We start from the raw sequence: 53,847 nt of genomic DNA, 5'->3' as shown, positions 1-53,847 counted from the left end.
TTCTTACAATCATTAAATGTGTTCAAAAGGATACTGGCTAAAATGCGGGCAAAGTCTTTCAGCCGGAATAAAGGAATTTAATGCATCTGCTAGATAGTAGATTAGTATTTCTCAGTGTTTTTCATCTTAGGTTTCCTAACTGCTCAGTCAATGTGGACTCTCTTATTATACAAGATACAATTCAGTATTTTTTTCATTATTATGTTAAAAATGGCCAATATTATAGTGATTTACTTAACCAGAATGTGATCAGTCTGTAAGAAGCTCAGTAGATTTCTCTTTAGATTACACAATTTTAGAGAGACACTTCACCCAAAAATGAAAATGCTGTAATCGTTTACTCTTCCTGACAAAGGAAGATATTTGTAATGAAGCAGAAAACAGGAGCACCATTGACTTCCATAGTAGAAAAAACAAATATCTGAAGCATAAGGGTCTTATCTAGCAAAACCATTGTCATTTTCGCCCCAAAAAAAACAAACAAACTTCTAAACCACAACTTCTTGTCTTGCACTAGCCGTGTGACGCATCAGTGCATCATACGTATGATGTAATCACGTCAAAAGGTTGTGCGTTACGTGGGTCAGTGACGTAACGTTAATTATTTTGTGTCTGTGTGGATAAATAAAATGTAAAAGGGTTCAATTTTCATAATAAATTTGCAGAATACTTGCATATATTCTCTTTATTTTTTTGAGGGTCAAGTCTAAAATTTCTGGTTTTATTTCATTTTGAAGGAATATTTGGAGGATGATTAGCCTGGGAAAACCCAGACAACTTCTGGCAAATTTAGATTTGCTCTGCAAGTGAGTCTGGCATAAAGGCCATTCAAGCCCATTTCTAATCCGTCGAAATCGCGGCACCTATCAGAAACGTTTGGGCGGGCTTTACACGATGACCACAGCACAGCGATGGTGAAGCAGATTTTGTACATTACACAGATGCATGCCGCGGTGGAACATCACTTGTTCGAATCCGCTATCGCATCTGTTTTTACGATTTAAACTTTTCCTTTTCGTTAAAACATGAACACTGAAGCGTTTCGCATACGTCATGCGTGACCTTAAGCTGCTTGTGTTTTATAAGATTTGGCTGTATAGGTGGAAAATATATGTATAAATGAAGCCTATATGGGATGTTTATAATTTTTAAATATACCTTTACATGTGATAATTGTATTCAAATGTATTTATATAGTGCAGTTTCAAAGCAACTTAAAAAAAATCACAAAAATGGAAGACCTATTAAAGGGATAGTCCACCCTAAAAAATAAATATCTGTTATTATTCCCTCACCGAGTCCTGTTGTACTAAACTTGTATGAGTTTCTTTATTCTATTGAACACAAAATAAGATATTTTGATAGTTGATGGTAAGCACACAGTTGCTGGTACCAGCTGACTTAGTATTTGTTTTTCCTACTATGGAAGTCAATGGGTACGGTCAACATGAGGGTGAGGAAATGATTATCCTCTTAAATGTCTAGTATATAGAATATAGTTTTATTGTCCTCCGATTATAATTAGATTATAAAACATGTATAGACCGTATTACAGGCATCACGTGTACATTTTAAAAATATTTTTTGTCACATGTACTATATGTTCAAATAGTCTGGCAATTGTTAAACTGAATAATACAGCATCTATTGCGTTATTACTTTAACTGATTCTTATATTCAAACTTCATTTTCTTTTCTTTCTCTCATCTGCAGGTTTTTATAAAGAGAACTCTCCACAGGATGATACAGGTGAGGACATTTCTGAATAATTCTCATTTCATACATCATATTGCAGTGCATTTATTAAGGTGTAGATCAAAATTAAAATTCAGACAGACCCAAACATACCTACATGACTTAACTTAAGAAGAATTTATGTTTTTTTGTCAGTCAGATCAAGTTTTTACATGTAATTTCAATTGAAGTGCCTATTTTTTCAAAAAGGAGAATGTAATGCAGATTTAGTTTGAATTTTATTACTGTGCTTTATAGTGTGCACATGTGCATTGAGCTGACTGCTCTATAGGTTGCCGCCTGGACGGCTCACCCACAGATATTCAAAACAAACATCACATACAGAACAGCTCTGTATGTGCAGGGGTGCATATTTGGTTTGAACAGCGATTGAAGTGTGACTGTAAATATTTTTCCTTACTCATACATTGTATGAATAAAAATATTAGTATTTTCAGTAGCAGAATTAAATCTTTGGCAAGATGGGTTTAAGACCTTACTGTTCTACTATACTTCGCATGGTATGCCACAGTGCCTCTCTCTCACTTAAATGACACACACACCCTCACACATGCATACACAAATTTGTAAAGCTGTACGAGTCAGGGTTGTACATTGTCAGAGAAAGCAGCTGATTTATGTGAGAACCAATTAAACCGTAAAGTGACAGAAGAGCTCGCGCACACACATACACAAACACTGATGACATCACCTTCACTCCCGGTCGCAGTGGAGTCAAAGTTAGGTCAGAGTTCAGGAGCAATATGTAAACAATGCAGAGTTCTTGACCTGTGATTGGCTGAAAATGTTTTTGTGATTTACACGAAACGTGAAACTAGCATAGACGGCAGCTTCCACTTACCTTGCATTCATGATGGTCCTGTGCTTGTTGAATGACCTTTTTGTTTGTAGATGTTACTGATGATCTACAGTGTTGCTACTGCAGTTTGCACTCATTGGTCGGTGAGTCCCTTGTATGTTAAACCCAACGACAACAATGAATGTATATCGCAGCTGTAGTAATGAGGGGCTTGTGATGTGCATTCACGTGTGCACATGGGAAGCGTGTGGTAATTTCAAGGCACAGCCAACGGTCGATGGTTTCCCATGCACATCCAAACTCACCGACAGCGTTGAATGTTCCCAGAATGCACCAGTAGAAATAGTTAAGGTGTCGGTCTGTTTTTGCATGGCTGAAGTCAGTGTCAAATGCTTCTTGCTTTCTCAGTAAAATGATACAGAATGTGTACTGTATCTGATATTTCGGTTACATCAGGGGTACCAGCCTGATCTCACAAGAAATTTTACATATTTTACAAATTAGTTTGAATTTATACGAAGTTAATTGTGCAAAAATGTACGATTCTCATGAAAAAAAAAATAATGAAACCTAACCCCGCACCTTACCCCAACGTCACAGGGTTCAAGGCAAATCGTACAAAAATCTACGAATGTGGTCGTATGAATTAATACGAAGCCAACTCGTAAAAAATTTACGAATTCTCGCGAGATAGCATTGGGGGTACCCAGATTTGGTCCTGGAGAACCGTTGTCCTGCAGGGTTTAGGACCATCCAACCCTAATCAAACACACCTGAAGTAGCAAATTATGCATACTAGAAACTATCAGACCGGTGCGCTGAGGTTGGAGCTAAACTTTGCAGGACACCGGCTATCCAGGACCGAGATTGGGTACCTCTGGTCTACATGATATTTATTTTTTACGTGTAGATTAAGCATGTGCTGAATATGTATGGGTGATTCTCGCGAAATAAGACTTATGAGGTGTCATGAAACATTTATTAAAAAAAGTAAATGCAAAGTAAGAGTATCAAATAAGAAGCATACAGTTACAAACATCTCTTCACGTACTATTTTGCACATGATTTCAAATGACATACAAACCAATTTTGTTGTTTTTTCCGCATTTAAGGGAAACATTTTCATTTCCACAATGTGTCCATGACTGGATTTGGGTTCTTTGACATGGAAAATTTATAATTAAAAAATAAAAAGCTTCAGTGCATGTTATACTATAAACATTTACAGTAAAGAGACATGTGGTATTTGGTGATCATTGGTAAATGTAGAGACAATAATAAGGAATATAAATGTGTCCAAGACCAATTTTCTCATCCTCCGCAACAATTTTCAATCATTGTTTAAGACCTCAAGGAACATTTAAAAAAAAATAGTTGGAAGGGACATAATTGACTGTGACGCTCAAGATGGCTACCAGGTAAACAGTTCTTTTTTCTCTCTAGATAAAAGTTGAAATTTTGTTTGTCATAGTACCTAGACAACTTTTTAGTTCTCATTACCGAAACATGAATTTGTAAATGCATATATTTAATGTAATATCATGTTGCGGTGAAATGATCATTTTTGATAATGATAATCTAAAAAATGTAAATAATTCTATAAGAAATATTTTTTATCCTCTAAAAATAATAGTTATATTAAGCTCCGACCTTAATCTTATATGTGCAAAAAACTTGGCTTCAAGGGCTTTTTATAAAAGATCTGATGCTGGACACTTTCTAAGTCTGGATTTTGTGAGAATCACCCGTATGTGTTTTTCGTGGTTTACTTTTGTCTACATAAAATTGTTAATGTAAAGAACATTCTGTAAAAATATAACCTTGATATCTTTAATATTGACTGAGTAAGGTCATGTCAAAGATTGAAATTAATGATTGAAATCAAACTTTGATACTGAAAATCTCATATTTTGATTGAGACTTCAGACTGGATTTCACAGACAGGTCATTTTTCATTTAAATAGAACTGCATCAGTGTATAAAATAAATCAAAACAATGCCCAAAACTAATGCCCAACCTAATGTGTACACAGAGCAAAATGCCACAAGAAAAATGAAAAAGACTCCAGACAAACTTACTTTTACATATAAAGACATCATTATCTTACGATGTGACAGTTATCAGATAAATAACTTTGAGAAAGACAACAGAAGTAACATCTAAAACAGAAAAGTTGCAAGAAAATTTTAAATCATTACCTTTTCTGTCTCTGCCATGTTACACATAAAAATAGCTGGATGAGTTTCCCTTCAGAGCTGCCATCCTTATTGTGAATTTATGTCACGTTTGAGATGAACTATATATGACCCAGCTGATGTGCTGCTGTACATTTGGCCATGTGGATTGAGTGCTGGATGTTGATTGGATAAGATTTCTGACGTTATGGATGAAACCTATTTGATTGGCTGAATCCGAATTCATTTGCGTAGCTTGGAGACGGAGAGAAAGACGAAAGGTGCAGACTGTGAAATATTTTAAAGAAAAAAATACTCTTGGGAAAAATTGATGAAAGAGATATGGGGCCCTATCTTGCACCCAGCGCAATTGACTTTGTCAGTGACGCATGTATCATTCGTATTTTGCGCCGGCGCACAGCGGGGTTTTTCCCTCCACAGATGCACGTCAGCAAACTAGGGAATGAACTTGCGCTCCCTGGGCGGTTCAGCGCAAAAAGGAGGCGTGTTGCGGCGCAAACCATCTCTTATGCTATTTTGCAGTTTCAAAAAACAATTGCGCTACTAACAAAAAAAAACTAGTCTAAAGTCAGTGGCGCGTTGCGCGTGGTTCATTATGCTATTTTAAGGGCGCATGCTTGACCATAATGTATAGCGTGCACAACGCGCATACACTTTGCTTATCTAATCTACACAGATGCAACAGTTATTTTTGCAAATCATAAATTGTTACACTTAAAAATATTAATACACGAGATAAGGGGAATCATAGTGGTGAGCATTGTGGTGATAGTTTTTATTTATTCTCATGCAAATAACGATTAAAATATTTTCATAACTTTGTTGTGTGGCTGTATTACGTTTATTTTATGTAAATAATAGTTAAAATGTTTTCATAAGAAACCTTAATGTATATGAACTTGATTTGTAAGAGTACTTTGGGGTTGGACCTTGCTTGCGTTTCTTGGGTCCGATTTCAAAGCCCCCAAACCCTTTCAGCGGTGAGGGTGGACGCAGCGATGTCCTCTGCTGGCGTCAAGTCCTGAGGCAGATCCACCTCCCGTTACACGGCGTGCCCGATTTATGCTGGCAAGCGTGGGATTCCCCCGTACAAGAACGTCGGTCTCCTCGGCTGTAAACCGCTCCTGGCGTGCGCCTGGTAAATCCGTCATAATAATAGCAACCCGCCATGGAACTTGCGCCCTTGCGTTTAAAGGGAATGTTGGCTAGCGTTCTGATTGGTTTATTTGACGTTACGCCCAAACCACACCTATGAATAATGAACCTACTTCAGACCAACCCCTTATTGATTTGCGCCCGGCGCAAGAGTTATTTCTCACGCCGGGAAAATAGCAACAGCGCCCAAGATCCGCCCACAAACTCACTTGCGCGTTGCGCTTCGCACTTGCGTTTCAGATCGTTAAAATAGAGCCCATGATGTTAAAAGTGGCAGAGATCTGGCAGACGGATATACTTCGCCATTGGGCAGTTGAATTATACGCTTTGCGATTAAATATCTTCACACGCACCTCGGAAACATCATTTGTTCTTTAGTGTGTGTGTGTGTGTGTGTAGTTCTTTTAAATCATGTGTGATTTTTTTTTGTCGTATATTGTGTGGGTTTCTGTAAGGGTTTAAAATGCTAAAATATTTTGACATTGTTGCCCTTAATGATTCTGGACACTTTGTTTGTGCAGTTCCCACAATTCTCTCAGCCAATGTTGAATCTCTGTCACACAACATGTGTTAAGTAGGTCAGCATGCATACATGCCAACATACACGCACATCAAACGAAAATCAAAAGAAATGAGAGCAAGCAATGAAACGGTGTTCTTCTAAAGCTTTAAATCCCACTTGCCTCTCTATAGGAGGGACAAAATAAATCCACTACAGGACATTAAAGACATTTTGGAGACACATTTTTTTTATTCGCTGACCTTCTTTCCAGTGTGTACGTCTACAAATTGGCCGACGCAATTGCAGCAAATTCGCTTTTGATGTGCGTATACATGTAATTCTGCCTGTGAAAACCCAGCTTAAATCTTTTTGTGTGAAATCAATGATTGAAATCTTTGATGTTCTCATGGACACATTAAATATTTATTTATTTACCCATTTAGTTTATGTATTTATTTTATTTAGCTGTTTAGCAGTATATTTTGCATGAACTTTATGACACCACATCTTTCAACAGTTACCTCTAAAAGCATTGGTTTCATATAAATGCCTCTTGATTTGCTGATCAATGGCTTTAAGGCATAAAACCGTGAGCTTGCTAGATACACAAAAGGCTTGTGAATTTTTATTGCATGTAAATGCATTCGGCCAATACGACCAGTATGAACATGGGATGGACAGAGACACGTCAACGTGACAGATGTTGAAAACATTTTGTTTTGTGCTGTTGATGGTGACTGAGATAAATGATGTTGGCCAGCATCTTCAGATTTTCACATTACAACATCATGACAGATTTAAAGATTGTTACTAGCTTACTGCATACTTTATCGTGTATGTTACTAGCTTACGGAATACTTTACTGTGTATACTTCTAGCTTACTGCATTATTTACCGTGTATCCTACAACATACTGCATACTTTACCGTGTATACTACTAGCTTAGGGCATACTATACTGCATACTTTACCATGTATACTACCAGCTTGCTGCATACTTTACCTTGTATACTACCAGCATGCTGCATACTTTAACCTAAGGGTGACCCCGAATAGTCGAAGATTCGATGCATCGATAGGAGAAGCCTGATTCGACTACCAATCTCATAGTCGAATCGTCGCAGATGTGTTATGAAATGAGGATCATTCCATTTTGGCCGTATGGGTGCACACATTATCTGATTTCACATATAACAGCTTTCTCACAATATATTAATATACTGCATATTATGATAATGCTGCAAATAATATGTGAAGTAGCAGCTTTCAATAAATATTTTTAAAATGCGTTAATAAATCCAACAACCCCTGTGACCGGGCTTCACTTCCATAAGAGGTTTCTATGTTAATAAACCATTTCCTCTTTGTTTCGACATTTAAAAGACAAAGCTGCCAAATTAAACTATGACTTTCGTTCTTTTAATAATTTCTATATTTTATTTTATTTATAAATCACTTTGGGTTATCTGATTTAACTATTTGGCTTGTGTTTTGTTTCCGTGCACTTGAGGCATTTTGCATATTTGTTCTGCACTTTGTTACTTCTGACCTTATTTTATTAAAAAAATTGTATTTATTATAAACGTAAATTCCGATCTAATTTAAGTATGTAAATTTTTGATAGCTTTTCGTTGTATCGATGTTGCGCTATTGCGTGCTGGATATGCTTGCGCATGTAATTTAGCCGAACGGGTTAGGTGCTCTGCGTCTCATATTTAGGAGTTCATCAAACTAAACATTAAAAAACGGATGTTTTTCGACGAGTATAAGTTTTTAAAATGTATTTAAATCAGAGTGGTTATATTGTCTATCTTGAAGTTAAACTACAAAACAGGTAAGCCGTTTTTTTTATTTCGGTGATGAAACGGAAACTAGTATCTGCACCGAACCTATTTCTGCCTGACACGAATGTCTTTCTTGTGATTTAATATTATGGTCAGTCGGTGTTCACTTTAAAATGATAGCAAAGAGATTCCTGAAATAAATTATATCATCCGGTCTTTCTGTATCTAAAGTGAATACAGAGATGATCAAAGTCAAAGCAAGCAAGCAGGTATTTCTGTGCTAAATAATAACGCGTAGTGTCTATAAAATCATTAATTTCAGTGTTTTTCTTGTTATAAATTAACGTTTAATGAATTGTATATAAAGATTAGTTTTTATCATTTACAGTCACAATCACAAATTATTTGTCATTTGTCGGGTTTTTTTGGTCATGACTGCTTTGACGCGCTATCTCCAAATTAAATAAAAACACGTAATTGTATCCGGAGTTTCCAAGGCAGGATCACCTTTGTTATTTTTTTAGGTTTAGTTATCAAAATGTATTTTTGTGTGATGTTCTGTAGATCGTGGCTTTAAAATGTTATGAGGAATAATTAAACAAATGTTGCCTTACATTTTACCTTAAAAAAAAAAATATATATATAAATGCATCGTCAGTTTTGTCTTCGTTTATTACTTGAAAGACAGTTTTGGTCACTTTATCAGACAGTTGTTTATGTGTGCTGCTTGTGAAAGAAAATAAAAGTTACCAATTTGTACCTGGTCTGGCCCCCTCCCAACCCATGCACACAAACATAGATGATTCGACTATCGGTCGACTATGGAAAGATTCGAAAATTCTGATTCGAATATGTAAATCCTTAGTCGAGGACACCCCTACTTTAACCTGTAGACTACTATCTTGCTGTATACTTTACCGTGTAGACTACCAGCTTGCTGCATACTTTACCATGTAGACTACTAGCATGCTGCATACTTTACTGTGCATACTACTAGCTTACTGCATACTTTACCGTATATACTACTTGCATACTGTATACTTTACCGTGTTAACTACTAGCTTACTGTATACTTTACCGTGTATACTACTTGCTTACTGTATACTTTACTGTGTATACTACTAGCTTACTGTATACTTTACCGTATATGTTACAAGCTTACTGTATACTTTACCGTATATGTTACAAGCTTACTGTATACTTTATCGTATATGTTACAAGCTTACTGTATACTTTACCGTGTATACTACTAGCTTACTGTATACTTTACCGTATATGTTACAAGCTTACTGTATACTTTACCGTATATACTACTTGCTTACTGTATACTTTAGTGTATACTACTAGCTTACTTTATACTTTACCGCATATGTTACTAGCTTACTGTATAACTTACCGTATATGTTACAAGCTTACTGTATACTTTACCGTATATGTTACAAGCTTACTGTATACTTTACCGTATATACTACTTGCTTACTGTATACTTTACTGTGTATACTACTAGCTTACTGTATACTTTACCGTATATGTTACAAGCTTACTGTATACTTTACCGTATATGTTACAAGCTTACTGTATACTTTACCGTATATGTTACAAGCTTACTGTATACTTTACCGTGTATACTACTAGCTTACTGTATACTTTACCGTATATACTACTTGCATACTGTATACTTTACCGTGTATACTACTTGCATACTGTATACTTTACCGTATATACTACTTGCATACTGTATACTTTACCGTGTTTTCTACTAGCTTACTGTATACTTTACCGTGTTTACTACTAGCTTACTGTATACTTTACCGTATATACTACTTGCATACTGTGTACTTTACCGTGTTTACTACTAGCTTACTGTATACTTTAACGTGTATACTACTAGCTTACTGTATACTTTACCGTATATACTACTGTTTCTTTGTAAGCAGTAGGCAGTATGCAAAGCTTCAATTTTACATAGTTGCATACAAGGTTGTAGTCATTTGCACTCATTTAAAATATTAGTAAAACTAAAAGAAGATTTCATGGTCACACTTTACAATAAGGTTTTTTAGTATGTACTTTAACTAACATGAACAAACCAGGAGCAATACATTTGTTACAGTATTAATTAATCTTTATTAATGTTACTTAATAGAGATAAAACTTTTAATTGTTTGTTCATGTTAGTTCACAGTGCATTAACTTACGTTAACAAGATTTTAATAAAGTATTAGTAATTGTTGAAATTTACATTAACAAAGATTAATAAATGCTGTATAAGTGCAGTTCATTATTAGTTTTTGTTAACTATGTTAATTAATGAACCATATTGTGAAGTGTTAAAGATTTATTTTATTATTTTTTTATATAATTTAATTTTAGTTTTAATGTCAATTTTAGATAAATGTTTAGCAACTTTAATATGAGCTTTTGTCATTTTATTTGCTTTTTCAAACTTTTTGCTAATTTAAGTTCAAAGTAATTTTCTTCCCCCAATTTTAGTTTAGCTTTTTGTTTTGGTTAATAGTTTAAGTGCCTTATTTCAGTTTTTCAGGCAACATTTCTAATTCCTTTTTAATTAACTATTTTTTAGTTTTTCAACAAAAATTAATGCCCATATTTTATTTGAATCCAATTAACATTTTTCATTGTTTTTATTAGTTTTAGTTAACAATAAAAACTATGGTCAGTGGTCACATGACCACATTGCATGCTAATAGCACATTATGGCAAATTTAGGTGATCATCCCGGTTATTTTGTATATATAGAAAGTGTGTTCATGCATGTCAGTCAGTGGCCTTTTGTGTTTTAATAGCATGCTGTATACAGTTCGAGGAGTGTTGATATTTTAAATCAGACTAAAATAGTGTATTTTAAAGTTGTTTCAGCTAATGCATGACCACACGCTCTTTAAATTGACCAGCAAGATTTAACGCCAACACGTCAAGCTTTGATTTCATAATATCATGATGATGATTGCAATTATTTTAGCTTGTGGGTAATTTTTTTCTATTATTCCTTTTATTCAGACACAGCGATAGACATTAAGCCCAGACAGAAGGACCGAGAACAGAGAGTTTGTGTGTGTGGATGCATCTCACACGGTTCAGTTGTAAAAATGTGTGTTGCACAGTTCCGGTTCGCTATAAAGTTTGACCTGTGTGTGACCTGATCCTCAACAATACTATGCCCTTACAAACACACAGCTTTCTTGGTGGTTGTAAACGGCTGCAGAGTTCAGGGTTAGGTTGAGTGCTTTTTGTACCATTTATGACACACTCGGGCTTCGAGAAGACCTCTCTGTGACCCTGAGCTCACATACGCCCCCTACAGTTCAACAACACCCTTGTGAAATGAATATATTCATGCAGTTTAACCTTGAGAAGTCCAATTCATGTTAGCGAATCAATTGATTTCAGTGTTTTTTTTCAATGAACGAATGATTCAGCAGCTTGTTTCAGTCAAATGTGATTTAGTTAAATTTCTAACCCATATATCAAATTAAAATGGTTCAATAGAATGAATCTTTTGTTTATGAATCCATCAGTCTCTGGTAAAGATTCAAGTTTACCCAGCAAGCATGTTTGCATTTAAAACACATCTTATAGCCATCCAAATGCTGCCAAGACGTCTAGGCTAAAACAAGGGCTGTCAGTGAAAATTTAAAGGTGCCAAAGAATGCATTGAAATGATATGTTAAATTGTTCTTTAATAGCTACATAGAGGCTTTGTGGCTTTATTAAGTGCAAAAAAATATCTAGACATGATTTACATGTCCATTTACAAGTCTACGATTTGCCTTTAGGATGAAATGGTCTGTTATTACCTTATTTGAAAGGGTCATGAATAATAATGTTGAGCTCTGCTCTGATTGGCTGTTTTACAGAGCGGCTCATTTCAGTAGCTCTGTGTGTGTGTCCAGACCTTATATTTGAGCCTTTATCAGACGAAGATATGGAATTTGAGGAATAATCAATTGTTTGGAGATTGTTAATGGAGGTTTTTGAGTGGTAAGTTTGTGGACTGCAAAACGTAACTGTAACATCAAAACTTCAGCCTAAACGCTACCATATAGCCAACTAGCATATAGCGCTATCTCAGCAATCACAACTTTGCTTTTAGCATTACTTAATTTAGTGTGTAATTTAATATTGGGGCGTACATCTCGACTGTAACATCACAGTCTGTGTGTTATGTTTAGATTGGCCTGTTTTCCAGCGGTCTTTTGCATGCACGAGGTTTACATAAGAATAAGAATGTGTGTGAGGCTCACGATATGTCATTACCATGTACAGAGCTCATATTATTCATCTATGCCTAGATAAATACAGTTTTACATTCTACAGCACCTTTAATAGACCTCCTTTACTAGACCATTACCTAAAAATAAATAAAGTAAAATAAATAAATGAAAACAAACATATTGTAATCATTGTTAACTTTGCTTAAATGATGGAATATTACACTGTAAAAAAAAAACTTTGCTGCCTTAAAATTTTTTGTTGAATCAACTCAGATTTACGAGTCATGTCAATAGAAATTAGTTGTCTCAACTTATAAATTTAAGTTGACTTTTCTCAACTATATTTTAGAAGTTATAACAACTCACCTGTAGTTATAACAACTCATCTCTAGTCAAGATAAATAATACTAAGTTGAAATGACTTGTAAATCCGAGTTGATTCAACAAAAAACTTTAAGGCAGCAAAGTATTTTTTACGGTGTATAAGCTAAAACAACATGTAACCAAATTCAAGGTTATACTTGTTAGAAGTATAGCTTGACTATATCAAGTCGATAGTTAACCTAGATCAGGGATTTTCAAACTGTGGGTCGCATAGTCACTGTAAAAAAATGCAGCATTTTTGTCAAATGTAGTTGATGTTACTTTAACTTAACAAATTAAGTTAAACCATTTCAACTTGTTTTAATAACTTTTTCAACGTTTTTAAAATCAAAACTCAAACAATTTGGTTGAATTGATTTGCAAAACTAAGTTGTTTTAACTTCATGCTGCATTTTATTTAATTTTTTTTACAGTGTGGGATAAGGTGGGTTGCACAAAGTCACTTGGCTGTAGTTGTGAATGACACAAAAAACTGTTTAGTCCAACTAAAGACAAAAAATGTCAACAATTTTGCTATTATAAACCATAAGGTATTTTGATATTGCAATTAAACTTGTATTTCATTAATAAATCAAAACTACTAAATTATAAAAGAGAAAAAAAAATGTGGTTCCTTATTTTCCCCAGGATAGATTATATCTATTTAAGTGGGTCGCCAAATGAAAAGTTTAGGAACTACTGACTTAGATGGTGAAATGAAGGCTGTTGCTTGCTGGGTTACTTTTCAAAATAACAAATTTTTACTTTATTAAATAAATTAACAATAAAACCTATTACAAATTTGCATTTTACTTTTTCTATGTGATCCCTGGAAATCGAACCCATGACCTTTACGCCGCTAACACAATGCTTTACCAGAAGAGCTACAGGAACTCTGTAAACCGAATGCTTTTGAAAACAGTGCCAGGGGGGTGGCATAAAAAACGAAATCTTAAGATTTCAGATAAGACATAACACTGAAATCGACCCTTCAGGCTGTCTTACGTACTATATGCTCTTAATAGATGTGTGATGGCATGCATGCTCAGTGTTTGCTGTATAGGACTGTATAAAAGTCACTTTCACAAATGAATTGAAATCCTGACCTTTTCCAGCATTTCAACAGTGACTCCTGTTCACCCATGACCTCTGAAATAAATCCTGTTATCTTTAAAGAAAAGGTCTGTGTGTGAAAGCATTTGTTGGAGAGATCTGGATGAAGAAGAGACATTCCTCTATTTCTCTCTTTTTTTTGTCAACCCCCACTCAGTCTTAAGTTTGTATAAATCTGGGTCACACTGCAGGATGCTGCAAGTCATTTCAAAGCTCCATCATGAAGCTCGGATCGAGTTGAAGAGTCTCGCTGAGATCGATCTACGCAGCTGTATTAAGTTCATCTCTGCTGCATTGTGATTTAGATAACAACTTTTTGTAACTTTAACTTCAAGTGTAAGATCTCATTTATTCCCTGTAAACTCAGATTAACCTACTATTAGAAATCCCAGACGTGTGTGTGCGCTTGGGGACATTTTTGGTGGTCTTTTTTGTTGAATTCAAGACCACCTAAACCAAGTGTGTTGAGACCTAGACTAAGACTTGGAGAGGTTGAGACCAAGGCAGGGCAAGCCCAAGATCTTTGCAATGATGTCTTGGATTTTGTTGACAATTTTTACACAATCCCCTTTATTTCTGACCTGACACAACAGATCAAGATTCGTTGCGCCAGGTCAGAAATGGAATTGATCGAAAGGAAATTGATCAAATTTAAATTATTGGATGTAAAACTTCAGGCCATCCAGGTATACCATAAATATTTCTATGCAAAACATTAAAGGAGTAGTCCACTTTAAAGATGGGGCCCATTAACTTACCATAGTATTTTTTGACCTACTATGAAAAGTCAATGGACCCCATCTATAAAGTGGACTACTCCTTTAAGTCTGTAATTAACCAAGACTTGCCCGCAAATGTATCCATCAAAGATATTAAAAACATGTACAATATTTATTTATAAATTGAGACTTTCATTTAGATTTAATGAAATGACCTTTTCTCCCCGTAGAAGATGTGGGCGAGCAGCGCTGGTGTCTGATCTGTGGCGACAGGGCATCTGGGCTTCATTATGGCATCATTTCTTGCGAGGGGTGTAAGGGCTTCTTCAAACGCAGTATATGCAACAAACGCATCTACCGCTGCAACAGAGACAAGAACTGTCAGATGTCCCGCAAACAACGCAACCGCTGTCAATACTGCAGACTGCAGAAATGTCTGCAGATGGGAATGAACCGCAAGGGTGAGAAAGACACATGCAAACGATTTTCTTTCCTTATATTTTTCACACATATCCATTCATAATTATAATTTCATCCTAATTATAGTGTAATATTACTTTTATGTAAATACAAGTCTGTTTTTGTACGCAGTTTAATATTCATGCACTTTCTGTTGTTTGGTCTTTGATGCTGGTTTATCTCATCTTTCTGCCGTGTACATTTGGTGATAAGGATCAGGGGTTTATTGAGCGTGCATGACGAGATGAAATGCAGATCTGGGTTGCATCGCTGCATGTAAAACCGTGAAAGACCCCAACATGGTGCTGATAACAAAATTCTTGATCCAAACTAGATCTCTTCTTAAGACTGAGATACAGGCACACGCAGGAGAAATTTATAATCTCTCACCTGCTTATTTTGTGCAGCAGAGGGTGCTGTTGCACTTCATCAACTTCAGTCAAACATCTTTTCTCTCTGAATGTTGCTGCTTACTGCATACTATACAGTATATACTGTGCATACTGTTTTATTTTTTTATTTTTTTTAAATAGTACAGCTACATTCAGAATAGCAGAGTACTGTAAACTCTCACTGCTTTTAAAGTTGCATTTTTATTGTGCATGCAATGCATGACCTGCTACGTTGGTCATAATGTGCAATATCTAAATTAGGTTTGACTGCTGTTGTCGGTAATTTTGCGACAAATGCACGGCGTCTCCATTTTCTACAAAGTTGAAAAAAATCTACATGCACGTCCAAGCCTCATGTGAGATGTAAAATAAAATTCAAAGACAGGGCTTTGCTCACAGCTCCACAACATGCAAGCTAGTTGGAAAGCTTACATCTGACCTTAGTGCACATTTCCGGCAGGGATTGCAAAGTAGTAGTGTCATATAGACGGTATTGTCTTAGCTGGATGCACAAAACTATACTTTTTTATATTTTTATTGATATATTAATAATACACTTTTTTTATACATATATAATATTATTTGCACAATAATTCAGTTACTTAGTGGTGAGTGTGTTATTGCTTCTGGATAATAATACATCAGACTAGGGGTCAGGTGCATTGCATTGTGGGATATAGGGGTGGTTTCCTGGACACGGATTAGATTAATCCAGGACTAGGCCTAATTTATATTAGGTCATTTAAGCAGTTTTTACCAACAAACTTTACAAAAAACATTACAGGTGTGAATCTTAAGACAAAACAATGCCACCAATATATGTTAAAATTAAAGTGTTTAGTAAAATGTGATCTTCTGTATACCACGTTAAACATGTCAAACCTCTTCCTGTCTTTGTCAGCAATCAGAGAAGATGGGATGCCTGGAGGCAGAAACAAAACCATTGGACCTGTACAGGTAAGACAACAGTGTGTGCTTAAGATAAAGCAGGCAGTTTAAACCTTGCACGTTTATGATAACATTTATATTATGCATCCGGCAGATGCTTATATCAAAAACTTACAGTGCATTACAAGGTATACCATTTTATCACTATGTGTGTTTCGGGGTTCAAACCCAAGACCTTTTGCGCTGATGAGCTATGCTATTCAGGAGCACTAAACACTTTTGTTTGCCACTTTGTAGGTGTGAGCAAAAATGTGCTATTTTGAGGTGTGTCCTTTAAAATACAAATGAGCTGATCTCTGCACTAAATGGCAGTGCTGTGGTTGGATAGTGCAGATTAAGGGGTGGTATTATTCCCTTCTGACATCACAAGGGGAGCCAAATTTCAATTACATGTTTTTTTACATGCTTGCAAAGAATGGTTTACCAAAGTTACTGCGTTGAATTTTTTCACATTTTCTAGGTTGATAGAAGCACTGGGGACCCAATTATAGCACTTAAAGGAGCATTTCACCCATAGAAACATTATTCTTTATTGAAATTGTGTCATATTTGTAGTCGAAATGTAACGTACATTTAGAATTTGGTGCCTGTTTGACCGAGAAAAGGGGTGTTTGTAGTCTCACCCCCTCAACAAAGATATAGCACTTCCTTCTTTCAATGATGCAAAATGATGATTTTTATATCATTGAAAGAAGGAAGTGCAACACTGAAATCTGTATTTCTCCTGTCTCAGTGCCAACTGAGGAAATGATGCACCACCATTCAAAAACATGACTGGGGTTCTAACTATACAAAGCTTAATGCAAATGGGTGAAGTGTCCCTTTAAACATGAAAAAGGTCAAATTTTCATGATATTTTCCTTTTAATGCAATTCAATGACATAATTGTAAAGCATTCAAGGAATACTCCAGTTTCATAAAACATCCAGATAATTTACTCACCCCCATGTCATCCAAGTTGTTTATGTCTTTCTTTGTTTAGTCGAGAAGAAATTACTTTTTTTGAGGAAAACATTCCAGGATTTTTCTCAATTTAATAGACTTAATTGGACCTCAACAGTTTACAGTTTCAATGCAGCTTCAATGGGCTCTAAATGATCCCAACTGAGCCACAAGGGGGTTATCTAGCGAAATAATCACCATTTTTGCAAAAATAATGACTTTTAAACCACAACTTCTATTCTTGCACTAGCCGTGTGATGCCCCAGCGCGACCTTGTGTATAACGTAATCAAGTTGAAAGGTCATGTGCTACATATGTGAAATGCACGCTTGCGGACCATTTTAAACAATAAACTGACACAAAGGCATTCATTGGTCAGTCTCTCCAAAAAAACGCGATTATGCGATCGCATGATTCATTGCATAATCAGCCAAAGTCTGCATATTTATGCGGGGGCCGCATTTTAGTCACATAAATTGCAGATTTCTGCTTGCCTTGCCTTGCATTTACTTCACACATGGGCAGCCATGTTCCTTGTTGTCATGGGAATGTTAGGAAGTGACGTAATTACGCGATGTGAACATCAATGAAAAGCTGCAAACAGTTTTTGCAAGTTCACGCAATTTTGGCAAGTTCACGCAATTTCATTGCATAAAATTGCATAAATATCCACATATTCCATCACATTTTTTAAGAAAATGTGCCGCAATATCAAAGATTTTGCCCGCGAAAATCACAAAAAAACTCTCAAAAAAAGAATGATTAGTATCATTCCGAATACAACAACATCTGAATGCTCCTCTTTCTTCACACTTGTAAACACTAAAGTGGTAGATTTGCATACATCATGCGTGACCTTTAGATGTGATAACGTGATACATAAGGTCACGCTGGCGCATCACACAGCTAGTGCAGGACCAAAAGTTGTGGTTTAAAAGTACTTTTGACGATCATTTGGCTAGATGAGACCCTTATGCCTCGTTTGGGATCATTTAGAGCCCTTTGAAGCTGCGTTGAAACCGCAAACTGTTAAGGTCCAATAAATATATATGGGAAAAAAATCCTGGAATGTTTTCGTCAAAAAACTGAATTTCTGAAAGACATAAATATCTAGGGTGACATGAGGGTGAGAAAATTATTGGGATTGAAGTAATTATTTTTATAAATTTTAGCTTTATATAGGTTTTTATGTGCATGTGAGAAATTTAAAAGAAATATTTTGGGGACATTCCTAAAAATAAAACCACCAGATTCTCTAATATCCTTTTTAAGTGATGCATTAGTCTATGTATTATATATTGTAGACTATATTGATTCATTAGCCGTTCTTCTGTGAACAATCACATTCCAGCAGTATCGAACGTGAAGTCCTCCTTGATGTCTGTCCTATTGCTTGCGTCTCATCCGCATGTTTTCTCCAAGTGTGGAGTGAAGGGTGAGAGCGGTAAAGAATAGACCCTGAAGGCCGAATCGATTCTTTCATACAAACAGAAACCATCCCGATTTCTCTCTCTCTCTTGCTCGCTTGCTCACTCTTCATCAGAAGTGTCTATATATATATATATATATATATATATATATATATATATATATATATATATATATATATATATATATGTATGTGTCTTGGTGTCCTTGTTAATGTTGTATATGTGTTTGTATGTGCCGGTGTGTTCGTTCATTTGTTTCTCGCTCCCAACAATTGTCGGATCCCTCGCTTTCAATCTGTAATGGAGAGGACAATGAACCGAAGAAATGAAATTTCGCTCCGGTCGCACTTACCGTACAGATGGCTTGTTATTGATTCAGCCGGTTATTGACTGAATAAATCTGATGAAAAGAGAGAATGCCAGGCACATGGTTTCTCATTTGCAATTTCACATTTATTCGCAATAGAACAACGCACTGCTGCTAATTAATCGCATTTTGGCCTTTATCTTTCTTTATTCAGCACTGATTTACTCCATTTCTTCTTCTCTCTCTCTTTGTAGATCTCGCTGGAGGAGATTGAGCGAATCATGTCCGGCCAGGAGTTTAAAGAAGGTGCTGAACTATCAGATACATGGAGTCACGGCTACAGTAACCACAGTTCACCTGGCAACAGTATCTCCGAGGGCAGCCAGACCTTATCTTTCTCTACTCTGTCAACCAGGTGTGACCCCCAATGAGAACGAGATGTTCGAACGCAGTTACACACAGACACACTGACCTGCACCTATCCTTGAGAAACATGGTTTTCGTTCAATTCAACTAAAATTTGTTAAACCATATTTAATGTTATTTGACCATATTTTAGGGCTACGTGGAAACTAATCACAACTAATCGTTTGCAAAATAAAAGTTTTTATTTACATAATATATGTGTGTGTACTGTGTATAGTAGTTATGTATATATAAATAAATACACACACATGCATGTTTAGAAAAAATTTACATTTGAACATACATTTTTATATTTAACCCTTGTGCATTGTTCAAATTTACTACCCTTTCGTGTTGTTAGTGGATGAAAACATCCACTAAATTCAACGGCTATAAAAATGTATCCGATGAATATTTTTTCCAAATTTTTTTACATAAATCTGTTAATCAACCTCAGTACTGATCAAAACTACCAAATCTTCACAAAAATTCAATGATTTTAACTCTTTAATTGCCAAGTTTATAAGTGGTGTCACTGATTTGGGGAAAAAACACACACAAAATGACCGATTTTCAATATAAAATGTGATTGTAAACTGGATTTTTTTAAACCTTTTTCACAGTCTTGGGCATGCCAAAGATTGGTAAAAACATTGGCTTTAAAGCATTTTTAGTTTTTGTGTAGCATCAGTTTAAATTTTTTTCTCCCTCATTTATTGTTATTGGCTGTTTTTGCCCCATTGACTTCCATTATAACCACATTTTTTGATTGCAGAGCTATGACACCTTTTTATCATGCATTTTTGAATGTTGGTGTTTTTTCCCTTTGCTAAGAGGTCAAATTAGTCATTTTTACTGTTGATCACCATGTGGCACTATTAACCCTTTAGTAGCCCTGTGCAAAAACAAAGCTTAATTTCTGGCTTGTACATTGTGTTTTATGGAGTATAACTCCATAATAAAAGCATATTTGTGTGTGTGTGTGTGTGTGTGTGTGTGTGTGTGTGTGTGTGTGTGTGTGTGTGTGTGTGTGTGTGTGTGTGTGTGTGTGTGTGTGTGTGTGTGTGTGTGTGTGTGCGTATGTGTGTGTGTGTGTGTGCGTATGTGTGCGTGTGTGTGTGTGTGTGTGTGTGTGTGCGTGCGTATGTGTGCGTATACGTGTGTATGTGCATGAAAAAAAGATATTCTGTAAAAATCTTCTCTGCATTAGACATTAGATTTATGAACATCATTATTATGAACACATAAGTGTTTAGTCATTCCAACAGGACTTGCAGCATATCACTTGATGATCTCTGCAAGTTTGTCTGGAGGGACAGCAACTCATGCACGAGGGAGGTGAAAAGCTGTTTAGGAGAAGTCTTTCCTAGAAGACCTGGGAAAATCTCTGCAGCAATATTGAGGAGAGAGCATCACCCTCGCACACCAGTTGCTACTGCACTGGTGAGAGAGATTCAGTCTCCTGCAGCTGTCTGTCCAGACACAAATCCACAGACACCAGCAGCTCAGGAGTGAAGAGGGGAACATGCAATTGGTGCAAAGAACAAACATGTCAGCACTTGCATCTGTTGTGGTGGACACACTTGCAGAGAGCACCAAGTGATATGCTGCAAGTCCTGCTGGAAATACTGAACACACCCCCGGCACACATACACACTAAAATTTTGTTTGATTGTTTAGTTCTCCATCCATCCTCTACTCTTGCTTCATTGTTCAATTTATTTGAAGTTGTTTTTGTGTTCATAATAAATGATGTTCATAAATCCGATGCAGAGAAGATTTTTACAGAAAATTTCCCTAACCCCAACCATCACAAAAACCCTTCTCCTACTTCACATTTTCAGGAAACATCATTTTGTTTGATTTATAAACTTGTTTTCTCATGGGGACCTCAAAATGTCCCCACAAAGACACTGGTATTCCTATCTTTGTGGGGACAATTGGTCCCCACAACGTGATAATTACCAGGTACACACACACACACACACACACACACACACACACACACGCACACACACACGCACACACACAATAATATGCTTTTATTATGGAGTTATACTCCATATAACTCAATGTACAAGTCAGAAATTAAGCTTTGTTTTTGCACAGGGCTACTAAAGGGTTAATAGTGCCACATGGTGATAAACTGTAAAAATAACAAATTTGACCTCTTAGCAAAAGGAAAAAACACCAACATTCAAAAATGCATGATAAAAAGGTGTCATAGCTCTGCAATCAAAAAATGTGGTTATAATGGAAGTCAATGGGGCAAAAACAGCCAATAACAATAAATGAGGGAGAAAAAAATTAAAACTGATGCTACACAAAAACTAAAAATGTTTCAAAGCCAATGTTTTTACCAATCTTAGACATGTTCAAGACTCTGAAAAAGGTAAACAAAAATCCAGTTTACAATCACTTTTTATATTGAAAATCTGTCATTTTGTGTGTGTTTTTTCCCCAAATCAGTGACACACCTTATAAACTTGGCAATTAAAGGGTTAAAATCATGGAATTTTTGTGAAGATTTGGTAGTTTTGATCAGTACTGAGGTTGATTAACAGATTTATGAAAAAAAATTTGGAAAAAATATTCATCTGATAAATTTTTACAGCCGTTGAATTTAGTGGATGTTTTCATCCACTAACAACACGAAAGGGTAGTAAATTTGCCCACGGTATATCGTTGAGTTTTTAAAAAATTTCAAAGCATTTTCTTAAAATATATGTAAATATAAGATTTGTCACCAAAAATCATTCAATTTGCTAAAACAGAGAGAAAGTTACGGCCAAATTAAGAGTAAAAAAAACTCTGTAGTGGATGAAAACATCCCCAACAACACATGAGGGTTAAATATAATTTATATTATATATTAGTGCTGGGCAAAGAGTAATTGCGATTAATCGCATACAAAATAAAAGTTTCTTTTGCATAATATAGGAGTGTGTGCTGTCTGTAATTAGTATGTATATATAAATACACACACACATTCATGTGTATATATATTAAAGGGGACAGAGAATGAAAAACCATTTTTACCTTGTCTTTGTTGAATAATGGTAGTCTAGCCGCATTCACAAACATACAAAAAGTGCTAAACATGCTAAACATCTCAGTCTCATAGAAATTCCTCTTTTAGAAATGTCAGCCAGAAAACGGCCCAATCTGAAAAACTGATGCTTATGACGCAACAGGCATCTAACTGCCCCTCCACTTTAAAATAATTGGCTACATTTTTTGAGTGGCACCAAAGTCAGCCAATCAGTAATGAGATTGCAAGTTAAGCCAGTAGGGGGAGCCAAATAGGTGCAAAACCACTTGTTTAAAATCCCCCACCCTAATAGAGCTATCTGAGAGAGGTTTTTAGGAAGCTTCTAAGGCATTACAGACCCAAACAAAAACATTTTTGTCTACATGTCACATCACAGAACAAGGAAAAATACTCCGTTCAATCATTCTATGTCACCTTTAAGAAACATTTACGTATGTATATATTTATTTATTTATTTATTTATTTATTTATTTCTATTTTTATTTCTATTTTTATATATTCTATATGATATATAAATAAAAAACTATATATAAATTACAAAATTCTGAAATGAATATTTGTATGTGTGGTTAAATATACATAATATTTACACACAGTACACACACGCATATTTAAAAATCACTTTTATTTTGTATGCCATTAATCTTTGCCCAGCACTAAGAATACTTAATATATACACACTTTTTTTTTTATTATACATGCAATTTTCAAACTTAAGAAACTACCTAGCTTTATGGGTTAACATTACATTTAAATGTCATTAAGTGTCAATACTCTGTCAAATACTTTTAAACATCTTAACAAAATGCAAAAATGTATGCATGTGCACAACACATAAAAAACTGATACTAAGAGAACTTGTTCTCCCTCTCACAGAGGGTTCTTACATTTTCTGACATGGAAGAAAAAACAAAAACGTTTAATCAATTTAATTTAATGTAATTAACTTTGCAGCGATATGGACATAACGCTGCATGGCTTAACCCATTATTGTACTGTTTTCATTTAATTTTAGGTGAATTGGTCTCCAAATAAAATAAAATATAATTATTTTATAAAAAATAAATATTACCAATTTTAATTATAATAATAATAACAACAATAATAATAATAATATAAATAATAATAATTATTATTCATAGCCAATTTGTTAAACACATGGAAACTTTTCACTATTTGACAGAGTATTAAGACTTAATGACATTTTAATGACAAATTATATTTTTACCACTGTAGTTGAGGTCAAGAAAAATATTTATGACGCTGCTATAAACTTTATGACAAAGTATTAGCGCTTAATGACATTTTAACGACATTCAATTTGTTTCACTGGTAAAAAGGGGTCAGTTATGATGTATTGGTTTATGTCAAGTTGTCATAACAAAGACATCTCAAACAATGTCATCTTTGCATTAAAAATTACGTAATTGAACGAATGACACTTAATGACAGTTATCATAAATGTGCATAAAATCTCCTTGATGTTCCTAGCATGTGTTATGTCATGATTAAAATCAGTGTTACAGTACCGCTTGTTACTTTCATAATGTAAACAAAAACTTTTATTCTGCAAATGGTTAATTGTGATTAGTTGTCATGCAGCCGTACCATATTTGCTATTTACACAAACAACATGTTTAAGTTTCACTTAAAAAAAGTTACATTATTGTATTAAAATATGTTGGTGATGCAGTTTTATGTTGACTTAAATTTTTTTTTGACAATCAAATTTATATGAAATGTATTTTGGGCATATAATGTGTCATGTGATGTCCTTACCTTACTTCATATCTCTCGCTCTCTCTCTCTCTCTCTCTCGCTCTCTCTGCTCTGTGTCCTGTAGAGATCAATGCAGTAGTCCACAACTTTCTCCCTCACACACTTTCCTATTGTGTAAATATCCTTTACTGCCCTCTACTGGCAGTAACCTGACGACACAATCACAGACCTCATCGGCCCAACTTCTTGCTGCAGAAGACCTGACACCCCTCGTAACACCCATGGTCATAGAGGAGGGGTAAGACACGTTCACAAACTCATGAACTCTCATATCTTGTTATTTAGTCTTTGAATGACACATTTCAATTCTGTTTGGTGAGGATAGAAATGCAAAAATGAAAGTTCATCTTAAGTTTAGGACAGGGTTTGTCAAAGTGGGGTTTGCTAACCCTTGATGGTTCACAAGGGAATTGCAAGGAGTTTGTTAGTCGATGAAAAACAATTAAATCATAAAATGTCAATAAATAAATAATTCTCTCTCTATCCCTCTCTCTCAGGTATAGCGTGAGTCAATCTGAGCTGTTGGCTCTCTTGTGTCGTTTAGCCGATGAGCTTTTATTCCGACAGATCGTCTGGATAAAGCGTTTGCCCTTCTACAGCGATCTGACCATCAAAGACTGCACTCGTTTACTGGGGGCCTCATGGCATCAGCTCATCCTCCTCTCATCCCTGACACTGCACAGTAGACAGATACTGGGAGAACTGGCCAATATCACACACCAGTACACGCCGTCCAGTCTGATGTTACAGGGGTGAGCTTGTGTCTACAAACACGTGTGCATAATGATGTTATTGTTGCGTCAAGCTCCGTAGCCACACCCACACTTAAATCTGATTGGATCTAAAATCCAATTTAACATAGATCTAATTGGCTATGATTTAGTTGTTCACAGTATTACAAAATAATCAAATTTACTTTAATCAATTAATAAAAAACTTTATATGAGACATATTTTTGCTGTTTTTGAATAATAAGGATGGAAAACCATCAAACTTTTAATGGATTCTCCCAACAAACCGGCATTTCTGCATGACCCGAGGCTGGGATTAAGCGGATTTATAGCAAAAGTATTTAATGAATGTATAATACGCACCGAAAGCATTATCTATTTTTTCACCGAGGTGGCGTTTGGAGGCTTTTGCATCCGAGCTCCTCGTTTATATTAATAAACGTCTGTGTGCAGGTTCGGTGAGGATTCAATGGAAGTTATGGAGAGTTTAAATTTCCTCTTCCGTAAGTTTCATCAACTAAACATCAGCAACGAGGAATACAGCTGTTTGAAGACCATCATGTTCCTCAACCGGGGTAACGCACACATGAATTCGCATACTATTTGTCTATTAGATATTGTGGCACAGTGTCTCTTTATATTGCAGATTTGTTTAATGTGTGTGTGTTTGTGTCGCAGATACAGCAGGATTGTGCAACACACCCGTGCTGGAACAGTTAAGTGAACGCTATTGGTCGGTGTGTAGGCACCTGACAGAAAGACTCCACCCCCTCCGACACAAACGCTTTAATGACATCATCACGTGTCTCTCGGAGATCAGACACATCTCAGGTGCGTACACATCACTGATCAAAAGTTTAGGGCTACTTACTCCTATTAATATTTTTAAACAATAGTAAACTAACTTATTAAAACCATGACTAATTTAACATTTGAAATATCTGTAATAAAACTATGTAATTTTTTTGACCTCTTTTATGTAGTCACCCTGAGATGCTTTATAATCAGTATTGAAGGAGGATACACACAGCTCTTATTGGCTGCTTTTTATTATTTAGTTTAGGACATCAATTACATTTGTATATAATTTTTTTATATAATGAAATCATGATAAACACTGCATTTAATTAACCCTAAATTTTATTTGTGATGTAAAATGTTATACAAAAATGTTAAACATTTTTTGCTAGTTATTCTCTGGAAAAGTACTTTGAATAAATAAATAAATAAAGCATCCATGCTTTTGTAAGCTCAGCTCACACAAGTATGATATTTTTGCCTCTGTGTGAAGTTTTTTATAGAGATAATCATTTGGACTTTGTTTTAAAAGATCTTTTTAAAAATTATTTGTAATTTTGTTTTAATTTGCAACAATTGTTCACACATCTCATCAGAATGTAACTTATTTGTGAAGAATATTAACAATGTAATTATTGGTTGCAGGAAAGATGATGTCACTTCCTCTGGAGCAGCTTCCATTGCTCCTGAAGGCGGTACTATACTCCTGCACAACCAATCAAAACCTCTGGCTAGCCAACAGATCAAACTCAAGGACATAAGCCACGCCTCCAGCCAGTCCAACCTGTGAATGCCTTTTTGATTTTTTTTTTCATTTGTTATTCGTTTTTCAATGTATTTATTACATGACAAAGTTGAATGTAAAACTTCTGATAGGTACGGTTGGTGCGTGTTCACAAACTTTACCAAATGTAGCAATCTACCAAATAAGACGTCAAGCCTGAAGAGATCAAATCCAGCTACCTCAGCAAAATCACCATCAAAAGAAAATTCTTCTTAAAATATTAAAGGGGACATATCATGAAAATCAGACTTTTTCAATGTTTTAGTGCTATAATTGGGTCCCCAGTGTTTCTATCAACCTAGAAAATGTGAAAAAGATCAACCCAGGAACTTAGTTTTGGTAAACCATTCTCTCCAAGCATGTGAGAAAATAGGTCATTGAAATATGGCTCCCCTTGTGATGTCAGAAGGGGATAATACCACCCCTTAATCTGCACTATCCAACCACGACACTGCCATTTAGTGCAGAGATCAGCTCATTTGCATTTTAAAGGGAAACACCACAATTTTGTATTATATTTTACTATGTTCTTACCTCAAATTTGACGAATTAAAGATGCAATTTGTATTTATGCGCGACTAGATGGCGCCAGATCAAATCAATAACAATGGCGTTGTTTAATGACGCACTGAAGCAGCGTGGAATTATGGGATTTGTAGTCTTTAACTCAACCACTGATGGCCATCAATCAGACGCGAACGAGAAATCACGTTGATGGATAAGGTAATCAAGTCTTATAAATGTTGCGTTTGATGACATCGTTTATTTCATTATGTAAGTTTATATGTGATGTTCAAAACGAAATTTTTAGTCATAGATGTTACACTATTAGTCCAAATTCGATGGTTAACACAGCACAGAATTAAGTTTTCAACTTACAATCTACAATTTTTTTTCACATAATGTATTGACAGTACAAATCTTATTTTGAAGCATCTTAAAATGACCATTTATATTGCTGTACAATACCTTTTGATGTGCATATCGTCCGCGGGAAGACGCGCTGATTACAGTCTACACACTAATGTTGTGATCAATATAATAGCATACGTTTTTTGAAGGGTTACGAATCAAAACAACTCACCCATCGCGTAAAACACAAGCAGGATCAGAATATCTATTATATATCTATAATAACTAATCACATATTTGAAAACTACAATACTAATTTCTCGCTAGAAATGCAATTAAAATGTGTAAAAAGTGAAAATATACGTTTATTTACACTAAATTTGTGCTCCAGACGCTTCCTTGTCCGCCACTTTATTTTTTCGAACTCGACCACTGTTGTCATGTCGTTTTTACGTCAGTAAAGGCGGTGACAAAGGGTCACATGGATATTAACATCATTGACAGGAGACTGCACTGCCCCGTGTCAATGTTTTGAATGGAAATTTTCTCACGATTTACAAGTAGTTGAAAACATTACAGATATTGATAGTAATCAGCTGGACAAAATATATAACACTGGCCTAGTGGGTTTTGGACATTTTACTGCAAATATTTTACAAATTGCACCTTTAATACATACCTATCTTTATTCAATGCGTGCACTTAATCTTTGTACAGCGCATCGTGACTGTGTTAGCATTTAGCCTAGCCCCATTCATTCCTTAGGATCCAAACAGGGATGAATTTAAGTCGAAGTGCTGCAAACTAAGTGCTCTTTCGCCATACAATATAGTTCTCATTTTTTATCAACTTAAAACATCACCACGTTTTATTTTGTGCCACCATACTTACTGGTGTAAGTAAATAGGGAAAACATGGAAGTGTTTGGTGGCTTCTAAATTCATCCCTGTTTGGATCCTAAGGAATGAATGGGGCTAGGCTAAATGTTTACACATTCACGACACGCTGTACAAAGATTAAGTGCATGCATTGAAAAAGAATAGGTACGTATTAATTCACCAAAGTTGAGGTAAGAACAAAGTAAAATATAAAAAACGGTGGTGTTTTCCTTTAAAGGACACACCCAAAAATGACACATTTCTGCTCACACCTACAATGTGGCAATGCCATAATAAATTATCTATATGATATTTTGAGCTTAAATTTCACGTACTCTGGGGACACCAAAGATTTATTTGACATCTTTATGAGGTCTTGTGAAATAAGCACATCTATGGAAAGATTTAGGTGCTGTTATTGTATCTATAAAATGTGGATAATATTTGATTATCTTATATCTGATCGGTTCATACATTCTGTACCATACAGACCAAATGTTGTCCACCTTTGTGTGTTTGTGTCCTACATGGCAAGATAGTTTAACCTGATACGTTTTGCGATGGGAACTTCGGTAGTTTTGAGTCATTCGCCGGGGTAAGAAATGCAATAAGCACACTCTTTAGCCCAGGTGTGTATGAATGTTACATATGTGATTATTATTTTTTTCTCTCAAATTCTTTGGTACGTATCTTAAGATGTGAATGTTTGAACAGGGTTCTGTGTGTTTTTATGGCATAGTTTTGTTAGCATTTTAATCTTTATTTACATTTTATGCCTATTGATGTTTAAGATGTTACTTTTTCAAAAAGGTCAACTTCATTGCAATTTAACTGAGGAACGTTGCAAATATTACCTACATCAGCATTTTATGTGTAACCTTCCATTCCTTCATGAACGTTTACATTTCTGTATTTGCCACAGCAGCAGACAATGAGAGAGTTTAAGTATAGATAAACGCTCTGTGATAGTATGTGAGGATCGCTCTGATGTAGTAGAAATGGATTTATCGTTATCTTTGTGCTGTTTTTCTCTGTTTTGTTACGAGGCCTTGAAGTGATGAAGACTGTATGGCTCAGCTGTCTGTATTTTATTTGTTCATTTGTATTTTTTGTATTCGGTTTAATTGTTTACAACATTAAAAGCTAATGTTATACATTTTATAAAGAAATGATAAACGTGTCCATTTTGATTTATAGCCTTCGTCTGTGTTTGGTCTTCTGTTGGGTGCTGAACGTTCAGTATCGTGTCTTCCAGGTTCAGTGGCCTTGCAGGTCTAAACTAACTGTTTCCACGACCTTCTGGAGCTGTCGAAATCTTCCCAGGTCTGGAATTACAGATGGCTCAGGAATTAAAGTTTAATGCTTTATTCTTGCACAAAGTTGCAGGTTCATTCTGAATTGATTTTCCTCTATGCACTTTGGTCTGTGGTCTCTGAATGAATGAAAAACATCTGTGTCCTTTCAAGACTCCTATAAATGTTAGACACATTTTAGTTCATCTGTCTTTTAAAATTGCATGAGAATCTAAGGAGGTACCCCATGTACAGGATGCAGGAAGGAACTGATCTTTACTTTTGTGCTCCGTAAAACCCCATCAGCAGGGATCAACATTTGCAAGCTCAGCGTTTGCCGTTTATCAGGTGATCTTCTAAATTAGCACAATATCCACTTGACATTTATCAGAAACTACAGCAACCCATAGTTCAGTACTGGTGATACTAGTCGGGTGGAAGGGGATGTGAGTTATTATGGGAAATAATATAGTTTAACAGCCTGTCAAAATGTCTTGTCCTTAGAAAACAATGTGTATTGTGCATCCCAGAAGCACTTTGATTACATGAACATTTATCATAGTTGCCAACACCTACAGTAAATTCCATCTATCCAGTAGTTACCATCTATCCTAATATCTTCTAAGTAAACAGGGAAAAAATAAGTTTATTCCGGTAAATGAGAAGTTTGGTTTGTGGGCATTGTTTGAATTGGGGGGTCCCGGACCTCCAATAAGCATAGAGGGACCCCTTTTATTAACGGGACACTTCACTTTTTTTGAAAATATGCTAATTTTTAAATCCCCTAGAGTTAAACATTTGATATTTACCGTTTTGGAATCCAGTCAGCTGATCTCCGGGTCTGGCGCTAACACTTTTAGCATAGCTTAGCATAATCCATTGAATCTGATTAGACCATTAGCATTGAGCTAAAATATAACCAAAGAGTTTCGATATTTTTCCTATTTAAAACTTGAGTCTTCTGTAGTTACATCGTGTACCGACAGAAAATTAAAAGTTGCAATTTTCTAGGCAGATATGGCTAGGAACTACACTCTCATAATGGCGTAATAATTAAGGACTTTGCAGCTGTAACATGGCTGCAGCAGGCGTAGTGATATTACGCAGCAGCCGAAAATAGTCCCCTTAGTAACTTTCGATGGATGGGGACTATTTTCAGGCATTACGCAATATCATTGTTTTAAATAAGAAAAATATTGAAACTCTTTGGTTATTTTTAGCGCAATGCTAATGGTCTAAATTAGATTCAATGCATTATGCTAAGCTATGCTAAAAGTGGTAGCGCCAGACACGGAGATCAACTGAATGGATTCCAAAACAGTAAAAATCAAATGTTTAACTCTAGGGGATTAAAAAATTAGCATATTTTCTAAAAAAGTGAAGTGTCCCGTTAATTTAGGGTTTCTTTGATTAAAACGTTGATGCAGGACCAACAAAAAATTTTGATCCAAGATTACATCTTACTTTGTGAAATCACCGTGGCCGTGGTCCTATAATGATGGGGGGCTCGGCCGGGGGGCTCATAATCAGGGCTCCAGACTAACTTTTTAGTGCACAGTGGCCCCCAACTGAAAATTTTAGGGGCGCAACCAAAAAAATTAGGGGCACACACCGTAAATCAACATGCTAACCAAAAAATCAAATTTCTACAAATTTCCACTATGCATACTTTGAAGATAGATGCAGAAAGTACAATTTGCTGTTTCAATTTCAGTGTCACATCAGAATAAAAGGTCAAATTTACTGGTGGCACATGTGCGACTGGATGTAAAATTCAGCACACTCTCAAATTTTGGTGGCAAAATGCCACTATTTAGTGGCAGTCTGGAGACCTGATAATCTTTGACAATTCTAACCCTGTTTGTGGGTGAACTATCCCTTTAAATCCCTAGTTGATAAGAACCTAATGTAACATCAAGACTATTATTGATCCATATATCAAACTGTATATTAATAAGCTTACAAAAAATTATGCATATGTCTTTAATTCTGTCATACTTAAGTCATACAGAACAACACAAGGGTGAATACATGATGATAAAATTTTTATCTTAGCTATCCCTTTAAAAATGCTGAATATAAGAAACTTTTATTTTGCCTTTTTTTTCCCCTTGTCCACTTGAACTAATGTAGATGCCCATGACCCTGTTTACACTACTTTTCCTCTTTCTCCGTGTATTTTTGTGTCATTCTCACTCCTTCCCTATCACAATCCATTATGATGAATGAGTTTGCCTAACAATATGACATATTTAGCAAATGCAGCTTACTGTAATTTCAGATATCCTGACTCATGAGAAGGTAAACTTGAGTTGTATGTGTGTATAAAGTGAAGAGGCTGTTTCCTGTGTCAGGCTCCGCCTCTTCCTGTGTGGAGTGCCTGTTTATAGCACAACCTTACTTTCTGTGTATTTCTCTTCGTATCCATCTCTCCATCCATTCTTAAAAGAAAAAAAACACTTCCTTTATCTTAACGTGACTCCTTAAATATAGCCTAGTGACCGCCAAAATAAAAGCTTAAGTCATTGTATTAGGGTGAAATGTCAACCTAAGTGTGTTTTTATGACTATAGCACTTATCAAAACATTGCAATCAATGGCTTTAAATGTGATACTGTTTAAAAGGAAGATACAAATATTTTAAACACTTTCTAGTTGTCAAATGAAGGTATATATCTGTGTGGCATTTCATAAATCCACTCAAATTTAATGTGGGACCTTGGGTGCAAAGTGCGAAAATGGATAATAAATGTAAAACTAGTTGTGATGAAAGGATTTGTTTGCAAATTCCACTTGGTTTGATATAATGCAATGACATTTTGCGTGGCTTAAGTGTCCAAATATTTTGTATGCAACTATTGTATGTGGTTTCCATTTCATAAAAAGACAGAAAATATTTGACTCATCTTACTAACAAATACACTCTAAAAATATGCTAAACAACTAAAATAGTTGATCTCTTTTGATCTGTGTGAATTAAATGTTTTGCTATAAAAACATTTGCTTTTGTAGATAAATTCATAATGCATATCTTTATTTCTCTCTTAGCTCAACTCCGCCCCCTGTGGCTCGTAATGCGTCACTGCATAACGCGACTGGCAGGTTCCTCTCATTCAATGACCCCAAAAGACACCCCTGACATTTCTTTACTCTCAGGGTCAATAAAAATGCTTAACTTCTCTGTATAACAGTGCTCTATAAAATTCAAGCTGCTAAAATATCAAAAAATCTTTATTTTACTAGCCAATTGATCAGTAAATCCAAGGGGCCTCAAGATGACTTAAAATGATTAAAATTGGGGATACCAGCATTAAAATAAGCAAAACCATGATGTTGGCCTTTTTATTATCGAATATACATCTATCTAGTCATTCCAAGCTCTAGTTAATTTTATTTGGAAAAAATTGAGTGAGTTGGGGGCCTTCAAATATTGTTGTGGGCAACTAGGGGGCCTTAAAAGTGGAAAGGTTGGGAACCACAGCAATAGATAACTTTATATCTCAATTTTTGTATAGTGGAGTGAACAATTATTTTATTTCATTCTGCCATCTGCACAGGTTCATTGTGACATGAGTAATCGTATCTGAGCTGAACGTCCGAAATCCTCCTGATGGCTCAGATAAGAAACTAAAACACAAGAAGACCTTCACACACTAAATACTCTCGATGCACACATGCGTGAATGTTGTAATAAGGCCCTGGATACGTGATGGTGATACGTGAAACACGTTGTGTGAAATAATCTGTGTATCTCACTCAAGGTCTTGAGGGTCTTGGGGTGACAATCTCTTACGTCATTACAGCATAAAGCTCAGGGCTGGGGACAATGGCCAATGCCATACACACCCACATTACCACATACAAATACACCATGGGTCTATGGTTGCCAAGCCTTTTGACATCCTTCTGGAACACCTATCTGGATGCACTATGGTGGTCGCAACATTAAAATACCCCATTAATACATAAACACCATTTTTTGGTGAATAATTAATTGTGAAAATTAAAGGAAAGAGGATTGGGCATGAAAATAAGTTCAGGTGGACACTCAATATTCTGCTAGGAAGACTTAAAAAATTGTCATACATTTGTTTACCTGAGGAAACATTTAAACAGTAAACCCTTCACAAGTTTGTCCTATAACATAAAAAGCTTCACAAATTAACTTTTTTAATTTATAATTGAAATGCAAAATGTAGCTGACTACTGTGGCCTACATAATAAAGTAATTGTGCAGGTCAGATCATCAAAAAGTGCTTTAGGATAACAAAGCACAATTTCTGTATTATATTATATGCAGTTTTCATCAATTGTTTTTGCATGTGTTTATCTTTGTTAGAATATAAGTGGTTTTTTTTTACTTATTTTATGATGCTTGATGGAGTGACAAGATTCTGCAGTTGTAGACCCACATACTTAACACACTTGACTTGTGTAAGTGTGTGTACTGTTAAGAAACAATCTTCATAAGTGTTAGAAAATGTGCAGGTGAAGGACAGACAAGTTGAGAGAGACCACCATGTTTACACACACGCGCGCGCGCGCGCGCGCACGCACACACACACACACACACACACACACACACACACACACACACACACACACACACACATTAGGGTTGAGCAGCTATAAGAAATAATATTTTTTTAACAACAATCTTTGCCAATTAACTGATCTTATTTTTTAAGGGCACTTAAGTTGTAAAGTGTGTCTGTTTCTTCACTTTAATTCTAATCTTCTTGATTCGTGTTTAATTCTTAACCCTTGTCACCTTCTATCCAGGAATCATTTTAATTCAGCTACAGCTGAGTCATGACAGTGACAATCCCATGAAGGTCAAAGAGTACAAAGACTCTTGAATCTCTTTCTTTTTCTGTCTCTCTCTCTCGCTGTTCACTCTTTCAAATATAACATCAGGTGCAATGTTCAGGTCTCCTGTGAGTTAGGGGTAAAATGCGATGTTTTGACCTTGCCAGAGATTTGTCTTGGTGCACATAGCTTTTTTGTTGCGACGGCGTTGTTTATTAATGTCAGAACAAAACAAGCCTCTCACGTTCGTGGATTTTGATGGAAAGACAGTCACCACGTCATGGAGTGGAAACCATGCGCGCAGCACTGGAGGCCGTGAACGCGCAATTAAAGGGATAGTTAACCCAAAAATGTTTTTTCTCACCCCCATGTTGTTGTAAACCTGTATGAATTTCTTTTTTCTGATGAACACAAATGAAGATATTTTGATAAATGATGGTAAGCACACAGCTGATTGTAACCATTGACTTCCATAGTTGGAAAACAAATATTGTGATAAATGATGAAGAAGATATTTTGACAAATTATGGTATTTGACGATACCTATTGAATTCCATTGTATTTGTTTTTTCTACTATTAAAGTGGTTAAATCAGCTGTGTGCCAACCATCATTTAGGCTATCGAAATATCTTCTTTTGTATTCGTCCGAAAAAAATCATACAGGTTTAGAACAACATTAGGATAAGAAAATGATGACAGAATTTTCACTTTTGGGTGAACTATCCCTTTAAGGGCCATGCACAAATCATTTAGTTGTTGGATTGAGATCACACTTCCGTACTTTAAGTCCTGTTTTATTTTAAATTGGACCTGAACTGTTTTGAGTCATTTAATGTCTGGGGGCGTGGTTAATATGATGATATGGTAATATTGATAGGCTTCTTAGCATAATGCACTCACTTTTACTTTTCCCTTATCGTAAGGCTATTTGAGGATAAAATAATGGACGAAATAATTCTATAGCCTACAATATATCGTGATACAGTGATTCAAATATTGCATTATATCCAAATTACAGAAAACTCTATGAAATCATATAATGTACAATATTAAGTATTTAATGTTATCATATTGGGCACACTCTAAAAATGGTGCTAAATAAAAGCTTGTAACCATAGGGAACCATTTTTGGGCTTATAGCACCTCTGTAGAAACTGTAAGTGGTGCTAAAGCATGACTATAGTACCAATTATGGTTCAACATAACAAAATAATGCTACACAAGTTCTACATAGGTTCTGTTTAGCACAATAACAAGGGTTCCCCTATATGATTTAGCACATTTTTAAAAAAAGTTAATTTAAAAAAATATATATATAATATACTAATATAATATATTTTGTAAAAATTAAAAAGATGTACAAATATCCATATACAGAATAACAAAGAGCCAAGGTGTAATTTTTCTTATAGATAGTTATTCTGAGTGTTACCTTTTAAACTTTGGCTGAAGATTTGCAAGCCTAATTGAAACGATTGAAGTCTTGTTATCGCCAAATAAATGTGATTATTTAATAAAAATAGTGACATATGAAGTATATTGTTGTGCTGCTGTTTTGGCACTCACACTCTGATCTACACTTGTTTACACGAGTCTATTAATTAATATGCTAATGAGAAATTAAATGCACCTCGTCGCTTGTATTTATTGTGCACACACGTGTTCCATGTGTGGCTTTGATAAAGAATGAGAGAAATTGAAAGAGAAACGGAAAGAGAGAGAGAGATAGAGAGATCTTCAGCACCTCTGCGCGTTGTCTTAAATGCTCTTCATTGATTTGCGAGCACAATGGATGATGGGAAATGCGCCATATGGAGACACTCGTTCGTGAGCGTACCAGAATGACAGATTCTTAACAGACTGTGTGTTTTGTGTGCGTTAGGACAACAAATACTGATTGGTTTGCTAAAATATTGTTATAATGTTAAAAGGATAATACTCTGCAATGTGAAGTATGAAAACATGCCTTTCACAGCAATCTGTCTGTATAATAATTGGCAGGAGATTCAGAGGAAAACATGAAAGAAAAGCGACTTTCTTTAATAAATTTGCCGTTTAATGTTAAAATGGTTTGCACAAAGTGTGCATTATTTATTTATTTATTTATTTTTGCTCTGACGCGTCATCACGGCAAAAGCAAGATTCTGATTGAATTCCACTGCACTTCATATGTTAAGATTTTTTTTTTAAATAGATTTGATATTATTTGCATTTAATTTAATATAAAAAATCTACAAAAATAAGTGAAATAAAAATGTGCCGTATATGTGCAAGTCTGAGAGAGTATTTTATAGTCTTAGAGATGTAGGCTATCTTAATTTTCGATTTTAAGATATTTAATAATTTACACAGATTTTTACAACATTTCACAGAGATTGCAAGTAAGGCATTAAAATGTACTATGTTATTATAAAATTATTTTGAAATACCAAATTTAAAAATACAGTATGTTGGGCCAATCACAGTGAAATGGGATGTTTCTAAATGTTGGGCTGAAAATGAATGTGACTTGAATTTGATTTTGTTACCAAATTTCATATTGCAGTTGAAAAAAAAAAACTCCATAATATTTCGCAGTAGGCTATATGATCCATTGATATTCATCATCACCTTGCCTCCAACCCTTCGGTTTTTATTAATGTTTAATATGTTATATAAAACGATCAGCCAACAATAATCAATGAATTAGGAATGCTTAATTATTAAAATGCAATGACATGTACATTTAATTTAATTTAATTGCATTCCAATTATATATGATTTATAGGTAACAATAACTAATGCCTTGTTTTTATTAATTGTTTAATACACATTGCATTTCCGTTTTGAGTTGTATTGGTTTATTCAGAGGACAGAACTAGCTAATAATTGCATGAGAAACAGATGGTTAATTTGTGGAAAGCGAATGGAGAATTTTCCCATGTCCCTCCCAGTATGCTTAGTACCTGTTGATAGGCGCTTCTTCCTGTCGCTCATTGACTCTTTTGTGTAGTGAGAGTGTGCAGTGTGTGTGTGCGTGCATGTGTGTGAATATGAGGGCATGTCTGCAATGTGAACGCGCGAGGCCAAAACACTAAGTGCCGCTGCCCTCGCGGACATCACACTCGTTTTTACCGGGCTGGCGCGCGCACACACACACGCACTGAACCGGCGGTATCTTGCAGGTGTTGCGGATCCACAGAGTACCGACGAGACGCGTTTTGCGGGATTAAATTGCTACCGCAGAGAGCATCAGCACTGTACTACCGCAGAGAAACACAGGGTTACCCACAGGTAACAAATTCTCTTTACTTCAACAACTGAACTAATCCATCTTCATTCACATGCATTCATTTAATTTTTTATAACGAAATATTATTTTAAGCAAATGCACAACAGTAGTAATTTATAGTTTCACACTTTAACAGCTATTATATACTATTTTAAATTAAATAATACAAATATAGCCTGACAATTGTTGTATATCTAATGATGATGATGATTAGCCTTATTATTAGAAAATGTTTAATTGTTATTACTGTAATATTTACTGTACTTTATAAACATTTATTTTGCGACGTCTACCAGCTGGTTCGAGCTGACTGTACAATGACTGCAAATGCTTGTTGTTTAGTTTTATCAAAATCTTTAGATGTTTAAACACTTAAAATATTTTAGCGATGCAAAACTATAATATTTTATTATTTTATACTACATATTATTTATAAATTATTGGTAAATTGGTAAAAATATATATTTTTTAATTTAACCATTTTATGCATTTAACGCTTCTGTTTCCATTTTACATTGTGTCGAAATTTCAATGCAATTAATGCAATTAATTAGTAACACACAAATTGCATTAATACAAAGTGTGTTTGCAAGCAGCTGCACATTATTATAATGAAGTGAAAGTGTGACCTTGTTTTATGCGCATGTGTTTAGGAGGCGCTCGGCGGGGCGGGATGGACTACAGTTATGATACGGAACTGGAAGAGTTGTGTCCGGTGTGTGGGGATAAAGTTTCTGGCTATCATTATGGTTTATTAACCTGCGAGAGTTGCAAGGTATGAAATAAAAATATTATACAGCTCTAAACACTAAGATGGGCATTTCTAACTACTAGATAATGTGATAATGTATAATGATGAGAATTTCATTCAATAATGATGCAAGAATATTACAATAGATATGGCCTAAATATAGATGTTTCATTGAACAAATTTGTTTATTGTGTTCACATTGAAATGTCGTCCTCCTTATCTAAGTCCTCGTTTCATTATCCACATTTTAATCAAGCAATGCCCGTTTGTTATTTTTTCCTGGCCTTGATCAAGGTCTTCTATCTTGTTACAATGAAACAGATGGGGGGAAAGGGAAGTTAAATGAGAGCAGCTTATATTTGTAACGAAATTCACAATTTTCTATTCAGGGTTTCTTTAAGAGGACCGTGCAGAATAATAAACGTTACACGTGTGCGGAGAGCCAGGACTGTAAAATTGACAAAACCCAGAGGAAACGATGTCCATTCTGCCGCTTTCAGAAATGTCTCAACGTCGGGATGCGACTGGAGGGTGAGTGAAACATCTTCAGTGTCTTTTTAATCTAAAATAATTGATATTTACAGAGAACTGTATAAATGAAATTAATTATACGAGTATGCTATAAACTATAGTATCAATTTGAACTACAAAAATATTGGGAATAGTATAAAATTATAATAATTAGCCTATTATTGTTGATGAATTATTAATATTATTGTTTACTTTTGTATGAAAACCTTTAAGTTACCAATTCAATTAGGTTAAACTTAAATTATAAGATTTATTTATTAGTTGTTTCGTCCAGATTCTTCATCGTTGTGGCCGTTTTTTACTTTACATTTAGCATACAATTTTCATTATTATTTTAATTTTATTTTTATACATTTATTGAACAATATACAAATATTTGATTCGTATAAAGACTTAGCTTTTAACTTCATGACTTTCTCATCGAACAATTGGCTTGTTATGGTTTATTAGCCTACACTGTTCATTATAAAATCATATTTCAGAAATCGTTAACTAGTAATTACATTGGCTATAGAACCTTTTCCTATTTTAAAGCATGATATTGAGTTTAAAATTTAATTGAAGCTTTTTGAATAGTTACAAAGAATAGAGACATGGCAAGAAAGAAAAAAATAACAACGAAAAAATCTTCAGCGCTTTTTGCAAGGTCACTATTATTTGCAGGCACCTTTGCGCTCAATGCGCTTTGCTTTTTGGATCAAGGTTAAGTATTCATTTAAGAACAGTGCTATTTTTAATCAGTCAGACTGCGGTGGTATTTTAACTAGTTCGTGAGTTAATAGAAGGACACATTTTAGAGAGCCTAAACTGACGAGAAACTTTATCACTTTTTTCTGTTTGTTGAAGATGATTTACTTTTCATTGCAGGGAAATCATGGTGATCTTCATGCTTTGAATCTTAAATAATTGTATTTGTCATTTTATTAATTTGAATACAAATAATTTGCTTTTATTATTATTATTATAAAGATTATGAATTCTTTAAAAAAAATCGTAGCGATGCCATAGAATAACATTTTAAATCAGAAGTTTATAAAAGATCGGTTTCTTTCTTTTATACTTTTCACCACAAACAACCTTTTGTAAAACACAAAGATTCCCAATATTACACAGCCCAGTCCAAAGACAATTTTTGGAACCTGGAGTGTACTTTTTCAGTAAAATATAATGAAAATTAATATTAATTCTAATATGTGATGTGATATTCACTACTATAATGAATTTTTTCTGGATTTTAATCACAGCTGTGCGCGCGGACAGAATGCGAGGAGGGCGCAACAAATTCGGTCCGATGTACAAACGCGACCGGGCATTAAAGCAACAGAAGAAGGCGCTCATTCGAGCCAGTGGCCTAAAGCTGGAGGCCACGCCCCCTTTACTCTCATCACCCCAGACCGACTACAACTTTAACACAACTATACCTGTCCCGGCTCTAAAAAACAGCCACCCAAACATTGGCACCGCTGTGGCCCCTGCCGATTATGAACACAGTCTGTATGCATCAAGCTCGCTAAGTTTGTCCGTCCCAATTCCTGCTCATACCCCACTGCCAGCACAGTACCCGTACCAGGCCCTGCCCGGCCGTGCCATCAAGTCCGAGTACCCTGACCACTACACAAGTTCAGAGCATTACACGAGCGCCAGCTCCCCAGAATCCATGCCAGGGTACACGTACGTCGACCAGACACAGGTGTCCACCAGTCCTCCGCTGCCCACACCGGGCCTGGCGGTGCCGGCGCTGGTTCTGGAGTTTGTTCAGTGTGAACAGGATGAGCTACAGGTGCAAAGCAAGATAAGCGCCCACCTGGCACACCTGCAGCAGGAACAGAACCCTCGGGGCACTGTAGCCAATCAGGAACAGAACGCGCGGCACGCAGCCAAACCAGAAAGGCTCACCACCTTTGGTCTAATGTGCCACATGGCCGATCAGACGCTCTTCTCCATTGTGGAGTGGGCACGGAGCTGCTTCTTCTTTAAGGAGCTCAAGGTAAGCAATGTGAAATAATTTGTGAAAAAAGATTGGATAATTGGATAAGGAAGTGGATTTTTTGTGTGTGTGTGTGTGTGTACAAACAATGTGTGTGTGCACAGTGTGGATACAGTTGGCATGATGAAATGATACTGACATGGATGAGCACAGTATGTGTGTGTGTTTCAGATAAACAAATGCAGCCTGCTGTGTTTGCACAGGCCTAGTGTCTCATTCATAATGGCTTTAGCATGTGAAAAGTGATGTTTCATCTGCAACAATCATCAGGTGTATTCACTAAAAGTATTCTTGTACCTTCTGATGCATAATAGTAAAGATGAGTCATTAATGTGTGGTTTCGTAATAACATGGGGTGTAAATATCCAGAAATATCGGATTTGGTTTGACGGTGTGTGCTGCTGTTGATGTCAAAGACAAAAATTAGGAAGAGTGATGATGATAATAGACACTATTTGGTGTGATCTGTACACATTAGCGGGCAAGATCTAGTATGCATGCTTCAATGGCTTTATGCTTTCAGCTAAACCCATCCAAAACTTTTTATTTTTTATATTAATTTTTGCTCATGCATACTAGATTTTTAGTGGTAGAAAATGAGGTTCACTGAAAAATTATGTAAGATTGCTGAATTTATCATCTGCCAATTAAAAACATTTATTTGTAGCATGACTGGTCTAGCTGCGTTGTCACAATGTAAATTTTTTTAGTAGCTTACTCTTTGTATAATTCAGGGCTCCAGACTGCCCCAACTGGTGGCATTTTGCCCCTAAAATTTGATAGTGTGCCACTGAATTTTACATCCAGTCGCACATGTGCAACCAGTAAATTTTACCTTTTTTTCCAAAAGTGCACAATAAAATGTGACACTGAATTTGAAACAGCACATTGTAATTTCTGCATCTATCATTAAAATATTTATTAGTAATACAGTGGAAATTAGTAGAAATGTGAAAATATGGTTAGCATGTTGATTTACGGTGTGCCCCTAAATTTTCTGGTTGCGCCCCTAAAACTTTCAGTTGGGGGCCACTGTGCTCCTAGTGAAAAAAGTTAGTTTGGAGCCCTGTAATTGCCGAAGATCAGGATGAGAATTTTTTTGGCACGTTTTCCAATACCAAGTATTTATTTTGCTAGAATATACATGGGTGAACTTTAGGTTCATCAACCTTTAATAAATAACAATAGTGTCATATAATCGCGAGCGCAGTATATATTTTGTCCATTATAACCCCACGGCATTGAAGGGTCTTTAAATAAAGCACTCGAGTTTTGGTGGTACTGGAGAGGTCTTTAAATAAACTCCTGAGTGCCTGTTGTCTTTAAGGAAATTGAGGATACAGTCCTGTCTTTTGTCCATTCTTAACTCTCTCTAGTTTTTCCAAACAATGCTGACAATGCAACACTCATACAATAATCTATTACTGTATTTGAAAACACATACACACATTTTACCATTACAAATTTGCACACATCCACACTGACAAATGGAGTCAAACACACACAGCATGAAAAACAATAGGAAGGCCGAAGTAAAATCTGAATTATTATTATTAGAGCCCAAAAGACCGGATAAAGAAGGAAGGACATATACATAGAAGTAGTTTGTATTTCCAAATTGTTTTGTTAACAAGGCAACTGTCTCTTACAGCAGAGAGTTTCATCCTCTAGAAAAAGAGTGAATCTGCTTGATATTAAAAATCGAGTGACCCTTCAGGCCCAACATGTGTGCGTGTGTCTGTAAGGGAGGTTCAGCGGCAACATTCCACTTCTGATAAGAGCAAAATGGGATCTCTACACTTTTGCTATGTTCAGTCTAGAAAGTTTTACTTATTCAACAAGTCTCACTCATTTTGAGACATCAGTTTATAGTTCGGTTTGACAGTGTAATATCGCAAAAAGGCTTTATCTTTCCTCAAACAATTAGCTTATAAGAACCTTAAATGTTACAATATGAATCTTTGAAGAACTTTTATTTTTAGGAGTGTTGATATTTCTGGTATACTGTACATATTAGAGAGAGCAATAGATGTAAAAGAATATTTAATATGAATTAAATATGCATACACTGTAAAAAAAAATCCGTAGAAATTGCAGCTGGGTTGCCGGTAACTTACCGTAGATTTAAATTTATGTTTTTTACTGGCAACATTTTGTTCAAAGTTAAATGAACATTAAACATTTACAAGTCTTTGTCTTTACAGAGTAAAACTAAAAAACAGCATCAAGCAAAGCATTCTGGGAAACAAAATCTGAAGCAAAAAACAGAAAAAGGTTGATGATGATTTCTCGTTCCCAGAATGCTTTTCATGAGGCTGTTATTGTATAGTTTTATTCTGTAAAGATAAAGACTTGTTAATATTTAAAATTTATTTAACTTTGAACAAACTCTTGCCAGTAAATAACATGAATGTAAATCTACGGTAAATTACCGGCAACCCAGCTGCAATTACATTGTAATTTCTATGGATTTTTTTTACAGTGTACCAAGATCATCATAAAATCTTCTTTTCGTGACATATATCCATGTGAAACTGCTTCTGAAACAAAAGAAAAAGGAAGGGTTCACTGGTCTCTCAATGTTATGAATCAACACTATATATAAGATATTTTATATTTCACGAGTTCGCATTAAAGAGACACTCCACTTTAAAAAAAAAAATGCTAATTTTCCAGCTCCTCTATATGATTTTTACTGTTTTGGAATCCGTTCAGACGATCTCCAGGTCTGGCGCAACCACTTTTAGCTTAGCACAATCCAATGAATCTGATTAGACCATTAGCATCGTGCTAAAAAATAACCAAAGAGTTTCAATATTTTTCCTATTTAAAACTTGACTCTTCTGTAGTTACATCGTGTACTAAGACTGACAGAAAATTAAAGTTGCGATTTTCTAGGCAGATATGGACTATACTCTCATTCTGGCGTAATAATCAAGGACTTTGCTGCTGTAACATGGCTGCAGGAGGCGCAATGATATTACGCACTGGCCAAAAATAGTCCCCTGCTATTGAAAGTTACGAAGGGGACTTAGTACACTGTACTAAAAACAAAGTATTACCAAGGTTATTTGTAAAAATAAAAACTACCATAGTACAGCAGTTTTTAAAGACTAATAAAGCAGTAGTGGATGTTTAGAGGATGCTACAGTGTTTGCTTAAACTTTCAGCACATCCTCTCTCTATGCTGATGGACAGTTTCCACCTCACACTTTTACCTGGCCAGGTGTGCTCATACACCGATAGACACCCGCACATATTCCGGATGTAAACTGTTAGTTTATTTACCCTCTGAAGACAAATATATTCAGTAAACAGTACCGCACACTCGCCGTCACAACCATGTTTGAGCTGAAAGGTGTTTCAATGGGTTGAGTGGATCAGTCGACTTTCTGTGTGTATTAGGAAATGCAATTTAAAAGGATGCTGTGATATATAGCGTTCTGCCATATTGTGTCATACAGTAGGGTGGTCCTTATAATGGGTAACTCTCACCCCTTAAATGTGTTAGGATATCAATAAAAACACACTGTGCAAAATGTAGAATTGTTCCTACAATATGTAGAGGATGCTCAAAGCCTTTGAATATTTTCAAAATCACATATTTTTGCAAAAACTGTACCATTTTAAAACGCACAACGCACATAAAACTTGCTTCTTGGAGGGTAACTTTGTTCCAGTTATTTCAGTCTCTTCTGATCCGAGTTGCTTCATATTGCTTCAGCCATTGTCTCAGTGTATATTGTCTGTTGTGCTTCATTCACATTGAAGTTTTTTGCTTTGAAAGACATATCACAACTAAAACTTCAGTTTTAATTGCATGGAGCATGGTCAAATAAGTCCATTGCTGCCATAAGTAGCTATATATTATAAAACAATTATACATGCTAGCACAAAGTATCACATAATACATGAATTGTTAAACTTCAAATGCTTTGGGCAACCTCTAAATATGAGTTAATACAAAAAAATATTCAAACATATTGGTGGGGTGAGAGCATGAACTTTTAAAAGTTGAAAAATAAAGACCACTCTACTATATGGTCTTTATGTGGTTTGTTATAGTTCAGCAAAAAAATGAATGCTTACATATCAAACTTCATCTGACTTTTTCTTTGGGATTCAAAACTAGAGATCATTTTAGCTGAGTTTTCACAGGCAGGGTTACATAAAATGAATATTTGATTTGATACGGTGGCAGTACATCATGACTTGTTTTACCTAGCCAAAACTTAACTATGTATTGTATCTAATACAATTAACATGTTAAAATCTACCCAAATAGTATACATGATCTCATTTTGTGTTTCTTGGGGAAGATAACAGGGCAGCCCCCCACCGAAAAGAATAAAACAGTCCAATTGTTCCCCAATGTTTGATTTTTTTTTTTAAATATACATACATATAGCCTTCAATGATTGGTTCCCACCCAATGTATAAGAGGTTGTTATGGCCTTGGTAGATAATCAGGTTTGGATGCATTTGAGGTCATTTTTTTAATGATTTCCGTTCCATTTATATTTACTGCATTCAAAATTGAACCAAGTTCCTGTAGTTGTGAAATACAGACTGGAACGTACCGAGATAGAGATAGCTAGAAAAATAAAGGCTACGTTGTGGAAGTCTGGGGCAGCAAGCATTATCACCGATAAACCGAGGGTTACAAAACATATTTGTAACCATTTGTAGCTTTCAGGTGCAGACGTGAATGTGTGCGATTTCAGAGTCAACAGCTATTGCTGAGAAATGGACAAGGGTCTTGTTTTACTCATAATCTTTTCAGAGCAAGGATTTTTCTCTGACACATATAATAGCATGCAGTGGGGTGTCGAGGGTATATGACACACTCCAAAAGCAGCCTCATACGGTACTTACCTTGAGCCAGCGAGGACAAACTGAAAGACTGCAACCGTAGTACATCCAAAAATTGAAAAATTGGAGATTGTACCAAGTGCAACAATCTTGCACTTTTATTTTAATACGTATGATTACATTCATGTCAACAATCTTAGGTGTACAATTCACTCTAAAACATGCTGGGTTACTTTCAGCCCAACTTTGGGTAAAAAAAGGAATGAACACAACTCGATGGGTTGTTTTAACCCATTGTTGGGTCAAATTTAAACCTCTTTTTTTTGGTTTATTTTCACCCATAAGCTGGGCTTGTCCCTTTTTGTCCAAATTGGTGATTTAAAGTGCTTTTTTAAACATAAGCTTAGCAATTTAAAATGTATGATGACAATTTGTAATTGTATAGACTAATGACCACAAAGCAGATTGTTAAAAAAATCTTACATTTTTGGTTATTGCATGGTTATTGCATGTTAACAAATGATATTTAAATGTCAGAAACAATATTTAGTAGAGATGCACAGATTTATTTTCCCGTATTATGTATATCCGATTATTTGGAATGACATCTTATGTTGATAAATACCGATAGTTTTGCTTTTTACTTCTCGTTTTAAATTATTATGTAATGAAATCCTAAAAGTGCAAAGCGTACAAACTGATAATCTGTCGTCATTTTGACCCAATTCAAAATATTCACACACCATGACCATGAGTTGATGCGACCACCCCTTTTGATCGCCCTGATGATCAGCTTGTGTCCCACTAAACACCGCCAATGTGAAAAAGTGCTTTTATCTGCCGACATTGATTATTGGCCAATATATATTGGTGCATCCCTAATATTTTAAGACCCACTCATATCCAGGATGAAAGCTAAGGGTAAACAACGTCATTGGGATCACTTCAAATTTAAAGGGGACAGAGAATAAAAAACATGTTTACCTTGTCTTTGTTGAATAATGGTAGTCTACCCGCATTCACGAACATACAAAAAGTGCTAGACATGCTAAACATCTCAGTCTCATAGAAATTCTTCTTTTAGAAACGGCCCAATCTGAAAAACTGATGCTTATGACATCACAGGCATCTAACTGCCCCTCCACTTTAAAATAATTGGCTACATTTTTTGAGTGGCAGCAAAGTCAGCCAATCAGTAATGAGATTGCAAGTTAAGCCAGTAGGGGGAGCCAAATAGGTGCAAAACCACTTGTTTAAAATCCCCCACCCTAATAGAGCTATCTGAGAGAGGTTTTTAAGAAGCTTCTAAGGCATTACAGATCCAAACAAAAAATGTTGTCTACATGTCACATCACAGAACAAGGATAAATACCCCGTTCAGTCATTCTATGTCAGCTTAAAAATGCTCACAAATCTCAATGCAGATGTAAAAGTGCAGCGAGTGTCCATTGTTGTGGATGTTGATGTATACATTTTTATAGTTACCTTTATAGTTATTGTTTTTGGTGTGAACCTGGCATTTTTTTTTATGATTTAATGTTTTAGTAAAACAGTTTGCTATATTTCATTTAACAGCATTTGCATTGCAGATAGATTATCTTTTTATTTTGCATGGCTTGTCCCCAATGTTTGATATTGTGTGAATTCAGAATTCAATCTTTCCGTCTTACGGGCACGTTGTGTATATGCGTATCTACAATATCACACAGACTCCAGCTTCCATCACTGTGTGCGGAATGTGCCGTCATGGCAACAGGAATGTCATAAAGGAAGTGATGGAGCCAGCATTCCATTCTATGTGCTTTTAAAAACGCAGAGTACATCTATCCTAAAACGAACCGTACAGGTCTGGAAAGCTCATATACAAAAGTGAAATGAAAATGACCTTTGCAGAATTATATCATCCATATATTTTTGGACAATTTCAATTCATTATACCTGCTAAATTGGGCCCTGAATAAGTACAATAGCTGCCCCATATTGAGGATTGAAAACTTGTCGCTCTACCGGAGTGGTTTCTTTTAATAATTTGCACATGTGTGTGTGTACATGGCACACTGGTATATTCATACTGTAGGGCACCATACAGGAAATTAGTGTATGTTGTATTATTCTTAATGTATGTGTACACAAAAGAATATCTAAGAAAGTAAATCATGAGATCTCAAAAATTTCCTTCTAGACATAAAAAAGAAAAAAAATTCTAATTATTTCTAATTTGTCGTCTCTCCAAAAGAGATCTTAACAGTGTGACCCTGTATTTAATTTTTGCCATTACTGGTATCTACAATCAAATATTTAAATACACACACACACACACACACACACACACACACACACACACACACACACACACACACTACATTTCTCATCATGTTCTTTTAAGACCAAATTATCTGAGCTATGCTCAACTACAATTATTATATGTGACCCTACCTGTGAAATGATGAGATTATTTGGGAGCATTAAAGTTTGATTTTAATCAGAGTTCACGTTCATTTCATACTTTATACACAACCTTATTAAAGATATCAAGGTTATATTTTCACAGAATTTACAATGATGTATATAAACGTAAGCTGAGTTTTCATAGGCAGGGTCACATATAACTCAATGCTCTTACATTGTATCAACAAATTGTTTCTTTTTATCTCTCCTAAGGAGAAACAATTGAGACAAAATGAATCATTAGGTTTAAAAGACCTAATCTGTTTACGTGTATGTACATATTGTATATTTAAATAAGTAAATACGTTTTTTTGTAAATAATCCTTCTGCAGGTAGGAGATCAGATGAAGTTGCTCCACAATTGTTGGAGTGAACTTCTCGTGCTGGATTACATCGCCAGACAATTGCATCATGGGAAAGCGGACAGTGTACTTCTCATTACGGGACAAGAGGTAATGCATGCATATTATCAAACCAGTATGTGACCCTACCAGTGAAACCCAGCCACTACCAGCTTTTCTACATTAAACCATCCTACATAATGTAAAGGACATTCTGTGAAAATATAATCTTGATCAGTGGCGGCCGGTGACTTCTTTTTCGTGGGTGCACAATGAGAAGCTCTTCAGAACATGTATTTAGCCTGTCATGTGGCTCGTCATGTCAAAATATGTGTCTGCTGCAGATGCCTCAAAGGGGTTTTTGATAAAAGAGATTCTCACGTTTGCCAGATACTCGCTTAATCTCATGTGTAATCCGAGTTTAGTGTTAAATTAGTGTCTTGCAAGTATTTTGTGAATGTGAGCGTCTCTTTTATCATAAACCCTTGACGCGTGTGTGCAACAGGCACTTATTATGAAATGATAATAAGTGCCATGTTGCGCATGGTTTACATGACGCAACAAACTTATATTTTGACATGACGCATGATGCATATGGTTCACATGATGCACCGAACACATATTTTGACATGATGCATGATGCACATGGTTCACATGATGCACCGAACACATATTTTGACATGATGCATGATGCACATGGTTCACATGACGCAACAAACTTATATTTTGACATGACGCATGATGCACATGGTTCACATGACGCACAGAACACATATTTTGACATGATGCATGATGCACATGGTTCACATGACGCACCGAACACATATTTTGACATGATGCATGATGCACATGGTTTACATGACGCACATAACACATATTTTGACATGATGCATGATGCACATGGTTCACATGACGCACCGAACACATATTTTGACATGGCGCATAATGCACATGGTTCACATGACGCACCGAACACATATTTTGACATGCCGCATAATGCACATGGTTCACATGACACTCCGAACACATATTTTGACATGACAAGCAACACACATGATAGACCGAACACATGTTTTGACATGACACATGATGAACATGGTTCACTTGACGCACCGAACACATATTTTGACATGATGCATGATGCACATGGTTTACATGACGCACCGAACACATATTTTGAGATGACGCATAATGCACATGGTTTACATGACGCACCGAACAGAACACATATTTTGACATGATGCATGATTCACATGGTTCACATGACGGACCGAACACATATTTTGACATGACGAGCAACACACATGATAGACTGAACACATGTTTTGACATGACGAGCAACACACATGATGGACTGAACACGTTGTGACATGACGCAAGTTGAACATGGTTCACATGACGCACCGAACACATATTTTGACATGACGCATAATGCACATGGTTTACATGATGCACCGAACACATATTTTGACATGGCGCATAATGCACATGGTTCACATGACACTCCGAACACATATTTTGACATGACATGCAACACACATGATAGACCGAACACATATTTTGACATGGCGCATAATGCACATGGTTCACATGACACTCCGAACACATATTTTGACATGGCGCATAATGCACATGGTTTACATGACGCACCGAACACATATTTTGACATGGCGCATAATGCACATGGTTCACATGACACTCCGAACACATATTTTGACATGACATGCAACACACATGATAGACCGAACACATATTTTGACATGGCGCATAATGCACATGGTTCACATGACACTCCGAACACATATTTTGACAAGGCGCATAATGCACATGGTTTACATGACGCACCGAACACATATTTTGACATGGCGCATAATGCACATGGTTCACATGACACTCCGAACACATATTTTGACATGACATGCAACACACATGATAGACCGAACACATATTTTGACATGACGCATAATGCACATGGTTCACCTGATGCACTGAACACATACTTTGACATGATGCATGATGCACATGGTTTACATGACGCACCGAACACATATTTTGAGATGATGCATGATGCACATGGTTTTCATGACGCACCGAACACATATTTTGACATGATGCATGATTCACATGGTTCACATGACGGACCGAACACATATTTTGACATGACGAGCAACACACATGATAGACTGAACACATGTTTTGACATGACGAGCAACACACATGATGGACTGAACACGTTGTGACATGACGCAAGTTGAACATGGTTCACATGACGCACCGAACACATATTTTGACATGGCGCATAATGCACATGGTTTACATGACGCACCGAACACATATTTTGACATGGCGCATAATGCACATGGTTTACATGACGCACCGAACACATATTTTGACATGGCGCATAATGCACATGGTTTACATGACGCACCGAACACATATTTTGACATGGCGCATAATGCACATGGTTCACATGACACTCCGAACACATATTTTGACATGACAAGCAACACACATGATAGACCGAACACATGTTTTGACATGACACATGATGAACACATATTTTGACATGATGCTTGATGCACATGGTTCACATGACGCACCGAACACATATTTTGACATGATGCATGATGCACATGGTTTACATGACGCACATAACACATATTTTGACATGATGCATGATGCACATGGTTCACATGACGCACCGAACACATATTTTGACATGGCGCATAATGCACATGGTTCACATGACGCACCGAACACATATTTTGACATGCCGCATAATGCACATGGTTCACATGACACTCCGAACACATATTTTGACATGACAAGCAACACACATGATAGACCGAACACATGTTTTGACATGACACATGATGAACATGGTTCACTTGACGCACCGAACACATATTTTGACATGATGCATGATGCACATGGTTTACATGACGCACCGAACACATATTTTGAGATGACGCATAATGCACATGGTTTACATGACGCACCGAACAGAACACATATTTTGACATGATGCATGATTCACATGGTTCACATGACGGACCGAACACATATTTTGACATGACGAGCAACACACATGATAGACTGAACACATGTTTTGACATGACGAGCAACACACATGATGGACTGAACACGTTGTGACATGACGCAAGTTGAACATGGTTCACATGACGCACCGAACACATATTTTGACATGACGCATAATGCACATGGTTTACATGATGCACCGAACACATATTTTGACATGGCGCATAATGCACATGGTTCACATGACACTCCGAACACATATTTTGACATGACATGCAACACACATGATAGACCGAACACATATTTTGACATGGCGCATAATGCACATGGTTCACATGACACTCCGAACACATATTTTGACATGGCGCATAATGCACATGGTTTACATGACGCACCGAACACATATTTTGACATGGCGCATAATGCACATGGTTCACATGACACTCCGAACACATATTTTGACATGACATGCAACACACATGATAGACCGAACACATATTTTGACATGGCGCATAATGCACATGGTTCACATGACACTCCGAACACATATTTTGACAAGGCGCATAATGCACATGGTTTACATGACGCACCGAACACATATTTTGACATGGCGCATAATGCACATGGTTCACATGACACTCCGAACACATATTTTGACATGACATGCAACACACATGATAGACCGAACACATATTTTGACATGACGCATAATGCACATGGTTCACCTGATGCACTGAACACATACTTTGACATGATGCATGATGCACATGGTTTACATGACGCACCGAACACATATTTTGAGATGATGCATGATGCACATGGTTTTCATGACGCACCGAACACATATTTTGACATGATGCATGATTCACATGGTTCACATGACGGACCGAACACATATTTTGACATGACGAGCAACACACATGATAGACTGAACACATGTTTTGACATGACGAGCAACACACATGATGGACTGAACACGTTGTGACATGACGCAAGTTGAACATGGTTCACATGACGCACCGAACACATATTTTGACATGGCGCATAATGCACATGGTTTACATGACGCACCGAACACATATTTTGACATGGCGCATAATGCACATGGTTTACATGACGCACCGAACACATATTTTGACATGGCGCATAATGCACATGGTTTACATGACGCACCGAACACATATTTTGACATGGCGCATAATGCACATGGTTCACATGACACTCCGAACACATATTTTGACATGACAAGCAACACACATGATAGACCGAACACATGTTTTGACATGACACATGATGAACACATATTTTGACATGAGGCATAATGCACATGGTTCACCTGACGCACCGAACACATATTTTGACAAAATGCATGATGCACATGGTTCACACGATACACCAAACACATATGTTGACTTGACGAGCAACACACATGATACATCGAACACGTTTTGACATGACGCATGATGAACATTGTTCATGCAAAGAACACATATTTTGACATGATGCACATGGTTCAAATGACACAACAAACACATATTTTGACATGACGAGCAACACACGACACTCCGAACACATATTTTGCATTCGAGCCCCTTGGAAGAGAAGTCACCGGCTGTCACTGATCTTGATATCTTACTGAGTAAGATCATGTCAAAAATTGAAATCATTGAGTAAAATCAAACTTTGATGCTTCTAATCTCATAATTACATGCATTTAATATTAAGTAAATCCATTAATATGTTTTAGGTTGAGCTTGCGTCTGTATTGGCCCAGGCAGGGGTAACTTTGAGTGGAATGATACAGAGAGGTCAAGACCTTGTGCACCGTCTACAAGAACTTCAGCTTGACCGCAGAGAAACGGCCTGTCTCAAATACCTAATCCTCTTTAACCCTGGTAAGACAAACGCACAATCGCTCGATCACACATACAATTCAATGAAATCTTCAAACACAGAGATAATATTCTGTGAAAAATAAGAGGACTTGGTGACAAGGAATGTGGTTTTTAAGAAAAAGTTATAAAATTTTCATTAAGCACTTTGAAGACTTTGGAATTACATTCCACCTGTGAATCGTTGACTGTAAGACCAGGAATGTGCAATAAGAAAGTACATAAGGTCAATTTTTGCTGTTTAGCATCCATGAATGATCCGTGTGGCATTGCGTTGCGAATCTAGTAAGCCCACAT

General features: G+C 35.9%; 2 protein-coding genes across 2 annotated transcripts in view; both read left to right on the top strand.

Moving 5' to 3' along the window:
• The first annotated feature begins 1,648 nt into the window (after positions 1-1,648).
• nr6a1b (nuclear receptor subfamily 6, group A, member 1b) lies at positions 1,649-27,739 on the top strand. Its single transcript, XM_065243930.2, has 9 exons — positions 1,649-1,749; positions 14,851-15,081; positions 16,373-16,428; positions 19,353-19,513; positions 24,399-24,572; positions 24,832-25,086; positions 25,519-25,640; positions 25,744-25,896; positions 26,509-27,739. The coding sequence occupies exons 2-9, from the start codon at positions 15,006-15,008 to the stop codon at positions 26,622-26,624; spliced, it is 1,113 nt and encodes a 370-aa protein (XP_065100002.1). The 5' UTR covers positions 1,649-1,749; positions 14,851-15,005; the 3' UTR covers positions 26,625-27,739.
• Positions 27,740-37,587: 9,848 nt separating this feature from the next.
• Positions 37,588-53,847, top strand: part of nr5a1b (nuclear receptor subfamily 5, group A, member 1b) — an 18,482-nt gene continuing 2,222 nt past the window's right edge. Inside the window, exons 1-6 of the mRNA XM_065243929.1 lie at positions 37,588-37,751; positions 38,403-38,524; positions 38,890-39,031; positions 40,276-41,018; positions 48,611-48,730; positions 53,406-53,553. Coding sequence (XP_065100001.1) covers positions 38,423-38,524; positions 38,890-39,031; positions 40,276-41,018; positions 48,611-48,730; positions 53,406-53,553 — 1,255 coding nt within the window. The 5' untranslated portion in view covers positions 37,588-37,751; positions 38,403-38,422. The remainder of the gene's footprint in view (positions 37,752-38,402; positions 38,525-38,889; positions 39,032-40,275; positions 41,019-48,610; positions 48,731-53,405; positions 53,554-53,847) is intronic.

This window comes from Paramisgurnus dabryanus, chromosome 18, assembly GCF_030506205.2.
Source record: "Paramisgurnus dabryanus chromosome 18, PD_genome_1.1, whole genome shotgun sequence".
NCBI lineage: Eukaryota > Metazoa > Chordata > Actinopteri > Cypriniformes > Cobitidae > Paramisgurnus > Paramisgurnus dabryanus.
Note: the sequence above shows the minus strand (reverse complement) of the source record. Positions and strands in the feature narration are given on the sequence as shown.

What these genes read in the sequence shown, in the direction of transcription:
- nr6a1b (XM_065243930.2), top strand. Translation starts at nt 15,006, where the DNA reads ATGTCCCGCAAACAACGCAACCGCTGTCAATACTGCAGACTGCAGAAA. An exon ending in TTCTCTACTCTGTCAACCAG is followed by an intron (nt 19,514 to 24,398) that starts GTGTGACCCCCA and finishes TGTGTCCTGTAG; the next exon opens with AGATCAATGCAGTAGTCCAC. An exon ending in GGAGATCAGACACATCTCAG is followed by an intron (nt 25,897 to 26,508) that starts GTGCGTACACAT and finishes TATTGGTTGCAG; the next exon opens with GAAAGATGATGTCACTTCCT.